This window comes from Ostrea edulis, chromosome 2, assembly GCF_947568905.1.
Source record: "Ostrea edulis chromosome 2, xbOstEdul1.1, whole genome shotgun sequence".
NCBI lineage: Eukaryota > Metazoa > Mollusca > Bivalvia > Ostreida > Ostreidae > Ostrea > Ostrea edulis.
The window spans coordinates 43619760-43691848 of record NC_079165.1 but is presented as its reverse complement, the minus strand read 5'-3'; the positions used below and the strand labels follow the sequence as shown (position 1 = coordinate 43691848).

Genomic DNA, 72089 nt, shown 5'->3' with positions numbered 1-72089 from the left:
AATGTTAGAATCAGGCCCGTGAACTGGATCATATCCTAATTAGTGTTAGAGTCAGGCCCGTGAACTCAATCACATCTTATTTAGTGTTAGAGACAGGCCCGTGAAGTGGACCATATCCTAATTAGAAGCCCATGAACTCAATCACATCCTAATTAGAACCCTGTGAACTCAATCAAATCCTTATATATTAGTGTTGATTCTGTACTTCCACTTACAAAAGATTTTTAATATGCATCTCGGGTACGAGTTAATACTAGGCCTTTAGTAAAAACGAAAGTATATTGTATGACGTATGCAATTTGTGTGTGTTTGAGTTCACGGAACTTCCGATTGTATCAGTTCACGGGCTTATAGACCCTGCCATAACATAATCACTCTAAATCAATATCTTCCCATCATTTTATTTCACAACCACGTAGGTTTAAATAAACAGAAATGCCGTGCCCTTTTCAGTTTATTTATATGTATATACATGTACTATCATAAATCATTAAAAGCTCAATTTTTAACGCAGATCTCTGGTCACCCTCGTACTGACATCTCAGTATGCCGCGCTACCTTGTGCTACAAAGATTCTTGTAGAGCATTTAGAACAATGAGATTAACTGATACACCAGAACCTGGGGAAATTCAATTGTTTGATTGTTTGTTTGATTTACGTCCCTTCGAGAATTTTTCAATGAGGAAATTCTAGCAGTTCAGCTTAATTCATCAATGTGAAAGGTAACAGAGGTGGTTAGATGTGATTTTGCTGTATGTTTTCTTAATTCATCATCAGGAAGGTTTGTAGCCCTGTCAGACTTTATTGTAGGTGTTACACAGTCAGTCAGTCACCCACCCACCCACGCTTCCGCTTTATATGTGTAGGTGGATATAATTATTTGAATAATGCATAAAATTGTAGTATAAAACGTCATCGGAGACCTTTATAATGTTACTGGTGTACATAAATCAATAGTGATTTGGCTAGATTTGCTATAATAGATCGATTTACCTCGATCCACGTTACTCACCAGATTCCGCCATGTTGAGCATTGTTGTATAGGAAGAAACCATTCATTGGTGCGTGCATGGCCTCGTTTGCGGAGCATTATGGGAAGACCAATACCACCAGGCTAATAGGGATAAGGCGCTCGCACCGGCCCTAATTTCATGGAGAATTTGCAAAATTTTAAAGCGTCCGCGAGGGTGTCGTGGCTCTCGCAGGCGCCATGGAGTTCTTTCATCGTAAGGTGTATCAGGAGGTTAAAGGAGATAAAGCCTTTCGATGTGCCTTAGAAATGCGCTGAACGTAAAACTTTAGCCGTGTCTTATGCGGTATTGAATGGATTAAATATTCTTATTTTTGGACGAAAGTCAATTGCATGGGGTCACTTAAAACGCACAGCATCCGTACTTTCTTCAGTGGTAATATAAAGTACAACTTCGGCTGTAATATCTCATTGCTCCTGTGCGACAGCGGCATCTAAAATTCTACTGCGGACCTGAAATAGTATTATGTGGTACCCTTGTGGCATATACAACGTCAATTGTTTGATACATGTATATAGATTTATCAAAATATAAATATAAAGTCACAAACTCTAAAGAGCTCATTCTAAAGCACCTTATTAGTGATGTAGTAAATCGACCAAATATTCACAAGTCGCTGAATATATACCCGGGTCATGAATACTGTTTGTAACTATCATTAAGTGGTCAGATTCCCGGATCAGGGGCGACACACTCCCAACTGTTTTGCAATGATCGTTATTTCGCAATGTTTATGTTAAACCATGATTCATCTCATCACAAATAATCAAATTAGTAAACATTACTCTACAGAAATTAGTCTCTGACAATGTACGTGAGAATCACAAAGTTTTATTAATCGTAAGGTTAGTTAATTTAAGAGTCAATAACTCTTGACAAGGTATCTGGTTCTCAAGGACGTAATTACAGAAACACACACGGACAAATATATTCTTGTATTTAATTTAGGTCAGGTTTACTTATAAGCGTTAATGAATAAAGGCTAATTGGTTGCTGCTAGAACATGGCTAATGTATTTTAGAGAGAAGGGTCTGTGGTAGGTCTGAGGGCATGTACTTATCTGGTCTACTTCTCCCTTCTGCCTTCTAAGACAGAGGCGTTGGTTATTAGAAAGGAAATTCTATTTGTGTAAGTGTTATCAAAATGGTATAGTTCTAGATTGAAGTCAAGTCCTACTATCTTGGTGCCCACTCTATACACGAAAGGAGAGGCTTAGTCATGGAGTATAGGGAATAGCACTATAAACTCTGGAAAACGGGGTAAACGGACAAACTTAAAAACTTCCAATCTCAAATAGGTGGGTATGTTCATAGTTTGGGATCTTCTGTTCAAGTGCTCAATACCGGGTCTCCAGTTTGCCCATTATACTTGCATTGTTTGGTCGGTATGCCAAATATTCCTTCGGACCCTTGGGGTTACACATTGCGGTATCTTCCATTATACCGTTGGAAATGGTTCAATATCCGAGTTCATTTGGAAAGAAAGATAAACATGTAAAATAACTTAGACGTTGTAATGGCACAAGGAAAAACCACTACATGCATGATGGTAATCAGTCAGTACATGTATATATCATTAGTCTGAAAGCTTTGGATGTGTTGAGTCTGCATGTTCAATTAATATGCTTTGCTTATTTTCTGTACCGGTAGTGCCAGACATTCGAATTGGCAAAGGGGCAAAGAAAGTCAGTCCGAAGTAATTTAAGGCAGTCCAAGGTTTAAGTCATAAAATACAAATAAAAACAATAGTACATGATGTTTTAGTAACAATGTCTAATGCAAATTGTCTCCTGCACAACGGTACCAAAGGTTGTTTGTGCTTCCATCCAATGTCATTGAAAATACTTCTTCCTTCACTGTGTCTAGAATGCTGAAAGCAGCAGCTGCTTAACAATTGTGTTACGATAAACGAATGAATTTCGTTTCATATTAGCTCATCTTAGTCCCCAAAATAGCAAGAGCTTTCTATTTTAACGTGCACGGTAGTACTACGATTGTCCTGCGTTAAACCCAAGAGAGTGTTTGTTATATAGCCGATCTCAAGGTCATAAGTACTGGACTGTCTGGCTACATTATAATCGTAAACCCATCGTACAATAAGCGCTCGATAGTCAAGTTATAGGAGTATGAAAATCAATGTATGACAGTCATACGAATGGTGTTTATTTTTGCAACAACCGTAGTGGGCTGGCGACTGTCAAACGGACATCGGACGATTTGATTTTGACAGCCTTGACCTTGGTGGGTTTATCGTGGGACAATTGCGTGTCTATCGTTGGACATTCTTACGATACCGGGAACTGCAGAATTTGAACATGGACGACTTTTACGTAATGACACAATGACGAAGAAGCAATAATGTGATGGAGATGTGACAATGGTTTGATGAGAGGATGTTTGGATGATGTCACGATGAAAAGATTACGAAAGAATATCGCGTCATCATCGCACCATCTTGTTATCATCGCATCAATGATGTACAAGTTGATAGTAGGATAGTGCGATGAAGAACGTGACCCTATTATGAATCCCACAGATACTAAAGAATTAATATTTCACATAATGGCTTGTTATTGCATAAGGATATGGCCTGAACCTAACCCAAAGTCATTGGAAGAACATGACTAATGTTTGTCTGATACGTAATCTTGTAAGAAAGAAAATCTTAGGGTGGTTTTTTTTTTCATGCATAACGCAAAAATGTTTATAGGAGTGATCGAGCTCTGTGATGAAAAATTGGAAATACTTTGATTTTATTAACGAAAGTTTGTGTTTGACACCAGGATTGTTGATCAAGAATGTCATGAATGTGACTCAAGTCATTTGGACACCTTTGGGGATCATTACTATGTAGATGAAATTTTTTGACATTTGTAATGGTGATGGATTTATATGTATCAAGCTAGCTCATGGTTCCATAATGTCAAGAGGCCAACGTATGATTTTACAATGGTCAGTGAGAAAAACACGAAGATTGTTAACGTCTAAAGACATCAGATAATGCTATACCTTGTTCGTAATCAATTGACACGACCACCAAGGATGGTATTCCAGATTTATGTTCAAATTTCACAGAGTTGATATGATACAGTAAGTGTGGAAGACCATTCTTCATAGTAAAGTTACATATTTAGCTCAAACTACAGGTTGTCAAACGAATATTCACGCGTCCTCGTTGAGTTTAGACTTCGGGTTGTTCACATTGTGTTCCCAGAAGGGGGAAGGAAGAGAAGGGGAAGAAAAATTCCTCAAACAGTCTTAAAATGTTATTGAACTAATAAATGCACCCCTAGATAATAAGCATAGATTTATATGGCAAGACCGATGTGAATTTAATAACTTTGAAAATATCAATTGTTTAGCCTTTAATATTTACATTTCTAATGTTTTGCCTTTGTTGTCGCTATAAATTGTAATGGTATTAATGATAGCCATGTCCTTATGAATGCGTCGTATTTGTATCAAATGCGCGCATGAATACAGATAACAATAGAACGTCTGTTTTAATGGCTTGGAATTCCGACAAAATTGATAGAATATAAATACATGTATAAGAAATAAACTTCATTTTAGCTCACTTGAGCCAAAGGCTCAAGTGAGCTTTTCTATTCGAAAGTCTGTTGTCTGTCGTCGGCGGCGTTGTCTTAAACTTTTCACATTTTCATCTTCTTCTCCAGAATCACTTGGTCAATTTCAACCAAACTTGGCACAAAGCATCCTTGGGTGAAGGGGATTCAAGTTGGTTCAAATTAAGGGTCATGCCTCGTTCAAAGGGGAGATAATCACAAAAATAGGATGGGGTCATTCAAAAATGTTCTTCTAATGAGCCACTGGGCCAGAAAAAAAATGAATGTTACATGAAAGATTCAAGTTTGTTAAAATGAAAGGCCATGCCCCGTTCAAAGGGGAGATAATCACAACAAGAAATGCTTGTAAAACATATATGCCTCCATAGTAAAAAGGGTTATACACATGCATCATTTAATTGATAGTGCCAAACCAATTTAAGATATTGAGCAGACAATATCTTCCTATGTCCAAAGTTGATTGACCATGTGACCTCAAAATCAATAGGGGTCATCTACTCCTCATAACGTATCAGTGTACCAAGCTTAATTAATGTCTATCAAGGAAAGGTTTCTAAAGATATTGAGTAGACAGTATCTTCCTATGTCCAAACTGGCCCTTGTCTTTTGACCTGAAAATTAAAGAGGTCCTCTTCTCATGACCAACCCACATATGAAATATCATTACGATGAAGTGAATGGTTCTCGAGATATTGAACGGACAACTTGTGGTCTATCGAACAACCGACAGGTGCAAAGATTGTGCCCCTCTTCTTTGAAGGGGGTATAAAAATAGGGAGGGGTCATTTAAAATTTTCTTAAAAACCACTGGGCCAGAAAAAATAAATGTTATATGAAAGCTTTCTGACATAGTGGAGATTCAGATTTGTTAAAATCATGATCCCCCCGGGGAGGGGGGGGGACAATAAGGTATCAAAGTTATACATAAAAAAAAATCTGTAAAAATCTTCTTAAGAACCACTGGACTTGAAGAGTGGAAATTTACATGAAAGCTTTCTGATATAGTTCAAATTCAAACTTATTCAGATCATGACCCCGGGGGTAGGATGGGGCCACAATAGAAAATCATAGTTTTACATACAGATATATAGGGAAGTCTTCTTCCCCAGAACCACTGGGCCAATTTCAACCAAACTTGATACAAATCATCCTTAGGTGAAGGGGAGTCAAGTTTGTTCAAATGAAGGGTCATGTTCAAAGGGGAGATATTCACAAAAAAAATTAAAAAGAGGGTGGGGTCATTTAAAAATCATAGGGGATCAAAGTTTTACATGAGAATGTATAGGAAACCAAACTTGGCACAAAGCATCCTTAGATGAAGTGACAGCGTTCGCTTCGTAACCGGGAGGTCGTGAGTTCGAGCCCCACTCGTGCCTAAACCTAAGACGTTAACATAGGCAGTAATTGCTCCATCGCCAAACGCTCGGCATTTAGAAGTGAGAATCACGACGGAGGTCCCGTGTCGCGGCTGGCGTTTGGACGCTAAAGAATCCTCACTGCTACGGCCCTGAGCACTGAGTATAGATCTAAATGTGTGGTACTTCACATACAGATAGTGACGTCTCAATATGAGTGAAAAATTCTCGACGAGACGCAAAACAATCAATCAGTGAGTCCTTAGATGAAATTTGTTAATATGAAAAGTCATACCCTTGTACAATGGCATATAATAATGAATTTGAAGTCAAGTTTAATAATTAAGTTTGATAATTAATGAAATTTTAGTCGTTACCTTTGAAAAGTTTATTCTGAACCAAGCTGCTTGTATAATGATAGTTTTGCTCAAGCTTGTTTATTGCTAGGAAGTGCTGCTCGGGTGAGCGATGTGGCCCATGGGCCTCTTGTTTGAAAATATATGAGGGTATGAACGACTACGCTTCACACCGGCACACTTTTCATGAAGTGCGTACGTACATTATGTACTTCATATGCCGGTGTAACATTAAATAGTGACACCGTTGAAAAACGACCCCATGGGTCTTATAGTCTCGTACCTGTCTTTTGTAAATGATATCAAAGATGCTGACTCCTACTATCTGACTGAGATATGGATTTCAAGGAAATATTGTGTATACTTGGGTCATTTTTAGCCTAGTTGCGTAGCAAATTTCAGCTTTTAAATTGGCGAAGGATGGGCGGGCGGGCGGCGTTTACGATTAGCTTGTCCGGTCCCTAACTTTCATACTTTTTGATGCATCTTTGTGAGACTTACATAACATGATCACATCCAAAAGAGGAAGGTTCCTATTTGTTTTGAGGTCCAAAGGTCAAGGTCACTTTGTCACTAAATGCCATAGATTTGAGCTTGTCCGGTCTCTAACTTTCATACTACAATGAATTTGGTGCGTCTTTGTCAGACTTGCATATTTTGATCACATCCAAAAGAGGAAGGTTCCTATTTATTTTGAGATCAAAAGGTCAAGGTCACTTTGTCAATAAATGCCATAGATTTGAGTTTGTCCGGTCTCTAACTTTCATACTACTAGGGGCATCTTTGTGAAACTTACGTAACATGATCACATCCAAAAGAGGAAGGTTCCTATTTATTTTGAGGTCAAAAGGTCAAAGGTCTTTTTTTCACTATATACTGTAGATTTGAGCTTGTCTCTAACTTTTATACATGTACTTGCTGGTGCATGTTTATCAGACTTCAAATCCTGATGACATTCAAGATTCATGTTGCTTTTGAAATCCAAAGGTCAAGTTCATTATCACACTAAATACCTATTGCAGCCATTCAAAGCTTCATACTTATAAACTATATTAAATACGTGCATGTTTTTACTTCGTGAATGCAAGCGTGCATAATTTTCCAAACTGCAACTCGGCCATACGCATCTTTGATGCGTTTTAGCGATTTTTTCAATGCTGAAATATGACCCCGCCACCTGTCCGATATATGGACTGTGCAGAAAACATTTTGTACATTTAGGGTCATTTTTCAATGTTGAAATTTGACTCCATCAGATAGGATCGTATTGTAACAAGAGTCGAAATTTCCAACATCCAAGGGGCCGTTTTTCAACAGGGTCACTATTTAATGTTACACCGGCGTGAAACGTCACGGTTCATACCCTCGTGTATTTTCAAAAGTTACTTTTTTAAATCACATACATGTATATCATTGTGATTAGTTGAAGGAATCGTATATATTCAGCCTTTTGGGGTATGAAAACCGGACCACTGTTAATGGCAGGACGAAAGTTGCTACTAACACAATGAATAGTTAGACTACTTTACCTCAACATCAATATAGACTACTTTACCTCAACATCAATATCTCTGATGAAAGGTAGACATTTGGATTAATCTTCTTTCTATGCATACAAATTGTAAGTCACTATTTATGGTCAACATTTGAATTTTTTCTTCAGCATTATGATATTTTAGCAACTTTACATCAGAATACACATGACTGACCTATTAATCAAGACATTCGGGATTATTCTCCTGTTTTCAAACCCAAAATATCGGAAGAATACATCTTACATCCCCAATAAATATATCTAACAAACAGCTGTTTAATCAAACCTCTCATTTGATAAGCCATGTGAGCGAAAAGGGATTTTCTTGGGAGTTTCTAACCGAATGATAGGGGATATTTGAAGCTTCTAATTTTACAATCTTGGCTAGTGATAGCCCCTATCTCTGGGAGCTTCTAAATTCATACTCTGTATGAGCAATAGGGGGATCCAGGGACAAAGATTTTAATTATATAGGTCTCTCGAGAGTGTCTGATTCCGTAAGATTTCCTGGTTAGGGATTGGATCCCTTGGAAGTGTCTGATTCCGTAAGATTTCCAGGTTAGGGATTGGATCCCTTGGAAGTGTCTGATTCCGTAAGATTTCCTGGTTAGGGATTGGATCCCTTGGAAGTGTCTGATTCCGTAAGATTTCCAGGTTAGGGATTGGATCCCTTGGGAATCTCTGGTTTCATGACAAGCAATGTTCGTGTTCCCGTCTCCTCATGATCCACATAATTTCTTGTTGAATTTCGATATAATTAATCTTTAAAAAATTAATTGCTATTTTTGATAAGTTTCATTTTTACTAAATACAGCTAATGAGAATGTTGTTGAATTCACGCGTCAATGGATTGAAGTGACAGTTACGTTACATTTGATTTGACGTGTCTGATGTCATTAGTTACTGTGACCAAGTGTGAACAGGTGCTTGGTATGAAATATATACCTCGTGTACAAGGAAGTGGTTTCCTAGCATACTTTACAAAGAAATTCGTGATTTTTCTTTTACACTTTGACCACTGATTCGTAAGCAGAACGCCATGAAATGGATGTCATCACGGGCCAATTGTTTAGTGTCAAATATGGTCATTGCAAAGACGACGGAAGACAGTCTAGGATTATTCATGATGCTAAACAAAAGAGAGCTAATTTAACCTTTTTGGTGGGCATTAATTTATATCTTTATTTAAAATGTTCAGTTGTTGACCTGTAATTAAATGGACAATTTTTTTTAGAGATAAACTTCTCCCCAAATAAAGATATTATATTCATATAGAATCGATTAATCTTCGTTAGTTCATATTACATTCAGTTGAATATATAAATTATTGTAACAATAATGACACATACCAGATTTTCATCATGGCCCAATGTACACCAGACTTACGATATTCTTTTCTAATTTATTCTTTTACGCACACATGGGTCACTTTTACTGCTTATATTGAGTGGGGGCCTTTTGACATCTAAAAAGTTTTAATTAAGACAATTGTAAAATCCTTGTAGCGTAGACCTTGTAAAACATAGTGAACAACGATATACATGATATCTGTAACCTTTGGCAATTAACTATACATGTCGTTTGCCATTACTCTACTTGTTAAACTGGAGTCAGGTATTTATGGATTTATATATATATATATATATATATATATATATATATATATACACACACATCTTGTCTGTGTTAATTAGGATAACTTATTAATTAAGTGCATCCACATGACAGCGCAGAATGATTGTCTGGAGCCTAAGTGAACAAGAGAAAAACATTGATACCATACACCGATATACTCTGTCCGGTGCGTTCTCTGATACATTGTACTTTATCCCCAAAAATAAAGTTTTAGTATTAGGACATAGTGCATGCTATTTATAAAAGAATTCTGGTCCGAATAATGTTAGATTAGGTACCGTTGATTAAACCGTGTTCAATATGGTTTGTTCCCTTTCATGGGGTGTATAAAATTCTGCACAATGTGCATGTAATGGTATTTCATAATATTGATACACGTAACAATTTATTTGAAACCTTTAAATGTAAATATGAATTAAAAATGTTTCTGTGATACATTTAAAGTGTCTTGTTTTAATACAGAGATACGAAAATAACCAAAGAGTTTGCACACATGCCAGGCTACACAGGCATGGACTGAAACGGTACCGTTAATCGCAGAAATGAACGACAATCGGTGAGGTTTTCAAAACCACCCACATTAAATAGCAGATGCGCAATTCTTCAAATAATTATGGTGTGTAAAATGTTACAAATTTCTTTCATGCCTCTATGTATTTGACATTAGATTAATTCAGATTTGAAAGTAGACATATTGTATTTATGTTACTGACAAAAATGTGAGATACATGTAATCAGAAAAAGAAAAAAACCCGAATGTGTAATATATATATTGGAAGGAAGAAATCGTCGATGTCTTCCATACGAATCGCATGCTAAATCATGAACCAGCTGTACACCATAATTGCAATAAAGAACAAAGGAATTCATCTGAGGGTTTATGACTGTTTTGGTGTGTTTCTTCCGACTCTTGGAATAAATAACCAAAAACTTTTGTATTTGCCGATTGTGTATTCAGTAATAAAGGGCAATCGCATAAAAATTCTGACAGCTATATTAGGCATTTATACTTATTTACTTTTATGGTGACATCTGACATGGTTTGGAGGGATCGTCATTGCCACCGCGTGCGGAGGGACGCGCAGTCGCTCTCGTCAAGAAAGGCTAACCAGCAGCGGGTGACATTAATCCGGAAATTACAAAAATACGTTTTCGAGTTTTATTTCGCATTAAAAGCCCGTTGGATCCCTTAATGAACATATATTCAGAATGAGGAATATCACCCAAGGAATTTTATTATTACTTTTTGGTGAGTTTCTTTATATAAATATTACATAAATTTAAAAGTTGCTTAATAATAATTTGCCAGGAATTTTATTAAATTCCCATGATGTGAAATGAAAAATTACAAATCATGAGTAAAGTGTTGCTTTGCTTTTTTTCTTTAAAAAAATTACAAGGCCTAATAATTATTTTGTTTCAGTAAAAACTCGTTTCATTTTCTCTATTGACTGGAAGAAAAGTACCTAAGAAATTGGTGTCTGTGTTCTTGTGTTTGATTTTTTTAATTTGCATTTCCTCTTACAGTGTCAAAACAATGTACTTCTCTGTTTCCTCTGATTTTTGGACTTTGAACAAAATCGTGTGGTATTCTTCTTACCTACATGTAGAAGGATTTTTATTGATTTTTTTTCACGATTTGATGATCAAAAGAAACTGAAATTGACCGTTTTTCAATGACTGATTAGGGACAAAATGTGAACACTTAATATACGAAGTTTATCTATTCATATTACTAAACTAGGAAGACTATTATGTTAAGAATATATCTACGATAGAAATACACATTGAAAACTGATATGAATCAGAAAACTATATGAAACTAACTTTTTTAGCTATATCACTCCCCTTATTACATCCATTTCAGTCAATACACACGTACTTGTAAGTTTCTGATTATATTTGATCAATTTTCAAAAGTGAAAATAGTATGTCACTCGAAACAATGGAAATATTCATATTAATGGTCATTATTGAAATCTGAAGAATTATATTCTTTTTTATATATAGGAACACGGTAAAACGTATCCTTAATCAAATAGTTTACTTAATGCTTATCATGAAAACTAAGAATCGTATTTAATAGTTTACTTAATGCTTATCATGAAAACTAAGAATCGTATTTAATAGTTTACTTAATGCTTATCATGAAAACTAAGAATCGTATTTTTTTTTCGTGATACATGTCTTCAGGATGATTTCGCACAGAAATAATAGCAGTTGCTTTTTTGCTAGGGGTAGAAAACAGTTACATCTGAGTTGAATGTCCAAGTAAAGACTGAATTGTTTGTGTGTCTGTTCTTAGAAAAGATATCACATATTTACACAGTCTTCCAAGCTGTATTTTCATGCTCAAACCAAAGCAAATGATAAATTTCTTGTTGACGCTTAACGAACAGCTATACCAGACCATTTATCTAACAGCACCCATTAACACTAATTAATTGTTCCCACACCATGTACGTCGCGCAATAACGACGCATGCTGGAAGCGACGGACATCTGATTTGATACGCACTGTGCAGTGGTTTAGTGTTTTGTTTATAAATGGAAAATAAAGGGTTTGGGTACACATTTTAATTGTTTCACGATCTACCTAATTGACTCAGAGTTAGGTACACTATAAATAGAAAAAATATGGAAATATGGGGGAGGGGGGGGGGACACTTGTAAAATAATAACATTCAATGAGCAAACCACGTGATTGTTATTATTTGATACAGTATGTTGAGCATACATTGGAATTCAAAGAATAGCACGAGAAAAAATAGAAATAGTTTTCCATATTGAAATATTAAAAAAAAGACTTTCACAGAGTAATGATAGTGAAAATCTTGGAGTTGGGACATTTCTATACAAAATTTGATTTTGGCCTTTTATTTGATTAGGCACTAAATAATATGATAAACTGTTTCAACTGAGGGGGAAAAGTATGTGATTGAAATTACAAAGTATGTATAAATGGCACTCTAAAGCAAACTTCGCCTCTGTCTTTATTGCTGACCAGCTGTCAGGGGAGAATCTATTTATATACTTCATGATTGATGGAGAACTTGTCCAGGTATACACAAATAATTTTCGTTTGTCCAGTAGTTATACCGAAACTTTTCAATCCCAAGCTAAGAAAAAATAATTAAAGCAGCTCCCACTATTTCTATTTCTTGACTGAGCTCCATCTACTTACAAGTAAAAATCACAAAATGTCCATACTTTCCATTCATTGGATGAGATGACGTAATTTTGCTCTCTTTTTGACAGAGTACGAAATTAACGCCACTTTCCTCCACATTTCTAATTATTTCTTCTATTCAAGGAAAGCAAGCAGTGTCATATTTTTTTTCATAATAAATGTTACCAATAGTCATCAAAATCTAAATTCTAATGGTATGCAGTAAACGGGTCTTCTCAAAAAGGGGTTATTGCATTGGAAGTGGAGTATCATTACCATCTATATATCGCCAGTTCTCTATCGAATGAGAAGCTATACGTATATCACCAGTTCTCTATCGAATGAGAAACTATACTGCTATACGTATATCACCAGTTCTCTATCAAATGATAAGTTATACTGCTACACTAATTTCGGTTGAGATTCGGCTTGGCTAAATATTTGGACTAACGCCTTCACCGAATCTCGGAGCAGTCCTTCATAATTCATGTCTGGAAATTTCAGCTTTGGCCGGTTCTAGCAATTAATGTGCACTTGGGTGTACTGTTCGCTTCAAATAAGTGATTTGACTATATTAAACTAACTTGCATTGCTTACCGTTTAGGTAAAAAAAAATCCTAAAATGAAAAGAGTCACTAAATTTTCCGTTTAAATGATGACTTCCATGGCACAATATCTTATCTCCTGAAATTGAAGAGTTCCTATAGTCTATTATCTAGTTACTGATACAGAGTATCTCCACATACCGTCTTGTAAATCGCCAATTTAAAAAAAAAAACTATTGGAACTCTTCAATTTCGGGAATTAAAATATTGCGCCATGAACTTCATCAATTGAACGGAAAATTTAGTAAGAGTATATTTTATGGAATTTACATACTTAGACGGTAAGTAATGCAGCATTAATAGTGCTACAGATTTGGTTTAATCGTCAAGTAACTTATTTGAAGCGAACAGCAGTGTCACCTAAGTGCACATTAATTGCTAGAACCGGCCGAAGCTGAAAGTAAATTTCCAGACATGAATTATGAAGGACTGCTCCGAGATTCGGTGAAGGCGTCAGTCCAAATATTCAGCCAAGCCGAATCTCAGCCGAGATTAACTGCTACACATATATGGTCAGCCATCACTTTATGTATAATCTGAGATGATGGGATCATTTTTCCATTTCCTTCGTATTATCTTTCATAATTATTACAGATCCTTTTTCATTTAATGATTTTTCTCCATTGTTTACCTCAACAATATATACAGTGGTGGATCCAGTATACATCTCAATTGTGACCCCAATGTTAAAACAAAGTAGTGATATGAATACCGTGAACTTCATGATCGGAGGATTTAGCCTTACTTTTGTCCGGAAAACAATACACATTGTTGATTACTTTTACTCCATGGTTACATGTAATTTTTCACCTCACATCTGATGAAAAACAGGCGGCTATACATCGTCAGATTTACATTCTCGTCTTTGGTGTTAAAGAATAAAAAGAATTATGTCATTTGTTAAATTACAGTTTCCAGACTTTTTTGTAAGAACAATTGTGCTTCTTGGAATTACAGACCTCACCTAACAGGGTACCTAAAGCCTGCTGATTCGAGAGACTTTTTGTCCTCTTTCTAAAAAATCTTCGATTTAGAATAGCCCACCAATAGAAAATATGAATATCAAATTCTTCTCATTGAGCGGCGCCTGACGTAATCGCAACTACATATATCTAAATTGTTCATTTGCTATACACATCCACCCCTACATTGTAATATGTGGTATAAAATTACACATACTTTAGATAATATAAGCAGTACATAAGTTGTTTTTGTAATCGTTTAGATATATAGGTTTAAGTATTTTGAGATTGTTCTTTACAATTAATGTCCCCTAGATCGAAAAATGTGTGTTTGTTTTTGTCTGTTTGGTTTCGTCTTTGCTTGTCTGCAACTTTAACAGGTCATAACTTTAAAAATTTGAATCTATACAAAGTAGATATTTCAACTGAACTGAACGGTCATGGTCATTGCTGTATCTCAAGACCAGAGTCGAATTTGCCACAATCGAACATGGCCATGCTCTGAAGCATTGTGTTTCACAAATACATCTGGTTTTCAAGTCGACAATATATTTATTGTATTTACATGTATATATTTTACAAGAGATAAGAAATATGACATAATTTTAAAAACTTTTTTCCGTTAGTTTCATAATAAAATTCCAGCAAAATTATGTCTATCGAAGTTAGGAATGACTGTAAAAGTCTTCCATATTTCACATGTATTTCTTGATACATGTTTACTGAACCTATGGACAAAAAAAAACCCACCATATACATATGTATTTTAGAATTTACAAATTACTAAGGTAGATATATTGTACATCTTGTGTGAATTCGCGTATTTCAACAAAAGGTTCCACGACGTTTTTAGAAAGCAATTTCATGGAATACACCGAAATAATAGAACATATCGATTTTACAAAGTTTCTTTAACAAATTCTAAAATTCATATAAGATAAGCTTGATAACCAATTATAATCGACATTTATTTTTATATATCTTGCACACGCTCCGAAGCTCAGTTTGTCTTTTCTATATGTATATAAGGTCATCTTTAACCCTACAATTTGATCTTTTCACTAGACCAACTTCCTGATGAATCTCCCCCCCCCCTCTCTCTCTCTCTCTCTCTCTCTCTCTCTCTCTCTCTCTGCCTTTTGGTTCTGCAACCATGTCAACGTATGACTTTATTCAACGTAGGTTAAAGCGTACCATGGCCTCTATACACGCTTCTAAAGGAAATGATTATTGCCAATGCATGTCCCTTACCGATTTCCATTCGCGGAACACATCATTTTACACTGTAAAGGGCCATAACTTATCTAAAAGTGAATCAACTGCAATGAAAGCTAGACTTGCCTTTATTTGTTGAGTGAAATCTGCTTAGTGAATTTTGTATCAATATATTAAAGAATAACCTAAAAAGTGCGGAAGTTGAATCATATGTAAAGGGACGCTACTTCTGTAAAGGGACGTGAACCAAGGCGAAAGTCGAATTTGATATGCAGTTATCCATTAGAAAGCTATAGAACACTTTTATATCAGTGCCTCAAATACAACGAAAAGTCAGTGAGACGTCACCATTGCCGGTGAAGGGCTGCAAATTTAGGCCTATGCTCGATGCTTATGGCCATTGAGCAGGGAGGGATCTTTATCGTGCCACAACTGCTTTGACACGGGACCTCGTTTTTTTGTGATCTCATCGGAAGGACCGCAATATTTAATCGCCTCTTACTGAGGATTTATTCTATCCCGGATCCCTACGGGGCAAAAGTGGAAAAAAAAGTAGGATGGACATATAGACGGACACATGGACAGCAAGATATAGACAGACTGACAGCATGGTGGACGGACAGAGACGGAAATGAAAACTGTATACCCCTGTAGTTTTATCGTTATGAGGTGAAGTTAGTATAATATACTAAATATATACCATAATTATTATTGTTATACCCTGTCATATTCGACATATTGGGGGTTGGATGGAATTATCAGATTTCTATCATACTATACATCCTCTTCTATTTTTGTTCCCTCAAAGCCATTCAGTTGTTCCATTCAGTCACAAGACAATTTGTCCCCTGTGTAACTTGCATTCGGCGAGACCTTGTATCAGCCAAACATCATGCAGTGTTATATTCCGTTTGTGGTTTCTATGACAATGTGTAACATCATAAACGCCGCATGACTTGGATGACATTAACCTTGATCTGATGAAACAATACATATACATGGCGGTGTTTATAGGTCTCTCCTTGGGGATAGCTGGTGAATTCAGATGCATTATAAGCACTTGGTGCTTTCAATTTCGTTGACTATTCATGCAAATTAAATTTTATCTCTGACAACCTGCGTTTTATCTGGAACAATATTTATTCATGAAAAATGTAATAAGGATTAGGCGGTAGTCGCAAAACCTATTTCAGCATTCTCTTTACAAGGCCAAGCAAATGGAACATTAAAAGTACATGTACCTTTACATGATGTATAACTGTACAAAAATGATTGATAAGATAGAAAACAGTAAATATTTTATGTGACGTGTACTATGGAGAACTGATGAAATACTATGGATATAGCTACGGATAGCACTAGGCGTGTGAATTCTGGCATTTACATGAAATATGGCTTTACTTTGGCAGTTGTAATACCAGTAATTTCTTTTTACTAACATTTATGAATGTGCAGTCCAACACAACTTTACAATAAGGCAAAGTGGACACATGTGCATTGTGTGGACACGGCTTTCTTTGAGTCCGCTCTCTGTAAGGTTGGGTTCGGTTGTATTGACCAGCTTGCTAAATGGTTAACGACAATGCCGGCAAAATTAAATAGACGGACATCGGGCTAGACTGGCCCCCTGTTTGATGATAGCAAACACTAACAGGTAGACTAACATCGGCTGAGATTCGGCTGGGCTGGATATCTGGATTGACGCCTTCACCGAATCTCGACGCAGTCCTTCGTAATTCATGTCAGGTAATCCATGTGTGATCAACTTCGGCCGGTTCTAGTATATCAATGTGCACTTTGGTGACACTGCCGTTTGCTGCAAATAAAACTAATTCTCTATCACTATTAATTCTACATTGCTTATCTTTGGTATTTATGCTGAATGTATATTTCCTGACATGAATTATCAAGAACTGCTCCGAGATTCGATGAAAGAGTCAGTCCAAATATTCGGCCGAGCCGAATACCAGCCGACATTAAGGTAGACAACTCAGAGGTGGTTGTTATCCTCAGCGCTTCAGAAATTGATTATGTATAACAGCAGCATTATCGAGCTATATACTCTCTTCGTGGAATTATCCCTACCCTGGAGATATTTGGAAATTCTATCGTTACTGAAAACCGATCACTCAAAACGAGCTAAAATTGAACAAAAAGTTTATTTCTCAGATTTATGCATCAGTACATCCCAGAAATAAACAAAACTTTAATCAATGCATAGTACGTGCTAGCATATTGTAGATATTAAAAGAGTAACGACAGAGATGATTAGGGCAAGAAAACCTTTCATTACACTTTCCTTGACCACTAGCCATAAAGAGGCAAACATATTATCAGCAATTAAAGAGAGAGCAAGTTTGTAGGACATGGAAGCACTCGGTACCGACATGCAGACATAAAAAAAACGGTCCTCGTCTTTTGAACGTTAAATAATGGCGGTGGTAATTGCCATACAATTATTTATCGAGGTCCAGTACTGAGACCAGTAAGGTAATGATTTCCATACACCGAGTACGAACACCGTAGTGACCGTTATAGAAATGGTAATGATTAATGGAAGATACAATGGTGCAGTGTTGATACAAACTTATTTATTTTCGTCTAGTTTTGGGTTATGAACTGAATTTATTTCTCATCACAATTACATATGTATTTTATATAAAAGTGAAGGTAATATATCATCAAATGTTTTAAGGCATGCGTGAGTATGGAGATAGGCAACATGTGCAATTTTAGATTCGAGTAGTCATTGGGTCGGGGAGCATAGTTTATTAATATTTCTTATAAAGGAACACAATTTTCTTAGAAAAGATTGCTTGTTTGTGAATTCATTATATTTTTAAAAGGGATGATATTTTTGAGACGTATTTGTTTTGGTGATAAACATTGTTTTCTTGTATCAATCAGAGATTTGCAATTAAACATGTAGTGGAATTCATCACCAATTTCTTTATTACAATGTCTTGTTTCTCGGGGCTCGAACACAGTGATTTTGTCAGCGCCGTAAATCGAAGGTTTTTATAAGGAGTGGATCTGTAACTCTCTGATCTGTCTCAGTATTTTCCCAGAGAGCTACAGCTGTAAATGTTTGATATAGCATTCGTATCCAATACATCAAATATATTAATCGTTACTTTAAATTGTAGTTAGAATATTGATCAAAATATTATTTCTGTATGATTATTCTTAAAGTTTTCTTTGTGGTTTGAAAGTTATTTTTAGAACTACACCACCTCATCCCCCCACTATAAACTATAAAATGTACAAGGATGAATTAGAATTTGAAAAATATTTAGATATCCTACCTAGAAAAGATGCTATAACCTTTTGTAAATTTCGAACCTGTAATCATCACTTACCTATTGAAAGTGGACTCTGGCTAAACGATTGCATTGCCGTCTCAAAAATTTCGTTTGTTGACGTAGCCATGTTCGGTAGTTTGTTAAATCAAACTCCGTTGATTTTTTTTTTTTGATTTTTTTGTATTAGTAATATCCGATCCGAGGTATGTATTCGGTCTTCATTTATCATAAACACGAATGATTAATATACAATAAAAATGTATATCGTCTCTGGATTTAAAAGAAGCTCTTAACCCCACCGCTAACGACGAAGCATAGTGTAAACAGGGTGGCAGGATAGGGACAAGACAAATAAAAGCCGTGAATTGAATTCAAAATTCAAACCTATTTAAATCATTATTTTTTTAAACAAACTGGGATGATTTCATCCAAATATTTAACTATTAAAACCATTTGTGGGGATATTTATTCACACAAATATTATTGTTTCAAAAATGTACCGGGGTCGATTTGACTTGCTACCCAACATGGTTACATCAACAAAATCATTTGAAGCTGTGAGTTTTCGGGTCACACGGGGCTTTAAAATGAATATTTGAAGATAATTTTAGACACAAGCATAGTGGGGAAATATGTTAGGATTTTTTTTATATTAGATTTTTGAGACGGCAATGCAAGAATACAACGATATAAGGCCTCAACCATGCGATTTTTTTTCAGCGCCGTAAAAATCGAAGGTGGTTATAAAGAATAGAATCCCGTGGGAATCCGGGTTAGAATAGGTCCTCAGTACCCCTTGCTTGTGGTAAGAGGCGACTAAATCGGACGAGACCGCAAAAACCGAGGCCCCATGTCGCAGCAGGTGTGGCACGTTAAAAATCTCTCCCTGCTCAAAGGCCGTAAGCCCCGAGCATAGGCCTAAAAAAAATTGCAGCCCTTCACCGGCAATGGTAACGTCTCCATATGAGTGAAAAATTCTCGAGAGGAACGTTAAACAATATGAAATCCATCATTATAAGGGGCAGATCTGTACATAGCTCTCTGGTCTGTCCTAATGTTTTCCCAGAGAGCTGCAGTTAAACATTTATAGTTGTTTATTGGTTGTTTGTTTGTTTGTGAAACAAATTCTCGACGGGACGTAAAACAACAATCAACAAACATTGATTACAGTAGGTTGTCGCTCCATGCTTATGATAATTAGAACATATACTTCTTAACTTGTAATGTAACTTCTTAGTTATTTTACTTTAGAACTTTTAAGATACACTAAAGATGTCGGAAGCGCAGACTGTCTCACACAGAATGAGTATATCCAGACTGTCTCACACAGAAATGTTACACAATGAGTATATCCAGACTGTCTCAAACAAAAATGTCACAGAATGAGTATATCCAGACTGTCTCACACAAAAATGTCACAGAATGAGTATATCCAGACTGTCTCACACAAAAATGTTACACAATGAGTATATCCAGACTGTCTCACACAAAAATGTCACACAATGAGTATATCCACACTGTCTCACACAGAAATGTCACAGAATTAGTACATCCAGACTGTCTCACACAAAAATGTCACACAATGAGTATATCCAGACTGTCTCACACAGAAATGTTACACAATGAGTATATCCAGACTGTCTCACACAGAAATATCACACAATGAGTATATCCAGACTGTCTCACACAGAAATGTCACAGAATGAGAATATCCAGACTGTCTCACACAAAAATGTCACAGAATGAGTATATCCAGACTGTCTCACACAAAAATGTTACACAATGAGTATATCCAGACTGTCTCACACAGAAATATCACACAATGAGTATATCCACACTGTCTCACACAGAAATGTCACAGAATGAGTATATCCAGACTGTCTCACACAGAAATGTCACACAATGAGTATATCCAGACTGTCTCACACAGAAATGTCACACAATGAGTATATCCAGACTGTCTCACACAAAAATGTTACACAATGAGTACATCCACACTGTCTCACACAGAAATATCACACAATGAGTATATCCACACTGTCTCGCACAGAAATATCACACAATGAGTATATCCAGACTGTCTCACACAGAAATATCACACAATGAGTATATCCAGACTGTCTCGCACAGAAATATCATACAATGAGTATATCCACACTGTCTCACACAAAAATGTCACACAATGAGTATATCCACACTGTCTCACACAAAAATGTTACACAATGAGTATATCCACACTGTCTCGCACAGAAATATCACACACTGAGTATATCCAGACTGTCTCACACAGAAATATCACACAATGAGTATATCCACACTGTCTCGTACAGAAATATCACACAATGAGTATATCCACACTGTCTCACACAGAATGAGTATATCCAGACTGTCTCACACAGAAATGTCACAGAATGAGTATATCCAGACTGTCTCACACAGAAATGTCACACAATGAGTATATCCAGACTGTCTCACACAAAAATGTTACACAATGAGTATATCCAGACCGTCTCACACAGAAATGTTACACAATGAGTATATCCACGCTGTCTCACACAGAAATATCACACAATGAGTATATCCAGACTGTCTCACACAGAAATGTCACACAATGAGTATATCCACACTGTCTCACACAGAAATATTATACAATGAGTATATCCAGACTGTCTCACACAGAAATGTCACAGAATGAGTATATCCAGACTGTCTCACACAGAAATATCACACAATGAGTATATCCACACTGTCTCACACAGAAATATCACAGAATGAGTATATCCAGACTGTCTCACACAGAAATATCACACAATGAGTATATCCAGACTGTCTCACACAGAAATGTCACAGAATGAGTACATCCAGACTGTCTCACACAGAAATATCACACAATGAGTATATCCAGACTGTCTCACACAGAAATATCACACAATGAGTATATCCACACTGTCTCGCACAGAAATATCACACAATGAGTATATCCAGACTGTCTCACACAGAAATGTCACACAATGAGTATATCCAGACTGTCTCACACAGAAATATCACACAATGAGTATATCCAGACTGTCTCACACAGAAATATCACACAATGAGTATATCCAGAAGACAGCTAAGTAGAGGACCTACTGCAAAGTTTAGTACACTATCTATTGTTACACAAACATCTATAGAGCACCCGATATAAATCTAAAGCGGTTGTTTTTAAAGTATGTACTTGCACTATCAAAATCATAAGATAAAACAATAACTATAATAATAATAAAAACACAGTGATATCATATTTAAAGTATGAGGGTAGATTCTTGTCTTGAAAAAATAATATGTACTTTGCAAAATTCCAGGGGGTGCATGCGTAGATAATGTTTTTAATAACATAAACCTGTAGTTCGATAAACCAATAATTATTGTTTTGTTTCTTAAAATCGCTGACCGACTCCTCTGGTGTCAAGTTGACTGTAACTATTAAAATTGGCCCCGCTGGGCACATATATGTATATTTACAGAAATTTAGCATCGGATTTGGAGTTTTCAACGTATATAATTTAACATACCTCTCTAAAAGGAGGTCCACAGGCTCAATAGTTATTTCGTTTGATATACATGTTTATTCTCATTATGGGCGTTTTGTAAATTCATGTTAATCTTCTATGTGTGTGTAGATAACCTCTTTCTGATTGTAGATATCCTTTTCGTGTTTTTGAAGGCCCAGACCGCACATGGTAAGTCAAAACTTGTCTGGGAATGGGGAACAAAGCGGGGAACCATTCACCCTCCTTTGTTCATGTTTTTGTGTATAGACATCTAAATTCCTTTGTCTTCTCTCTCACCACAAAACCACATACTTGGATCCGATCATCACATATCTCAACACTCAGCACAAATAGAGGAAACTTTCAAATTCTTTTTCAACATCATATTAACTCATTATGTGAAGCTAGTGATAAAATATTCTAATGACGTTATAGAAAAGCGCTGTGTGTTGAGCTATAAGGTTTTTTAAAAAGATTCACTAGGGTGACGGATGTAATATTTTGAATTATCGAAATTAACGTTTTTTTTAACATAATATCTTTTTATTTATTCACATATATATCGTGTATAAATAATGCTCCCGTGCTTATCTTAATAGTGTATATCTTGCTGAATACGATTGCAGTTGGGCAGAACCTGGCGTCACGTGATTTCTGGCATGAACTAACATTTTCCCAGTTATAATGTAGAACGTTAATTAACAGCATGTCTCAGTAGTGTACCCCCATCCTCTGTAAGTAATTAATGAATACGGAATTGTTTTTTTTTTATTTGGTTGAAAATTTCCAATATAACAGTAAAGTCTATAGAATTCTGATTCAGTGCAAGAACATTTTAAATTTTCAGTCGAATCTGGCATATTCAATATTAACCGAGTTAGAAATAAGAAACCGGGACATTATTTATCTAATATTTCAAACAAACGGTAGTTAATACAGCAGACTAGGGTTTGATTCCATGCATTGACTTAACTTCATAAGATCGGACCAAGTATTTCTAACCACACACAGACCAGAAAAAGCTAACCACGCACTGTTCCTATTAATCACAACTACCCAAAATAAACCAAACACATGAGCAGTCAATCACTAGACCTTTACTGGGGTCAACAATATCTGCATTGATGAAATCACGTGACGTGTGCGCATCAGACCGTTTCAACAGCCAATTTGCGTCTGCCTTTCTGCAAACGTAATCGGCGGGAATTATAAAGTTTTGCATCCCCTTCAAAGGTCCCTACATGGCGACGCAGTTCGGAGCAGGTTACAATCAGCCAGGTTATAACCAACCATACAATCAACAAGGATATAACCAGCCCTATAACCAGCCTTATAATCAACCTTATAATCAGCCATACAACCAGCAATACAACAACCCAGCACCAGGGGGATACAACCCAGCACCAGGGGGATACAACACAGCACCAGGGGGATACAACACAGCGCCAGTATATACAACTACCACTATGCCCCCAACATCAACCACACCAGGTACAACGGTAGAAACGGAATTTGAAGCAGAGGAAACCACTGTGCCAGCAACCACAACAACAGCTGTTACTACTACTACTACACGTAAACCACCACCTAAACCTAAAAAACGACCACCGATACGAAATCGTGGCCAATTTTCGCAGAAACAGGAGCATCAACCGGAACCTAGACGAAACAAATGGATGAGGCCTCCAGGGGTACAGCAGAGTATGAGACCACCAAGGGGGCAAAATCGAAACTTCCGAAATCAGAATCAACTGCCGCGAAAGTACATTCCCCCAAGTTTTCAGAGACCGGTTAATGGGCGACAGAATTCATTTAAACCCCCTAAAAATCAACCTTTTAAAGGTCAGCTTCCAAATAGACAGATAGATTATACATTAATGAATGAGAAGTAAGATTATTATGGCAAAAAACATTATCAAAGTAAACTTTTTAAATTTACTACCATTATACAGGCAAGCATCTATATAAATTGTTTTATTTTGTTCTTGCTATTAAGGGAACACACATTCATATAAAGATGTTATAAAACAAATTATTTCTAAGCCATGTGATGACTTTAAAGCATGTGCTTGTTGCGTTTTACAGGCCAACAGTTCATGAATAATGGACCACCTTTGAAAAACCAGCCTGTGACTTTTAACCAGCCTCCTTATGGTGGTCCTGCATACAATTTCCAACCGCAGACTAGAGCCAATACAAATCAATACCAACCACCGCCCCCCATGCAAGCGCCCATGCAACAACAGCAGCAGCAACCAATAAGGCCACCAGTGCTACAGCAACAACCGCCTATCCAGCAAAGAGCACCTGTTCAACAGCAACAAACAATGACAAAAATTGCAACCATGAACCAGAAACCCCCTGTATCACCAAACACTCCTCCAATAGGAGTGAAATCACCCAAAACAGTTGGAGAAAAATGCCCGACATATCGCTACACTGTAGATAATAACTTTGTAGAGTTCCACACGGTGCCTGGTAACTGCAAGATGTAAGTTATTAGAATCTGTGAAAAATAGTTCACTGTATGAAGACATAATATGTAATGTACAAGGTATAATCGAAGACTTTTGCTGGTTTTATAGGGGGTATATTCTTTTTGGCTTGTCTACAACTTCAATTTGTGTACAGATAGCTGTTGAGTAATACAAGATTGAGCTTTTGAAATTATATCTTATGACGAAGAGGAAGGAATACGACAAGGGGCTATATTAGATAAGTCATATGTCGAGGTCAAACATCTACCTGACCATAGCTTTGAACTACAATATACGATACATTGATTTTGTCAAATGAAAAGTCAAGATAAAAACTTAGTCCAAGGTCATATGTCAAATTAATTTTTACTATAATGAGACTATGTCACGTTACATAGGAAGAGGTTCGTTCATAAATACACTGATGCTCTCTCTCTCTCTCTCTCTCTCTCTCTCTCTCTCTCTCTAACATGCATTGATTTCATACATTTTTGGTTTTATGGTTTGCGATACGCAGTATGTGTATGTTAAACACATGTATTTTACATGTATCGTATGATTGTTCATGGGGAGAATTCACTAAGAAATTTCAGATGCAAAAACTGTATTTTAGATTATTTACCTTTTAATGTTTCCATTTCACAGACAAGTGATGTACCCTCCAGGCGGTAATGGGTGAGTATTACAATCTTTTGAAAAAATAAGTTCCAACTTGGATTCTAGACTAGGCATTTAGTAAAGTAGTGTTCAACTGTCTATTGGTTTTTTGTCGGCCAGCTAGATGGCTAACGGCAATGGATGCAAAACTGAATTTCTGATATTTCATCAGGAAATAGCAGACAGGTACCTCGTAGGTGGCAGATATCCAGAAACGCGAAAACGAAAGTAGAAATCTAAATAATAATTAAAAAGAGCGACAGTTGTTCTTAACGCATTAAAGACTCTGTAAGGGACCGGTCAGTATTTATTGGGGGGTTGGGACCGGTGCAAAATGCAATAGGACACACATTTATTTTGACTTCATACTGATAGGACTCCAACTTTTTTTTTTATTTTCAACACTGATAGGACAGTTATATTTTTTTGTATCAATGAACAAAGAATATTATAAAGTATTTCAAACTTTTAATTCAACTACCCTTTATACAGTAATACTGAATTGTGTGCATGCTTTATTCCACGTCCACGTTGAATATACTAGAGACAATTTGCTATAAAATACTGGACCTTTGAACTTTTGTAATATTAAAACATGTAATTAAAAATCACAAAAGAAGTATTCAGCTGTAAATAAAATTGCAAAAATTACATGTAAGTTTTGCATGGAGTATGGATTTCAATCATAGAAATAAAAATGGTATATCAGGTTGGTCATAACTTAAAAGATACAGACCAGAATTTAAAGTCTAAACACATCTTTCATAATTTGATAGTTTGCCATTACAACCTATCATTGGACCAAATGCTGTCTGAATTGTTTCATACCGAGTGTTAGGCCGTTCTTGGTACACTGATTTTGACTACAGATAACTCCGTTTACCTGATCAAGATGTAGGGCTCACGGAGGGTGTGACCGGTCGACAGGGGATTCTTACTCCTCCTAGACACCTTATCCCACCTCTGGTATATCCAGAGGTCCGTGTTTGTCCAACTTTCTATTTTGTATTGCTTTTAGGAGTTATCAGATTGATCACTGTTCGTTATCTTCGCCTTTCATAGATAATACTGAGGTGTGAAAAATACTTGTAATACATAAGACAATAATTCAGTGAAACAGCAATTAAAAAATATGCAAAATGTAGCACGTTAAACAACAATTTAACAAAAAGAAAAAAATAATATGAAAATAATGAGATTTGTAACTTCACTAGACAAATTACCGAACAAGCATGACAAAGTAAACACAATTTTCTCAGGAGGTTGAATCCCTCTGCTGATATAACTGGAGAGACAATTATGAAGAACTCCAAAGATTTTTGAAATGAAGTATAAATGGTGTTTAATCATACATATATTTATTTATTAGATAGGACACACACTTTTTAATTACACACCTGATATAGGACAGCAACTATTTTGTATTTTTAGAATATAGGACATGGGGTTTTCTAAAATTGGAAATATGGAATGCACCGGTCCCAACCCCCCAATAAATATTGACCGGTCCTTAAGCATGCATACATCAAAGCCGTACATTAGAATAGATTTCAAACATATAAAACTCAAATCTACCCGTGCTCGCCCGCGTGACCGAGCATCGTTAACTTTTGAACATTTTTGACTTCTCAAAAACGTATTGGTCAATTTTCACAAAAATTGTTAGGGAACATCTTATAGGGTAGGAAAACAAAAAATTTGATTTCGTAGTTCTTGCCTTTTGAGGACCCTAAGACTGAAACTTTTAAAAATGATTACTGTACAATGTTTAAAACCTTCTGTATCCTGGGCATATAGTATAGAAACTGTTGAGTACTCATGAAAACACCTGCAAAAATGTAAAATTCATTGCCCTTAGCTCAAGCCCAAAAGCGGAGTTTATCCATAAAAATTCATAAAATGTTTCAAAATCTTCTCTATTTCTGTACATCTAGGAAATCGTGAAATTTGATTATGATCCAAGAGTCCGGAGTTAATGCTGACGTACTAGTGATGAAAATAGTTACGTGTATCTGTATCTTTTTAAATCTGCGCACAAGAATTGGATGTGTAGCGATAGTAAGCATAGATCTCTACCAAACTTGTGAAACTCATGGTCCTTGAATCATTTGTTCGGGCCCTAGGGTTTGATTGTATATTGTTTAACGTCCCTCTCGAGAATTTTTCACTCATATGGAGACATCACCATTGACGGTGAAGGGTTGCAAAATTTAGGCCTTTGCTCGGCGCTTGTGGTCATAAGCAGGGAGGGGTCTTTATCGTGCCACACTTGCTGTGAACCTCGGTTTTTGCGGTCTCATCCGAAGGACCGCCCTATTTAGTCGCCTCTTACAAAAAGCAAGGGGTACTGAGGACCTATTCCAAACCCGATCCCCACGGGACCAGGCCCTAGGGAAGGGGATTAGGTAGTAAATCTTCTCTAACTCTGAGCTGGGTGCTTTGTTATAGTGATACATCTACCAAAATTGTTTAATTCATAACTCCTGGGAAATGGTTCCTGCCCCAAGGTAACTCTGAGGAAGGTCATGTGACTACGATCAAGGTCATTGTTTTAACATTTCTTAACACTACTTTATGATGTACTCTCTACTGATAATTACAAATGAAATAATTATGGTTGAAATCAAAAAGAGAAATGTTTGTCTGTGTTACAGCTTAGTATTTGAGAGTTGTCAATCAATCAAACAGTGTACACATGTACTTAACACAAAAGTTGAGAGATATTAGGGGATCAGAGAGTGTACAAGTACTTTACACAAAAGTTGAGATATATTAGGGGATCAGAGAGTGTACATTTACTTAATATAAGGGTTTCTTATGACCAGAATCAGAAGAATTAAACATCCTTATTTACCATAAAAACATTCATTTCGCGGAGTCTTGTACCATCTGCACACGGCACTTCTAATTCATGTTCTACTCAGGTGACCGTCTTGTCGTATGACACTACATAGCAACCATTAGGACTTGTTTTGTTTCCCGTTAAAGTCTGCTACACCAGAGAAATTTGATATGGAGGAAAAGAGGATGATATGTATAACAATATTTTGAAATTGAAAACTTTCAAATTTACTTTATTTAGTCAAAAAATGCAGTTTTAGTTGAAAGCAATATGCACAAAATTTAAAACCCCTGCTGGTTTCGAACCGCGATCAACAATTAAGCATTCGACGTGCCAACCTACTGAGCTAATCAGCTAGGCATTATTCTTGAAATGAATAGACAGATATTGCTGATATTTATATCTTCATCCATGTTCTAAAAGGAAGTCAGCCATTATGACGATGTAAAGTACCTCCTTAAAATATTTTTTGTTCGATGACAATTTATTTTTGTTATTTTGGCAAAATTAATTCAAAAAGGGACAAATGCCCTCCACTAGTAGTGCATAGAACAAATAAATTAGCCATCTTGGTTCCAAGCCAAACCACCTCTGGAGGTAGATTCGCGGATTCCGGACTCCAGTTTCAGTATCGATGTAAATATCATATATAATAGATTCATAATCCGGATTTGGTTTCCTTGTGATCAGACAAGTCTTGAGATTCAAAAACTATTGATTCATTTTTGAGTAAATTGAGAGTTTGTGGTTTTTACTGTATAGAACTTAAATGATAATTGGAAACGTGAATTTAACATTCATCACTTTGGTTTTTATTGTTTATTTGGAACTTGCATGAAAATACATTTCCAACACTGAACTTCAATATCAAATATCAATACATGTATATCTAAATCTTTTTTAAAAAATTGAAAGTTCCCTGCTACTTGTTGGAAATTAATATGGATAACATGAAAAATAAACGAAAGCATTACAAGTACTAACTGAATCATGATAAAATGTCTAGATTGCTAAACCCCTGGTGGAAATCCATCCAAATTGTGCTCATGATATTGTTAAAAAAAGCGCTCACTTCTATTATTTAAGATCATAAAAAAAAATCAAAGTACTGAGAAGATATTAACCTATCTGATTATCTTTTCATGTGAATTTAAGATCATATACTGAATGCGAAGACCTCGATACGCACTGGTTAACAGAAAGTAAAAACACTTATAATAGGAATGACTTGGGCTCACGATCTTGTGTCTACGGATTGTCTCAAATAACTGAAGCAAAATGATGAATAGCCGACATTTTTACGACAATGGCTGCTTTCTGGCGGTAAAGGAAACATACACCATCTCCATAAACAACACTGAACTATTGTTCAGGGAGAACCCTTTCAGAGATAAAAAGTGCAAATCAGATCGACTTGCTAAGTGTGATGATGGAGAACTTTTCCTTTTATCATATTCGGAACTAGATTATTTACCAAAACATGAAGAATAAGTTGTTGCGAATTGATTTCTTGAAGAGAAATTGACAAAGTAATTTTGAAATATACAGCGTTCAAAGTAGAAAAAAAAGTGAAAACACACGGTAAATTTCATATCATCTGTAATATTCTGTACTCCATTTTTCTAATCTCAAGATGCTTACAAGTTTGAAAGGTCTGGTTTACAGTCCAGCATTTCACCTTTCTTTCTATCACCATTTGATCTCCATTTTTTTCAGACCACCAAAAGTACAGTTTCTGGCGAAGGTTCCTTTGAAGTAATTATGGAGGATGAAGAAATCAGATGTTTTCGAGGGCAACTTGTGACTGGTCAATAGGTTTCACTTCGCTATATACTGGATTATATATACATATATTTCCAAGGAAACCTATCATCTGTTTCATGGTTCTGGTAGAGTCGATATCATTGACTGGCAAAAGATACGACAAAGTCGGTTTCCGAAAATGACCTTTTTCGACTTATTGTGCAAATGGTGCGAATGACATTGTGTGTCGGAATGAGTGTGGGTCCAATCATTTCTCATCCGGTTCATATTTATTTGAATTATTTCCGGTTCAGAAGAGGTATTCCATCTGTAGGCTTTCTATATACACGATAATTTACAGAACATATTGTAAGACATACATCATTATATCACATTGAATGAACATGATTTTGGCTTCAGAATGATATGAAATTTAATTTTCCGTACCCAAATATAAAACAATATTCAATTCCATCATACTGTTATATCAAATAAATTATATATGTTTTGTTTATTTGTCTTGTGTCGTCTGTTAATTGGGTATAAATTCACAACACTGAAGAATTTCCGAGTACTGTGATCGCGGTAGTGGTCGCTTACTTCCGGGAAGTCTCGGTTTCTATTCTCGATTCAGACGCCCCCTCAAACTTACAATTGTAGATGGTGACTGTCCCCTCACCAAGCGCCCGGTATTAGATGTGAGAGTCACGAGTCGTTTGGATATGGTCTTTAAATAAACCGAATAGGAGTACATGTAATTGCTCAATGAAGAGCCCTCACTGCCCTGAGCGTCATACATTGGTCTGGAGAGGCTCTTGACTTGGGGTAAATCAGAACCCTAACATCACCAGGGCCGTAAATTAACCTTCAATTTGGAGGAGGCAGGAAATTAGGCGGGGGTCTGGGGGCCGCCCAGACCCCCAGACGCTGAGCACATTTTGTGCACACTGAACACGTTTCGTGCAAAATCCTTGATTCTAGGGCCTTCTAAGATGTTATTTGACTAACTCATTCTAAAAGAAAGATTTGGAATGCTTTTTAAGGGAGGTATCATGTTCTTAGTTATTGGAAACAACATAAATTCTAATGAACTTTAAATTTTAAATTTTTTTGGCTCAAAAGTTGGAGGAGGCAGCTGCCTCCTCCGCCTCCATGTAATTTACGGCCCTGATTACAGCGCTTGCCTGCAAATACTACATTAAATCTTCTTTACACAACGTTGTGGACTACCACCACCGTCATCAAACTTTTTCTACTGTCGGAAAATGATTAATCTACATGTATTAATCACAAATCAGATTTCGGAAATCAACTTTTTTTTTGTCTCTGTTGACGTTTTTCGCATATCCACACATGGTTTTATAACCGCACGCCGCCTCATACTTTCGTAGAGACAATATGCCTAGATATACATTTAAGATACGGACCAATTTGTACGATAGGTATGAAAATTTCTGCGAAATCTTTGAGATTTGAAATATTTTTATGTATAACTTGACCGTTTGTGGTAGCAGAGGAACCGGTAATTTCGTCTGTAATAATAATAGTATACACACGTGTATAATGATACCACTCCCCTAAAAAACAACAACAAAAACAGGGGGTGGTGTGGTATATAATTCTACTATTATTATTGCAGACAAAATTACTATAGAGCGCCAAATTAATATGAACTCAAATAATTAAAGACATCGTTAATTATTTGAAGATATCATCAATTCAATCATTGCTCTCATATCATGAATTGATGTGCGCTTCAATTCAATTATTGCTCTTATCAAATACGTTATGCGCTCTGCAATACAATAATTGCTCTCATTAATTGAATTAATACCTGCTCTCTCTAAAAGAATCATTACTCTCTTCGATTGAATGAATTGATGATATCATCAATTCATTTAACGAGGGCAACAATTGAATAATAGCGCGCATCAATTCAGCAAAATAATTAATGCTATCATCGATTCAGTTAATGCGCACAATAATTCAGAATTGAAGATATCATTAATCATTTGAAGAGATCATTATTTGAATTATTTCGCACCATGAGCAGGGAGGGATCTTTATCATGCCATACCTGCTGGCGCTACATAAATTACCCGTTCTTGTGGTGGTAGTCTAGTGGAAGACACAGTTTCTAGATAATATCACAGTGGCGGATCCAGAGGAGGGTGTTCGGGGGTCGGACCCCCCCCCCCTTTCGTTAGAAAATTATGCTTAAAAAGCATAGATAACGCATTCTAAAGATAGAACCCTCGCGCTGAAAACCAAAATTAATGGCAGACCCCCCCCCCCCCTTTAAAAAAAAATCCTGGTTTTGTCCCTGTATCATGATAAATCGAAAACTCTAATATATGTAAAATTAGCAAATACATCGAATATATCAATGTCGCATGAACAGAATCCGTGTATATTTCATTTTTGAAGATAGTTCATAGATTTAATAGGTCATTGATTATTTACCAAGCTGTGATCCTTGAACTTAGAAAATTAATGCAAATACTCAGTTTTCCGCACTCCCACCCCCCCCCCCCCTCTTTTTGGGGGGGTCATGCTCGATTTATAAGCGCAACACTTTTTGTAAGCTTTCTACCGGTATCACAGGGACTTGTATTGCTTGGAGGCCTAATTACTATCTATACTCATAGATACATGTATTGTAATGTGGGCCTCCAATACGTGTCTGTGGCCGGTATAGTAAAATAAATTTATTACAAGAGAATACATATTTCATTAAATCTAAATTGTTATTTATTATATTTCTTATTAAACTACATGTTTATAGATTTGCATTCATTTTCAAAAGACTTTCTGCATTTTTAGCACATAATGTACGTGTAAATGACCAATCTAGCTCCACCCTGGTACCTGAACTCTGAGGTCATGAATTCACCCTGGTACCTGAACTCTGGGGTCATGAATTCCACAATTTTGGTAGCGAACTCAATGTCCATTACAACCATGCAAACATTTTGCCTCCTTGGTGTCCAGAAGTAAAGAAGATTTTTAAAAGATATATTTGCATTTTCACTATATGACCAGCTTAGTCCCATCCTAGGACCTGAACCCAGAGCCATTAAGGTGATGAACTTCACTGTTTGGCAAAGGGCTTATCATAATCTTGTTTGACCGCTCGATGTCCAAGAGTAAAGAACATTTTTTGAAGATTACATTAATTTTGACGTGTTTTTTTTCTTCTTTTCAAAACCCCTCAGGATCCAGAATCCATGAAATTCATATCCCCCCCCCCCCCCCCTTCACCCATAAATACTATACACCAAAAGTGGTTGAAATCGGTTGCACTGTTCCAGAGAAAAAGCTGAAAATGTTCAAAAGTTTGCGACGGACAAAAACCGAGAGTAACGGATCACCTGAGTGACTCAGGTGCCCCCAACACATAAAGTACATTTTTATTGTGTAAAGAAGAGATAACAAGACAGTCGCAAAATAATGAAATAGACAAGATAATGCCTGTTTATGACAATAGTGTCAATGCAAGGAAGGGCCCCTCTCTCTCCTACGCCAACTCACTAACACTTCATTAAAATAGTATAAAACAAGTCATTTTATCTTTGGGGTTCCTTTATAAAGTGACACATCCAGAAATCTAACTTGTCATTTGAAATAAATTTAAAAATGCAAGGACAGTTTTATATTGCTCTATCAGCATGTCTGGTCTCCTTTTTCTGATGGTCACCCAGGCCATCCAAACGAACTGATTATTTTGTCTTGTTTTCTTGGCAATCTTCTGGATTCTGTGTTTTTCAAGATTATTTAAGCTAATTGTAACAGGGACCTCAATGTGAATGTGCATGCATTGTAATTTTTTGCATCTAAAATCAAGATTGATCTAGAACATTTTTTGATTTCAATTAAATGTTTTGAAATCAATGTTGCGGATCCTCTAATCATTAGTGTCGTCAAAATCATTTACACAAGCACTTCAATTCAATATTCGTTAGCTAATATTTGAATACCTATAACTCTCAAGATTATGACCAACAAAAATGGAATAATATTGACATCATAGGTACATTGTATATATTACTAAAGAACCTAAATTGCAAGATGATTGGGTGTGCTGAAGTACGCACGCATGTGCATTCATTACTTTTGGACTTGCTCTTATTTTCTAATTTTTCATTGAAATCTTTCAAAATTTATCTTGAATTTATATCTCTCGACTTTTTTGTAGGTACTATCTAAGGTTTTTGTCTTTAAATGTATTGTTTGCTGGATTAATGATTGTTCTCCTTGTGCAGGCATGACCTGTAACATTACAAAGAAGGACGTTTACCAAACACAAAACGGAGGCTCTAACTCATCACATTGTTTTATAAGGTCTATCAAAAACACAAATATTAATGAAACATCATCATACTCAGGATTATGACATAATTAACATTTACAATAATTAAACATTACTACAACAAGATGTGTTTGTGAAACACAAATGCCCCCGATAATGGCCAATTCCGAAGATGGCCAAGGTCACAAGGACAAATATCTTGGTACCAGCAGAAAGATCTTGTCACAAGAAATGCTCACGTGCAATATGAAAGCTCTAATATTTACCATTTAGAAGTTATGACCAATGTAAAAAAAAAATTAGAAGTAGGTCAAATGTCAAGGTCAAAAGGTTTAGTACCAACGGAAAGGTCTTGTCAAAAGAAACACTCACGTGAAATATCAAAGCTCTACCACTTACAGTTCAAAAGTTATAAGCAAAGTTAAAGTTTTCAAAAAGTAGGTCAAACTCCAAGGTCAAGGTCACAGGGTCAAAAATGTTTGTACCCACGGAAAGGTCTTGTCACAAGGAATACTCATGTGAAATATCAAAGCTCTATCACTGTTCAAAAGTTATTAGCAAGGTTAAAAGTTTCAGACAGAATGATGGAATGACAGACAGGACAAAAACAATATGCCCCTCGATCTTCGATCTCAGGGGCATAAAAAGTTAATCATACAAGAGAAGATTCCACTTTTCCCCAAACATACTTTAATACAGCAACTGTGTTTTTACCAGCAACTGAAGTTGAACTTGATGGATGTAATAAAAAAATTCCCCTCTCCTATTACAGGACAAACATCTGAACACAACATTCATATTGGCACACTTTGACATACTTTACACCTTTATCTCTCGATGACAGAAAAATAAATTGGAATATACTCGAGTGCATGAAACAAATGAATACATGGGGCACAGATGAAGATGCAATATATTAATAACACTGCCTATGCCATAAAGTATAATATTTTTAAAAAAAACTTTTGACAAATACCTGAAATTCAATACATGAATTATCTATAATCTGAAGAACATAGGACATTGTTAGAACCTTATCATTTCAATATACTGTATATATACATACATGTATATTCACTTTACACATTTATGTGTATATAACTATAGATGTATACACTAACTGTATATAGTAAGTTAGAGGAGGATTTCTGATTTCAATATTTCTTTAAAGTACAAAAAAGTTAGACATTTTAATTAGGAAAAAAATGTAGTTTGTGTACAACAAGTCTGAAATACACATCGTACAAAACAGGTAATACAGACAATTACAAAAGTGAATACATTACTGAGTTATAATATGTCAATGTGCCAACATTTCACATACTAGTTCTCTCCATAGTTACCAATTCTCAAATAATTCCTCATTGCCTTGGAATGTAGCAGGTCAATTCATGTAGATGATTCTGACAAGACCCACCAAACTTTTTAAATTCTAATATGCAAAATAACTGTCCGCTTTTCTTTACTTCAACAATCTTTCAAGTGAGCATTTAAAAAATGACACACACTCCTTGCTTGTAATTCCCCATTAAGAACCTTGACGAAGACCTGACTATAATAGATATGAAAACCAGTATATCTGATCATCATGAATAAGCAAAAAGCATTTTGCTACTGCATCACAGAAGCTCAACGATGTGATCCACACACAACTAAACTCCATGGATGATGTGATCCACACACAACTAAACTCCATGGACCTGCAGTGGAGCCATAAACTGACCACATAGTGGCTGTGTTTCTTCAGAAATATCTGCCAGGGTGTTGACCACTCATGTGGTGCTGAGGTCTGGACTGTGTTGTGTAATTTGGCTACAGGAATAAAATAATAATAAATAAAACAGTATGACCCACATTTACAATAATTGTAATTATCAGATCTTTACCTTAGTATCCTCTTTTTAGAAGAAATCATTTTTTTTTTCACTTTGAATTTCTATATTGCATGTCTTTTAATAGCTATCAGTTATGTGAGTGGTTATACAGAATGTAACATTGTGGTAAGTTTGGTAATGGGCAATAATACTGATGATTTAAACATCTGGTGGATAAAAAAGGTTAGTGTGAAAAAATCACAATACAAATTGCTCGTAAGTGAGGATCCCAGGAATGATGGAGTGATAATGACACCACAGAGTTGATTATCTCCCTCGTATTAGTTTTATGCATATAAGCATCCATGAATGTACCTGCTAATCCCCTGAAATTTTGCGCACATTTCTACTGCTTGGGGATAAAACTCACCACTCAAAATATGGGTTTTTAATACAGGGTTGGTACTGATTGGGTTTTATACAGATATTTACCTGATTGCTAGAGGGCGGGTACTGACTGGTGTTTTATACAAATATTTCCCTGATTGGTAGAGGGCGGGTACTGACTGGTGTTTTATACAGATATTTCCCTGATTGCTAGAGGGCGGGTACTGACTGGTGTTTTATACAGATATTTACCTGATTGCTAGAGGGCGGGTACTGACTGGGTTTTATACAGATATTTACCTGATTGCTAGAGGGCGGGTACTGACTGGTGTTTTATACAGATATTTACCTGATTGCTAGAGGGCGGGTACTGACTGGTGTTTTATACAGATATTTATCTGATTGCTAGAGGGTGGGTACTGACTGGTGTTTTATACAGATATTTACCTGATTGCTAGAGGGTGGGTACTGACTGGTGTTTTATACAGATATTTCCCTGATTGCTAGAGGGCGGGTACTGACTGGGTTTTATACAGATATTTCCCTGATTGCTAGAGGGCGGGTACTGACTGGGTTTTATACAGATATTTACCTGATTGCTAGAGGGCGGGTACTGACTGGTGTTTTATACAGATATTTACCCAATTGCTAGAGGGCGGGTACTGACTGGTGTTTTATACAGATATTTCCCTGATTGCTAGAGGGCGGGTACTGACTGGTGTTTTATACAGATATTTACCTGATTGCTAGAGGGCGGGTACTGACTGGTGTTTTATACAGATATTTATCTGATTGCTAGAGGGTGGGTACTGACTGGTGTTTTATACAGATATTTCCCTGATTGCTAGAGGGTGGGTACTGACTGTTGCTTTATACAGATATTTACCTGATTGCTAGAGGGTGGGTACTGACTGGGCTTTATACAGATATTTCCCTGATTGCTCGAGGGCGGGTACTGACTGGTGTTTTATACAGATATTTCCCTGGTTGCTAGAGGGCGGGTACTGACTGGTGTTTTATACAGATATTTACCTGATTGCTAGAGGGTGGGTACTGACTGGTGTTTTATACAGATATTTACCTGATTGCTAGAGGGCGGGTACTGACTGGTGTTTTATACAGATATTTACCTGATTGCTAGAGGGCGGGTACTGACTGGTGTTTTATACAGATATTTACCTGATTGCTAGAGGGCGGGTACTGACTGGGTTTTATACAGATATTTACCTGATTGCTAGTGGGTGGGTACTGACTGGTGGAGTTTGGCGTCTGTCCTCGGGCAGCATATCCTGTCACAATGCTACCCTGGAAATCAACACAAATGTTAACTAAGCTGTTTATAGGTCAGTACCATGAAAAATATATCATTACAGACAGCATGAATATTTCAATTGTTAACTTATCAATAAGCATCCCATTAAATAAATGACCGAAATTACTTTCACTTCACCCTTTACCTACCTTAGACTGTTGTTGCTGTTGCTGAATTTGCAAAGGCTGATGCATCATGGATTGTTGTCCTGGTAACGGTGCAACACCTCTAATAGCTGAACTCTGCTACAATCACAACAATATCGGTCAAACAGGACCACAAAATCACAGGTCTACCAACATCCCAGCTGTAAGAGCCAGACAGGACATTAATGGCTGTGATTGTTCACGTAAATATCTGAACTGCAGATAGAATCTACTGTAACAAACGTTTAATCTGCCAACTCACTCTCATCTTAGATCGGGTACACATATAAAACACTGGAGGACATGATCATGGAGGTATTTGTTTTCCATGAGTAGCAAACATGCTGAGCAATGTCTACAAATCTTTGTGTGGCAATAACTACATATGACAGTAATTTCCATGTAATTATTATTAACATGGTTTATGTTTATGCTTTTATTTTGAGTTTTGCCTAAAGTTTGTATGTGTTCTTGCAAATTATTACTATAAATTGCTAGTGGGTAGAACACATAAGAATGAGTCACCATTTTGAATCTTCACTAGCATCAATTAGAAATATTTCAAGCAATCATACATGTACATCTTTGTTGCATTTAAAAACTTCTATGTATGCACATGAGAATACTGTGATTATCATTTATTTCTAATAATTTTATTTTATTACAACAAGAGATCGCACAAAGAATTCAAAACAAACCATATTGACACCCTGGTAGTACTAACTTACCATTCACAATCTGTTGACAAATCATTAACTAATAATTGGTGGAATTATGAATAACTGAGCAGCACTCAATATTGATGGAATTATGAATAACTAATTAAGTCAAAGTTAACAAATCCATAAATAAATCATGTGTACTTAACACATCTGATGCCTCGTTCACACGGATGCGCATTAAATTTTACTTCGCATTAAATTTTATGCTAAGTAAAATAATGCGCATTAAATTAATTCGAATTAAATAGCGTTCACACGGCCGTAATATTTAATGTGAAGTAAAATAATGCGCATTAAATTCATATGCATCTCTAAATTAAAGGATAGACTTTATTATTGAAAATTAATTTATAGATATTCTAATGAATATTGTGTAGATACAGAATTTATTGTTCAAAACACTAGGCCTATATATACATGTATTGCTGACTACTGTTGTGACGTAATTTTTAATTACTAATATGTATTATAAGTCTACTATGACGTCATATGGTATAAATTTTTTTTTTAAGAAAATCATATTAGAATCTATCACTATTTTAAAACATTTTTGTTGTATTTAAATGCAATTCCTTCCATATGTATTTCTCAACATGCCTATGCAGAGCACAGATTTACGTCTGACATTATTCAATGACATGCTGTTTGTACATGTTTTTTTTAGTGATCATTATCATTTTGATTAGTTTTTCGTACAAAACTAACACTAACATATATATAGCTATCCATGGGTATGATGCATGTGACCCATATTTGCCAATACGCATGCGTGTACATTTAATACGAATTAGCTTCGCTTTGCATTCACACGGAGCTAATGCAAAGTAAATTTAATTCGCATTAAATCACGACGTAAATTTTAATTCTAAGTAAACTAATGCGCATTAAAATCACTGTGTGAACGCGGTTCAGATTTAAATCGCATTAACTTACGTTTAATGCGAATTAAATTCTTCGTGTGAACGAGGCATTATAATGCCTTATAAGGTTGTTTGTTCCTAATAATGTCACACACTAAGGCATGCAGTTTTTTTCCCTACCTAAAACATACATGCACACATACCTGTTGTAACTTATACTTTTCTTCATTAAAGCCAGACTGCTGATTGGCATGTTCTAGTTGCTTCTGCAGGGGGATATTTGAGCCATGCTGAGTGGCTATATAGCCTAAACAAAAGGAACAGGACATGTTTAAAATGACATCGATCACAGTGTGATCTTCAATATTTGACATCCTTTCAACTGTACAAATAATCTAAAACTGTCCAAATCTACCAATTCCCAATACAAGCAATGTATAACAATTATACGTAGCAGTAAACAAGAAAAACATATTAATGCATGGTATACTTGAACAGTGAAGATGGAAACTGAAAATAAACACTGATAGAGTTTCGTACCACTTGGTTGTTGCATTCGGTAAGCAGGGTAACCTGCTTCTTGAAGCTGCTTCGTCTGTGGATGTGTGTATGGATTGGAGTAGGAGGAGAATGCAGACTGTCCCCCTGGGTTGTATTTGACTGGTGATTTACTGGGGACATACCCTGCCTGCTGATAAGTGTGCCCCGCCTGTGTGGGATAACCAGCTCCAGTCTGACTCTGTGGGAAGTTGGACTGCTGCTCTACAAATAAGAATGTAAACACAGCATAATGACTGTTAACATGAAGGCAGACATATATACAATACAGTGTCTTCTTCCTCTGTTTTGGGAGGAGGAGTTAAAGGGGCAACAAATATACGTATCTTCTGTTCCCCTTTCTTACGAGGAAAGTAGATTCTAAATAAATATTTCCATCTTCCACTAGCACTTTCGTTTGAAAAATACCACTCATCTGGCTCCAACGGTTATTACTGGACACAAAGAATTTATTCAAAAGCAATTAACCAGCATTTAAACTGGAATCCAGGTAAATCAGCACATACTTCTAATTTTCAATATCAGATGGAAAAAGATGTCAATGAATTAAATTCTCGCTAATTTAAGATACTAAATTTTCCTTTTTCTCAAGTATAGACTTACTGTAATCTGGTTGTGAGGAGTGAGTGTATGGGTGTTGTTTCTCCACAGGGATAGAGGCGGCCATCATTTTGTTGCTGTACTGATAGGACTGTGAGGGAGGGGGGGAGGGGCTCCGTCCTCTTTTCATCGCTACTTGCTGTAAACAAGGAGCAAATAGCAAGCTGAATCATTCAGTGAAAGATTTTTCAAAGTTATTTATCAGTTTATCATAAATGTGATTTGTGGTTTTAAGAACTGAAATGAAACAAAAACAAACAACTTTAAAAATCTAACTATGAAAATAAAAATTTTACAGAGGGTTAACACATTGTCATAATGGCTGACTTCCTTTCAAAAAATACAAATGCCTAAATACATATTGACAACACATTCCTTGTCCTTCCAAATATTACTGCCTAGACAGATAGCTTTGTGGGTTAACATGTGAGGCTGCAGTTCTGAAGATCCTGGATTCGAGAGTAGCAAGAGTTTTAATTGGGGTGGGGGGTACTTTTTAATAAAACTGCATTTTCACATAAATTCTTAAGTTTTCAATTTGAAAAGATAATTGTATACATTGTGCCCATGACCTTTTAAACCTAATGCCCCAAGATGTAAAAAAAAATGTGGGTCCTTTGTGAAAAATGACTTGTGTAACTCTGTGTGTGCAGCTGTAAGTGATACCTGGACCATGGTGGGCTGGGGAGGTCTGTACAGCATTGGTCGACCAGACATAGCATGAGGCAGTCCCAGAACTGTGCTGTGCTGCATAATCTGTAACTCACTGAAAATAATATCAACAATTCTAATCACACATCTGGAAAAAAGTTCTGAGCTGCAAAACTTCCTTGTGATTCAAAGCATTGGTAAAGCATTCTTATTTATCAAGAGATGAATAATAATAGTTATATAATTGCCTACTCTGAGAATCATTGTTTGGCAAAACAGTTAGAACATTACAATGGAGGCTGAAGGCCATTTCTGTTCCCTTTTCACATTGGATCTGACTCTTAATGTTGAATGCTCATTTTCATATGGATGATCTTGAAATTTTTTTTTACTGCCACTTACAAAGAGACAGATGGATCATATGTAAAAGAGAAAATAATTAAGAAAAGAACAAAAGATAGAGAAAAATTGTACCTCTGTTCTTTCAGTTGAGCTTTTTTTCGAGTCTCATCCTCTTGATGGAGAACTTTCTTCAGTTGTGAGAACAATTCATGTTTCTCTGTTTTAAGGTCCTCCATTTTCTTATCAAGCTGGGAAATCTTCAGAAAGAAGACATACATGCAATGTGTAAAGATGTTTTAACAACATGGATAAAAATCTTGCTTTTAGTGTATGTGCAATCGTATAAATCGACATCAAAACAAAATGGACCCTTTAAAAACTGAAAGCTAATGATCACCCTCTGGTTTTACCTGCTCCTTTGTTTGTTCCAGAGTGAGACTGTCCTCTTGTTCTTTTTTCTTTTTCATCTCTTCTTCCTTTTTCAATCTTTCCATCATCATAGCATCTTGCTCTTGTTCTGCATATCATAAACACAATTATCACAAGATAAAAATGATATGATTTAGAAATCAATGACATTTTGTTTTTGTTCATGTAATGTCACATACTGTGAAAATTTCAACATTCTGGGATACATGCATCATGAATTATTATCATAGTTCACAATGATTTCCATGAATTGAAATTTCATTCTCAGAATGTAATAATCACCTTGTTTTTTCCTTTCTCTCTCTTTCATTATATGTCGTTTCAAGGCCTGGTACATAGTCTTTGTCATTTTTGGTCGATCAATGAGTGCTCCTGGCATGGTTACGTATTGTTTACAAGTCCTGCAGAAGAAGTTTTCACATCCTTTCAATTTTTTAAATATTGACCAAAGTACTCAATTTTCATATAAAATTTCAAGTAAATCAATATAGACATATTCAAAAATCAGTTTTTAGAGGTTTAAATTTTCCCTTAACATTCACTGGTCCAAGGACTAATAAGCTTTTTAAATTCACTAGTCCATAACATTAAATCAATAAGTCCATTGGCAAATAAAACCAAAACTGAAACAATGTTTATAATGTTTACTCATCATCTCATGACTTCTTTTGTATCATGCTATCAAACTGATGCTTTTTTGCTTCAATTTTAGCATGTTTAGATAAAACTAAAACTTTATGGCGATTTGACTTGTACTCTGCAGTAAATTACCTCTAAAATTTCCTGGTGTACTATCATGATTCCAGGTAGATTTCTTTACATTACCCCTATGGAAAATACAGGCGTACCTGAGGCGTACTCTGGGCATATTTTAGCTTGAATTAATTATGCAAATTAGTAAGTCAAGATTAATAAATACACCTCTGAAAAGAATTAATGTCTGTAGCATCATATTGACAAGGGGTTATAAATATATGTAATGCAACACACTTTCGCTCTCTTTAAAACCTATAAATGAAAAGTTGAAAATGTCCATTTTCATTGTTCAACATCTATCAAAATATTTCAAGAAACCCAACTTCCAGCAATTTGGAAACCAGTCAGGATTTGGTCCAATAGGACTGTAATACATGTATGGGCTCCCCATATATGTAATAAAAGTATATACGCATTGAAATCTTGAAATCATCAAAGTAAACAAGTCCGAGGCTAACACTCTTCCAACAAAGAGGAAATTCGGATAGAAAATATACCCTATACATCATATCAAGCACTTAAGAGAATAAATAATCTCATCCTAGGTCTTATGTTTTAAAAAAACCTTTAATCTAACACTAATCAGCTGTCACAGGTAGCTAATTTTTCATGTCAGTGTAAATTTTCGATAAATATTACCTTTTCCCGATTTTCAAGCAATCAAATTACTGCGGAACTCTTCTATTTCGGAGATTATATTTGAAATTCAATATGGCGGATAAACAGTGAGATATTTTAAGTGCGACAAACAATTTTTCTTATTTTGTAATGTTTACCCAGTACCAATATTGTCCACTTTGCCGTTTAAATCACAAGAAGAAGAGGAAGCACATTTATTCAACAAGACACCAAAATGTAGTTGATAATATATTGGAAAAGTACTTTAAAAAGGTATAAATCACACGGTATTTGAAAATCTGTCATTAAGTTGATAAATACAGTCCCAGTGTAATATTAAAATCTCGATTTTTATCAGGTCCAGCACAGTTTCTATATTTGATTTAAAAGCTATATATAGCTTAATCTATACAGCTTTGTAACGCTATTTGAAATAGCTTGATTAAGCTAGTGTAGATGAATTATGTGCATTGAATGGCCACAGGAGTTTGAAATTTTATCAATAAAGTCAATAAAATTCACTTGAATGACCAAGCCATGAGCTATGCGTTAGCATAGCGAACAGGAATGAAACGCCGTTTTGGAGAAATCTCGTGTTTCGCTTTGAACCGTCGAGCAATGAATATAACTCAGGCCCGGAGTGAATGTGACGTATTACAATGGGTCCTCGGTAAAGTCAATGTTTACAGGGAATCGAATAAAGTGGATACTGACAGCATTAGAAAGGGGTTAGGAGGCAAATTTAAGTAGGCAAATGTTGTTAGTGATAAATACTTACGAGTTATATTCATTACGCGGCGAAAAAGCCAAAAATTCACATAACTTTTAAACTTGTAAAATACTTGGTGTACTTCATTGACAATCCCGTAATTAAAATAATTAGATTGTTTAGAAAGTACAATTATAAATGTTTTTAAATTCCAGACAAGCTTTCTCATAGCTTCAAATGTTTTGTTTTTGCTTGGTTTGAGAGAAGAAAAAACATTGCAGCTAATATGACATCACAATTTGTAACTGTTTACGTCAACCACGTTATAATTCCCGCGTTAAATGAAGAGGCGGATAAAAATCGTGTTGCAAGATGTTAATGGGCTTCGCTCGTCTCAACGGTCACACCATACAACATATTATGGAATATCAGAACCATTACTTCGTCTCCGATTCCGTCATGTGTTAATATTTAGTATGCCCAACGAGATCACGTTTTCTGCATTAACTTGGGCAACTTTCAATAGACAAGCACTTAGTTATTAATAATTATTATCAGATATAGTGAGTTCAGGCACAGTTAAGTGTCGATTTTTGAAAGTTAAGAGGTGGGGAGCAAACATAGAAAAAAGGTGCCATTATATATGTAGGAAAAATCTTAGCAAGAAAAGCAATTCTGCCCAAACCTTAAAAGGGGGAGGGTGTATTCTTCAGTACATGTACAAGTTTAATACTTGCATTTCTACTACCTCAAGGCTCTCATCGCCATTATAACAAGTGACCAGCTAATAAAACGATCTTTGCATGTACTAAATAACAAACATATGATAATAACACGATAAGTACATCACATGTCAAGAAAATGGGGGGGGGGGGGGGGGGGTTAGAAGTGAGGGGGAAGGTGGCTACATGTTGAGCACTGTATGTACATATCTGGGGATCGATGCATAAATTGTGATTATTTATATCATTTCATAGTGCTTGGTTGTTTTAATGACTCGAGAAAATAAATCTCATTAAGTAAATATCCACATACGTACATAGAGGAAATAAACTTTTTATATCTTCTCTTTTAAACGTCAGAAAATTAATCCAATAATTCATGTTTTCGGTACTAGGGCATTCACTTACAACATTCTGCAAAATAACTTACAAACCAGGTAGATATTTTTGTATCAGAAATGAGTTGTCTTTAGCCCTCACTATTTTGTATACAAGAGTTGCCCAAGTGATGCTTAATTTTTGTAACTTCTTTTTTGGAAGAGTTCCAAAATTTTCTAGTTCCGATATCCCGTATTGTCCTCTATCCTGTGTACGTTGAAGCACAGATAAGTATGATGACTTTACAATGTGGAATCTGATTGCCAATCCATCATTCTTTTGATCCTCATTGACTTCTATTCTATGCTGAAGAGTGGATAACTGTTGCTTTACAACTTAATAATCCAAAACATCCTAAACATTTGACAATTTTGAATCCATTTCTAAGTCTTCACGAAAACTATCATTGAATACATGCCTATCAGGCAGGTATTTCCATCAATTTCACCTTCCCGAACAAAAATTAACATGCCTGATAATAAATAAAATCCAGAAAAAGGTTGAAGTTTGTTTAATCATAACATATATATGTATTGTTAATTATTCTAACCTTTTGTCAGAGAAATTCCCCCTTTCAACATTTTTCATATTCTTGTGTATGTTCTGGGGTTTGTCTCTTTGTCATTGTTTTTTACCCAGCTTTGCCACAAGGCTGTATTTTAAGCCAGGTTTCATTTTGAACAAATGCGCATGTTGCATCAGTGTGAATTAATCACATTTACTTGGTACATGTACTATTTAGCACTTAGTATTCTGGTTGAATAGCATTACATTACTATTTAAATGATTGATAATTCTGTTTCCTTTTTTCAACAGATAACCGAAGCTAGGGCCTCTTTAGAATCACCTCAGATTCATAATGCACAGTTTGAAAGAGGGGCCAAGTTTTGGTGCCATTTCTGTGTAGAAGAGTATCTTAGACACATGGAGTTAGACACCTGCACTGTCAGATTTGGTGGTATTATTGAACACATCGCAGGGTATGTGTTTCTGCATCTGTAGGGAAAAGATGTTTCTTAAGTTTAGCATGTTTAGATTTAATAAAATTTACTATTGATGACTTTACATTTGCTTTACAGCACATGTAGAAGTTTGTCAAGTTATTTTAACTTTCTATTATGTCTTTAAATGTAAGTTCAAATTGTTTGTGCCCCTGTAACTGGAAATTCAAAGGCATATAGTATTAAACTTTTTGGTCTGTTTATCTGTCTGTTTGTCCACAAAATCTTTAATCTTGGTCATAACTTTTTAATGGATGGTGGTAGGGCTTTCATATTTCACATGTGCATTCCTTTTGACAAGACCTTTCTTTGTGTACCAAGGTTTTTTACCTTATGGCCTTGACCTTGGGGTCTTACCTAGGTTTGTAAAACCTTAATTTTGTTCATTATCAACTTTACTGCCATATGGGAGCATCAGTGTTTCACAAACACATCATGTTTCAACTTTCAAGTAAATTATTTGGTAATGTTGAATTGCTTAGTTCTCTGAAATACATGGATTTTTTTCTATGTCAGTTTCATTTACCTGCGACTTACTTGTAAATTTTTAAGTACATAGAATGGTACCTGTTCTAACAGGCAAAAATTTTTCATGAATATGCCAGACTTTCTGCATAGATTTATAAATGTGCAGATTTCATTACATGTGGTAGAATTATCAATTTTACAGATTTCATAACATGTGATAAAATTATAAATTTTACATGTAATATATATATGAAATTCTCTATAAACCCATTATCAAACACAGGACAAGCGCTACTGTGGAATCATTTTAATTCGTGGGGGCCAATGTCTGTGGGTAAGCAAATTTTGCTTGTTCGTGGGAACGTAATTTTGTGGGTAAGTAATACAATGTCACTAGGGAAGATAACTCTACTTGATTTAAAAAAATGTTCGAGGACATGTATATTTGTGGGTAAGAGTGACGAACATCAATCCCCTACGAACAATGATGATTTCACAGTAAATCACCATGACCCTAGATAGTGCATCAATTCTGATGGCACCAAATTTTGAATATGCAAAACTTCATCACACATTCATCATTTTGATGTTACAGATATGACATTTTGATGTTACAGATATGACCATAAGAGGAGGATGTACAGTTTCTTCTATGAAAACAGAGTGGATGAGAGCAAAAGGCACCCAAATCTATTCCACATGTCAGAGGAAGACCTGAAAAAGTAAAAAAAAAAAATTAATGATAAATAAATATTGATGATAAAACTATTTTTTAAAAAGTTTTGTTTATGATCACTATTTTCATTTACTAACTGTGGGAAATTTTTAGCATCAATAGCATGTATTAAAAGGTAAGATGTGAAGGTAATATGCTTTAGACATTTTGTCATTTGTGTACATTTAAATTTTAAAAAGAATGGAAAGTATCATTGAATTTTATGAGTGAAATTAAATGAGAGTATGAAAAATCTTGATTATAGGTTTCAAGAAAAAGTTGCCATTTCTGCCAAGAAATTTGATACTGGTAAAGGGAAAGAAATAGAAAAGGTAATATAATATGATTTTAAGACTAAACTTTTTGAGGAGATGAGAAATTGTTTTTTTAAGCACTTACCCTTCAGCCTTCAGGAAATTCACTTGTCCTACTTACAATTTCACTGGTCCAACTTTAAAAATATACCAAGTCTGGTTTATTAAATGGAAATCATTTTTTATATTGTTTGCTAAATCTAGCAACTCTCAACAGAAAGTACAGTATTACATTACAATTCTTCTGTAACACATTACAAAAACTAGCTGTAGAATTACAGTCTTAACTAGACGCAACCTAGCAGAAAGCAGACTTTGCATTTGCTAGACCCAACATCGTTAGCCACGGTTACTGAGTCCGGTAGTACCTACCCTACCTCATTTGATGTGGTGTAAACGGAGACAATAGGCGAGGCTTGCGAACAGACGCAGAGCAAACTCAAAGCACACACAGAAAGCTGATGTAGGAAATCTCTTCATTGTGTAAATGTGAAAAGTGGAATTAAAGCAGTCAATTTTGAATATGGGCGGAGTTGATCCGGATTAAAAATATACAACCCAAAAATTTTCTAAATACTATAGAATTAAAAAAAATATATACATGTATATTTCTGATGCTTTGGTATTTAAAAAACACACCTTTATAAAGATGTCATAAAATTTTGCTTATGATTGAAGTAAAAGGCAGGGACATGCATGATGTTTTAGGGAATTGGCGTAATTGGGTCTACCAGGGATGGCTATAAGAGTTATATACATGAAATTGCTCTCTTTATTTCCAGTTTAAAACAAATGCCCATTTGTGGCAATATAGAATAGAGACTTTATACTTTTATTGATAGTTGTTAAGCATTTCTTGAATGGAATTCATTTACAGAAGAACAATGTAACACAGAAGCATGTGAATTTGTATAAAGTTCTTGATTTTCAAAGGATAATGTAAGATTTTGACATATATATTACAGAAAACTTGAATTTGAACATAGCCCTTGATCTGAAAATTAAATAATGTGTATATGTAACAGTTCTACCAATGAACATTTTAGCTCACCTGAGCTGAAAGCTCCTATATTGGTGGGGACACAATAAGGGATCAAAGTTTTACATACAAATCTATAGGAACAATCTTCTTCTCAAGAACCATTAGGCCAAAGAATTTTACATTGACATGAAAGCTTCTTGACATAGTGCAGATTCAAGTTTGTAAATATCATGACCCCTGGGTGTAGTTTGGGGCCACAATAGGGATCAAAATATAAGGAAAATCTTTAGATGTGGGCCAAGGTAACTCAGGTAAGCGATGTGGCCCATGGGCCTCTTGATTATCAAATCACAGGTTCTGGTTTATACAAAATTTTGAAAAATATCTTAACAATGTCAGCCATTTTTAATAAAAATTTGATGAAAATAATGGCTATTATGATGAACAACAGTTCCAATGAGACACAGCCTAACACCTTAGCAGACACCTGTTTATGTAAACCTAAATGAGACACAACCTAACACCTTAGCAGACACCTCTTTATGTAAACCTAAAGGAGACACAGCCTAACACCTTAGCAGACACCTGTTTATGTAAACCTAAATGAGACACAACCTAACACCTTAGCAGACACCTCTTTATGTAAACCTAAAGGAGACACAGCCTAACACCTTAGCAGACACCTGTTTATGTAAACCTAAAGGAGACACAGCCTAACACCTTAGCAGACACCTGTTTATGTAAACCTAAACGAGACACAGCCTAATACCTTAGCAGACACCTGTTTATGTAAACCTAAACGAGACACAGCCTAATACCTTAGCAGACACCTGTTTATGTAAACCTAAACGAGACACAGCCTAACACCTTAGCAGACACCTGTTTATGTAAACCTAAACGAGACACAGCCTAACACCTTAGCAGACACCTGTTTATGTAAACCTTAATGAGACACAGCCTAACACCTTAGCAGACACCTGTTTATGTAAACCTAAATGAGACACAGCCTAACACCTTAGCAGACACCTGTTTATGTAAACCTAAACGAGACACAGCCTAACACCTTAGCAGACACTTGTCAACCTTGTCCTTTGATGAATGTCTTCTTTAATTTATAATTAGTCAACTTCATAAATCATAGGTATGTAGATTGCACAAAAATTGATATAGAATTTTAAATGTATGTATTGCAGTCGGCAGAGAGGATTAGAATCGCTGAGGCTGTCAGGAAACAGATGATGCAATCTCAACAATTCACCAAGGTGTGTGGGCCCTGAACTGTATCCATAAAATCAGGAATAATGATATATCTTATCATATTAAAAGAGTTTTTGAATGTCTTATAAATCTGAGACAGCAGTATCATTCCAGGCACAAATTGTCAGACATTTTACTCCAGCTAAAAGCTTTAACCTCAGTTATCAAAGAACATAAAAGTATGGGATCCAAGTATAGTAGTCAATATAATTACTTCTACAGTATTCAATATAATTACTTCTACAGTATTCAATATAATTACTTCTACAGTAGTCAATATAATTACAGTAGAGTAGTCAATATAATTACTTATACAGTAGAGCAGTCAGTATAATTACTTCTACAGTAGTCAATATAATTACTTCTACAGTAGTCAATATAATTACTTCTACAGTAGTCAATATAATTACTTCTACAGAAGAGTAGTCAGTATAATTACTTCTACAGTAGTCAATATAATTACTTCTACAGTAGAGTAGTCAATATAATTACTTCTACAGTAGAGTAGTCAATATAATTATGTCTACAGTAGTCAATATAATTACTTCTACAGTAGTCAATATAATTACTTCTACAGTAGAGTAGTCAATATAATTATGTCTACAGTAGTCAATATAATTACTTCTACAGTAGTCAATATAATTACTTCTACAGTAGAGTAGTCAATATAATTACTTCTACAGTAGTCAATATAATTACTTCTACAGTAGAGTAATCAATATAATTACTTCTACAGTAGTCAATATAATTACTTCTACAGTAGTCAGTATAATTACTTCTACAGTAGAGTAGTCAATATAATTACTTCTACAGTAGTCAATATAATTACTTCTACAGTAGAGTAGTCAATATAATTACTTCTACAGTAGAGTAGTCAATATAATTACTTCTACAGTAGTCAATATAATTACTTCTACAGTAGAGTAGTCAATATAATTACTTCTACAGTAGTCAATATAATTACTTCTACAGTAGAGTAGTCAATATAATTACTTCTACAGTAGTCAATATAATTACTTCTACAGTAGAGTAGTCAATATAATTACTTCTACAGTAGTCAATATAATTACTTCTACAGTAGTCAATATAATTACTTCTACAGTAGAGTAGTCAATATAATTACTTCTACAGTAGTCAATATAATTACTTCTACAGTAGTCAATATAATTACTTCTACAGTATAGCACGTCTATTTTAACAGCTGGGATTTTCTGACAGAAAATGAAAGTAGAATGTAAATACCTGGTATAAGAAATAAACTTCATTTTTGAAAATACATGAGAGTATGAACACTAACAAACGTGTATTTTCTAAAGTGAAATTTGTTTCTTTTAAAAATATACAAAATTATTCACGAGAACCTTATTTTCACATGAAGCCAATGTTTTATTTTGTTTACAGTATTTAAAGGTACAAAGACTGATTGATAGTATTGGTAATAGAGAAATAGAGAAACAAGCTGTTTTGCAAATACATCATACATGTAGATGTATATTTTACTTAAAAGATGTGAATGGTGTTTTAGTATTTTATTTGGTATTTCAGTATTTAGTGTTTTGTTCTGTATAATGAATGTAGGTTGTTTTAGTATTTTATTTGGTATTTCAGTATTTAGTGTTTTATTTGGTATTTCAGTATTTAGTGTTTTATTTGGTATTTCAGTATTTAGTGTTTTATTCTGTATAATGAATGTAGGTTGGACCTGGTGTCATACCATTTGATTTATCAGAAGTCATGATTACTATAATTAGAGCTATGCATCAGAAAGTGTCATAGAATGGAATTAATGAAGAACAAAGGAGACATACTGGTAGTCTACTCCAATCTGTAAGGGACACTTAATCATAATTATCTTCTCCCAGTTAGACAGCAATGTCTGGATTTTATGATATTATAAATTTGTAAAGTTTTTTTCAGTTTTTACTACATATTAGTAAATGTACACATATTTTGGTACCTAAACTTTGAATTTTTTTGTTAAGAAATATACTTTGTATTCTGGATCTTGACTAATCCAGAGTTTTTATGGTACTAAACACTGGATTAGACAAGTTTCACTGTAATAAGCTCGGACTGCATTTGATATTGTACAATTTGGAAGGTAGGATATTTATTTTGTGAATGTATTGGTGCATAGCTCTAATTATAATGAGAACTAGTAATGAAACAGTTGACAGTTTAATTGTACTTTGTTCCTAAACAAAAACACAGCCACAGATTATAGAGAGTACACACTCTGACAGAAGCACTCTGAACTATATCAATCCTGGAGCTGTTATAGAGAAAAAGGCCACCCTGCTAGCCAAAGGAGATGGGGTGACATTTATTGGTAGTCATGTGAGTTCTATTTATACCAGTGTGTATGTTTATTGGTAATCATATGAGTTCTATTTATATCAGTGTGTATGTATATTGGTAATCATATGAGTTCTATTTATTGAAGGAATGAAAGTACTTTTTATTTGTTTTATACGATATAAAGTAAGTTGGGGCAGTTAACGCATTATAAACCACGAAGTGGTTTATGTAATTGTATAAATTGTCCAAACTTACTTTATATCACATAAAACAAATAAAAATTACTTTCATTGCTTACAATTTAATTTAGTAAACCGCGTTTGATATTATTTGATGGATAATTCTAAAGAAAATATCAATTTTATAAGACACGGACCAATATCGCGGTAGCAACAAAATGGAAAGTGAACGGCCAAACGTATTATAACATCATTCCTATAACGTCATATAGTGAGACTAAAGGGCAGCTTTGATTATACGATATAAAGAATGTTGATCAAGTGAAATGAACCAATCAAATTGCGTGTAACAAGTAAACTTAAATTATGCCAGTGTGTATGTTTATTGGTAGTCATGCGAGTTCAGTTTATCATATATACTAGTGTATGTGTGCGGATAATGATAACATCTAGTTTAGAATAATTTTGAGAAATAGAATTGTACATGTACTTCATGATACTTTAAAATTATAAAGTGAGATCTAAAATGTTCAATTCTTTATGCACTATAAAAATTTTATATGTAGGAAAATCTTTGATTAATGGTTGTAATTGTTTCTGGTCCCTGGACTTTCTTTGGTATATCTGAAATCTTTGTTTTGTACAGACATACATTAGAACTGAAATCTTTGTTTTGTACAGACATACATTAGAACTGAAATCTTTGTTTTGTACAGACATACATTAGAACTGAAATCTTTGTTTTGTACAGACATACAACAGAACTGAAATCTTTGTTTTGTACAGACATTCAACAGAACTGAAATCTTTGTTTTGTACAGACATACAACAGAACTGAAATCTTTGTTTTGGACAGACATTCAATAGAACTGAAATCTTTGTTTTGTACAGACATACAACAGAAATGAGGGCAACATTCACTCTGGGGCTGCTCCTCCATGGATGTTGTCCACAGATAATGAGACAAAAAGTAGCGAGATAGGCCCAACAATGGACACCTACAAAGCCCACGGTATGTATTGCTATGTTGTAGCATTTCTCTGTGTTACGTAAGCTCACAGTATTTTTTCCATTTGAGTAGATCAAACCTTTCCTTTTTCTATGGGAAGACCTTTTGAAACATTGGTTTAGTTGAAGTTTCCACAATTTGCAACTATTACTACTAATATCCACAGAATGATACTGGATTTTGATTTCTTACAATTACTAGTTATCAGTCTTCACACAGCTTTACACTCTGCAGAAATTCTAGAGAATTTGCAACATATCTGACATTACTCTTATTGAAACTCATATTGGGTCTGATTTAGTGGAGATGTATTTAGAGCAGTGTTCCACTACTTTGTATGACCTATTTCATGTTAGTGTTCCACTACTTTGTATGACCTATTTCATGTTACAGTGTTCCACTACTTTGTATGACCTATTTCATGTTACAGTGGTCCACTACTTTGTATGACCTATTTCATGTTACAGTGGTCCACTACTTTGTATGACCTATTTCATGTTACAGTGTTCCACTACTTTGTATGACCTATTTCATGTTACAGTGTTCCACTACTTTTTATGACCTATTTCATGTTACAATGTTCCACTACTTTGTATGACCTATTTCATGTTACAGTGTTCCACTACTTTGTATGACTTATTTCATGTTACAGTGGTCCACTACTTTGTATGACCTATTTCATGTTACAGTGTTCCACTACTTTGTATGACCTATTTCATGTTACAGTGGTCCACTACTTTGTATGACCTATTTCATGTTACAGTGTTCCACTACTTTGTATGACATATTTCATGTTACAGTGGAAAGAGAGAAGAAGAAGAAACTTCCTGCTAACCGTGTGGGTGCCAAGTTTGACCACCAACAGAGCACGGATCAATCATGGCTGCCATCGTTTGGACGAGTTTGGAGTAAAGGAGGCAGACAGCAATCAAAGTAAGTCTGGTGCTAATAGACAGCCGATGGGGAGTTAAGTCTGGTGCTAATAGACAGCCGATGGGAAGTTAAGTCTGGTGCTAATAGACAGCCGATGGGGAGTTAAGTCTGGTGCTAATAGACAGCCGATGGGGAGTTAAGTCTGGTGTTAATAGACAGCTGATGTGGAGTTAAGTCTGGTGCTAATAGACAGCTGATGGGGAGTTAAGTCTGGTGTTAATAGACAACTGATGGGGTGTTAAGTCTGGTGCTAATAGACAGCTGATGGGGAGTTAAGTCTGGTGTTAATAGACAGGCGATGGGGTGTTAAGTCTATAGACAGCTAATGGGGAGTTAAGTCTATAGACAGCTGATGGAGAGTTAAGTCTGGTGTTAATAGACAGCTGATGGGGTGTTAAGTCTGGTGTTAATAGACAGCTGATGGGGTGTTAAGTCTGGTGCTAATAGACAGGTGTTGGGGTGTTTCTTTAGAATAATTTTTACACCCCCTCCCCCACCAGCTTTTGATCAATCTAGGTCTTTGTTTTAGAGCACAACTGTTTTTTTATACTTCATCTATTTTCTACATACTCTATGAATATTGTAGATAAAGTGTAGAAATCGAAAACAAGGTGTTTTATTTAGCAATTGATTTGGTTTTGGGTGTTCTAAAACTAGTGAAATTTATACATTTCTTGACAAATTACTTTAGTATTTTTCACATTCTTGAATACGAGATATTTATGAATAAAAATATGTACTTGGAAGTGAGATATTTCAGGTTCATTGTGTACAAGCTGATGACCATATTATATATTCATGTCAACAAAAAATGGCAGCTGACCTAATCAGTAAAAATTTTACATTCACAATTTCAGACAGTTGTCTGTCTATCTATGTTACTTGCGATGATGATTAAAAGCACAGTGGTGTTTTAAATTCAATGTCATGCACTGTTGTTTACTGGAATTGAAGCAAATCATGATAAAATGACCTCAAACTTTTGCAGTATCAACTTTTGTTAAAGATGACTGTATTCTTTGTTTTTGTCAAGAATCTGAATGACTGTAAATTGTACTTGTACACAGTGAGGTTGGTGTTTTGATTAACTTCTTAAGTTCAAGATTTCATCATAAACTTACGTTAAGATAAAGATTTGTTTTACCAAACTACTTTACTTAAGTTTTGTCTAAAAATCATTGTAACTTTACAACAGCCTTTGGGCTATCCTAAGTTTAAATATTTTTCTTTAGTTGTTTTCTTTCATCTAATTAAAAATTGTTGCCCTAATGCTGTTCCAGGACATTTGAGAGAAGAGGAAATCAAAATCTCCCCATCATCATTGGATTTTAACTACTGAAGAAAATATTTAATTTATTATATTAGAGCCTTATATCTTAGTTAGAACTTAGGAAATTTTTAAGTCAGAATTTTTTTCATACGATGTTTAGTGTAACAAATAACTCTTCTTTGTCGTGCATGCACACAACTATTAAAGTAAGATGATACAAAGTAATTGTATTAACCTGTTTTGTCATTAAGAATTTTTTGTTTATGGAGATACCCTCTCCATAAACAAAAAATAAGTTTTTAGAACTTGTGCCAAATCCCATTTATACCATTGATACAATAGAATATGTTCAATTCAACTTTTGCTGTTTTGTTGTATACTATCTCTTGATAAAAACATTTTAAAACTTTCAACATGACAAAACATACACATAATGAATACTGTGTAGCAGGCTTTTTCTTTGGTGTTTGTTTTGCGAATTTAAAACATAAAGGTATGTAAATAATTTTGATGATTGTAGAGGAATATCTATATGTTAAAGGGTTTATTTGCCAACCAAATTTGACTTTCATACTTTTGTTTCAAAATTAAATGCATTTCAGACAAAAGCCCCAATACAACTCAGTTGTTGTTCTCACTTTGACCAAAAGGGTGTTGATTTGGAATGATGACATCACAGAGATGATGTGTTTCAGCTATTTTTGATACTAGCATTTTGACATAAAAAGGCTATTTTTTGTCACTTTTTTTCTTGAAAACATCAAGTGCAAGCTTGGACAAACTTTGTATTCATACCATAGATAAATCTTTCCAGTACACTTATGTGATAGAACCAGGAGGCCTAGGTTTGAATCTAGATCTCGGAACTTTGTCCAACCTAATACACTTATTGATAACATAGCTAGTGGCTATTCTATCGCCAAGTGTTCAACATTAAAAGTGAAAGTCACAAGTATTTTGGATATAGCCTTAAAAATGGAGTTCCCTTGTCATGGTAAGGGATTGCATGATAAAGAACCCTCACCACTACAGCCATAAGTGCCATTTAAAGTTCAAAATTTGTGTTACTTTACTGAAAGCTGGTGGTGTTTGTACATGAGGGGAAAATTCTCAAATACATGTAGGATGTAAAACAACATACACAGAAACAAATGTGATAAAAAAAAATTGTTTGTCCAAAACTGTGTTGTATGTTTTGTGAAAGAAAAATGTTCACAAAATCCACATTTTTACTAAATTTGATGAAAACTGAGAAACTGCATCACTTTAGATGCTATGTACTCCAAATAACAATAAACATCAGGAACAAAATATTTGAAACTGAAGAACTACACATGCTAACTCTGGATTCCCGTCTACATTTTCAACTGTATATTAAAAAGCATAGCAATTTTAAATGCTAATGATAGTTTTTAAAATGGAAATTAGGATCCATTAGTAATTGATTATCAACTTTAACACGTTAACCTCATTTGCAATTGATCAATTTCGCTGTATTTTGGTCTGTAAACATACCCCCCCCCCCCGGTGAAACATCAAAAGTTTTGGTATAAATTTGCTGAATGACAATTTATAATACCTGCAAAAATGAATTTGCGTTTCATTGGGGGGAGGGGGGGTTGGGGGTTATGAAAATATATCCGTTTTCCATTGATTCCTATAGTGAAATACGCGATTTTAACCCAAATCATAGAGTTATCTTTCTTTGTTTTGCCAATTATATCGAAAATTCATATAAATATCTATGTTGACATAAAAATCATTTTAAAATGATAAAACTTTTAGAATTGACCAGAAGGTAGGCGGCGACACAATACTATCGTTCGCAGTTCTTTGGCATGATCTCTTTATGAAACAAAAGATTTAGTTTTCCTTCAATGCTTTGAAATTTATAGTTTTATGGGGGAGCAGAAAGACTGTTATCATACATAGTCCTTTAATGATTTAATTTAGATCTGTATATATTAAAATAAAAATGGGGCTTAAAGAGGGTGTTGCACCAAGCAAGAATTTTCCCTAAGCGGAGCTCCGTGCCAGCACTCGTGACGTAAAACTGAGCTTCATCCATATTTATACTCTTATTGCGTATTTGCCATTGAAATACCTGTAGGATTCCCCAGTACTAAAGACGAGCCTAATACATTTCATGTGTCAATACATTATACATGTAGTCTAAAGATAATTTTTGAAATCGTGAAAATTAAATTGTCTTTTTTTTTCCTTCTGAGTATCAGATACAATGTATACGTTACATGTTACGAGTGTATCGGTTATTTAATATTCTATACTACTACAGTCTAAAAGCTTTTATGTATTATTTTCTACAACCAGAAGTTAGCAACTGTACATAACTCTGACCACAAAACAAAATATGAAAAGTTTAATACCATTAAAACAAAAATCAACATAATTCAAACTACATGCATCTGAAAACATTGATTCACCATTACAGCAATTTGCTACTGCAATACATATCATCTTATCCACTTAAACTGTTTAACGGTTATTTACCTTGTTTGGTCTTAAAGTTTCTCTTTCAAAGCTTTGCAAAGTTCACAACGTTTTTCATAAAAGGCACCATGCTTTTGTCAACGCTTTCACTCTGAAAAACATACAACCTTGACTATAAATCCTATTCACAAAATAAAAAGTGTCCAGTTTGGAAGCTTATTTCCAACTCGGTACATTGTAATAAAGAGAGATTTGACAAGAAACGTTTATAAAAACTAGAAGTTTGTTTCAATTAAGAAAAAAGATCTAAATGGAAAACGTAATATGAAAAAAAAGTGTTCGTGAGGGATTCGAACCCGGTCGTTTTAAAAAAGAAATCATCGTTACCTATAAAAGTCGAAGACCTTACCCACTGAACCACGCAGTAGAACATAAATTATTAAGGAACATTAACGTACATGTGAAGTTGAAAATATTATCGGTGAAGTCATTTCGATTTTTTGAAATATACAACAACAAAAAATGCGCTTGTGAAACAAAATTTCAAAGCGACAGTCTTTTAGTGAAAGACTTGAAGAACATGTTTATGCTGATTTTATTTTGTTTCACGGAGGCAGTTTTTCTGAAATTCGGGGATACCCCTCCATTTTATTGCTAAAAATCATATAAATCGCTTATTGATTGATTTAAACTCTAATTATTTTGGCTAATTTTTGTCAATACACGTCTTTTAAACTTATTTTCACAAATATTTGAAGCAAGACAAAAGTTCCAATTGGTTTTATCATAAATTTGAAGAACTTGATTTTATCGATCTTTTATGCAACACCTTTAGGGAAATAAACATGAGACTGCAACACTTTCTTTGGTTAAGCTTAATACTGTATTTGGTGGCTATTGCAAAAATAGTACAAAATAAGCACATCATTTAGTATTATGAGGATTCAAAAACAATGGAAGCATGGTTATAAGTTTCTAGATAATCAACTGCAATTTACACTGTGCTGTCATCGTTCTTATATCTCCATGCTACAAACAACTTTGACATCATTGCTCAAGAGCTTGTAGCGAACACACCCCAAGAGAGCAATGTGTATTCAAATTGCACACTTCTAGCATTAGAAATGAATTGAAAGTAGGTGTACATTTTAGAACAGAAATGTTTGTTTTACAGAAAGTATTTCCAGAGACTGCACTCCACAAAGAAGGTGTCAGCCATTTCCACCCATTCAGCAACCAAGACGTTTACGACCACTGGAACTGTTTTATCCACTATAACTCACGATGTTGCAGATGACAAAAGTACAGTGAACAATCGGGGTAATCATTTCAATGGTGGGTGTTCATTTCTTTCCGATCAAGACCCAAATTCCACACAATTTTTGCAAGTTGCCATGAACATGGAAAATCAGAGTGACTCATCTACATTTCCAAGTTATAATGGACGTGGAATCAATGGAACCGTGGAAAATTCTGCATTCATCGCAAGAAATGTCAAACCTTACGTGAAAAAACATCGGACTGAAAATTCAACATCAGTCAGTTCAGTAAATGTTGATTCATATGCCCTACATAATGACTTCTATGCATTTCAACTTAAGAGTCAAAGTGGTGAGGATTTTTCCGTTATGAATCATTCATCCGTGTCTAGAAATGCGAAACCATACATTAGAAAACGACATGCAGAAGAGACAGGGTCATTGGGTTCAAAACCCGTAGATTTTATCCCTGTAATACCAACACCGATTTTGAACATTGAAACACATTCCTCAGCTTCAAAACTGAAGAAGTTTTTCTGATTATATTTCGTTTGTTTTGTTTGTGAATTTATTGTCTGATTTTTAAAGAAAAGAAAGCTTCTGAATATGTTGGTTTTTTATTCAAATTACGAACACATAGAAAAAATTGCTTAAAGAATATATATGATTATGTATATAAAATAAAATTTCAACAAAAAACAAATACTGAATCACAAAATTGATTTCACAGCACTCAAGATAATAAGGACCATTTAGCAAATCTCGGCGCATTACAAACTTTATTACACCAAAGAAAAGTCTCGATGACCCCCAGAAAGATTTCATATGGAGGTAGTATGTACAGTTAGAATTGGCTGATAAAATGTGTAAATCGAAGACAATTTTAACTTTCTGACCTGCGTTATAAGGACATAAGTGCATTATGAGGACAAAAATTCTGTTTTTACAGTTCTCATAACCGTGACCCACAAACGGTATTAGATTAGAGGGGGCGTGATGTGGGGAATGTCCCGACTGATAATCTCTCTCTAAAACATTCCTCACAATTCAAAAGACAGTATTGGATTTATAACTACCTAAAATAGTACATATTTTAGCCTTTACAATAACATTATGGTGTATTTTCTCAAAAACATTGTGAGGACGTCCTCGCTGAACAGGTTTCGCTGACTTGTGAGAGAGAGGGGGGGACTCAGTGTGACACTCTGTATGACTTGGACTGCAGGAGAATTTCTATACAACAGCAAATTTAAGGATGAATTACTTTAATCTAAGTCCAGCTGGATATCCATATGAAATTCTCTCACTAGTTCCGTATCCATACAGAATTAGACCAAATGTCATATCTGAGTCTGTGTGATAGATATGGTGAAATCCTGTGGAAACTTCAATAGTTATTGTAATGTATTCTTCCTTTGAGTCGGAGTCCGTCACAGATTTCATAGTATTTTTATATTTTTGTATAGGTTCCCTATCTATGAGTATTCCACTGATCTGAGTGGCTTGTATCGTTATAACAATGTAATGGCTAAATTGTGATGTAGATGGTGTTAAAATTCTATAGTCATTTGAGTATTGTTCCTTTGAGGGTATTAAAGTCATAAAAGTTGATTCGTACGATGAAAAAACAACAGGCATCATGATTTCGTTTGCCTTAGCAATACAAGGGAGTCCATTCCCAAAGGCATAATAGAATAGATCCGTTCCGCCACCTCTCGTCACATCTATTCCCGGGATAGTCACGCTGTTTTCATTATGGTCCTGAAATTGAAATTGGTACGTATCTTGTTGTGATTTTGCAAAGTTTGGTATTATGTATTTGAAGTCGAAATTCTTCGCCGGTATCATATATTCCATGACGCTGTTGGGTTCAAACATCGACGCATCACTAGAGCTTCCGGAAATGACAGCAATTGGATTGTTGCTTTCTATTAACCCAAAGAGGTAACCGTTTGCACTAAACTGAAGTGTTTTTAAGTCGGCTAAATGTTCAATTTTAATAACCTCATTTTCAGTATAATTAATTCCTCTCCAGGTAATGTAGCTTGGTGATGAAAGTATAGTTAATTTTATTGTGGTGTTTTTGTGTTGGGAAGCGATAGCAATGTTCGCAAAATCGCTGTTGGACAGGAGATACGTTGTCCCTAAGTACCGACTTGGAAACACAAGAAATCCTTCTGCTGCAGAACAACTGCACTGTATTACACAGTAAACACTAATGGCATGTGATGCACGAATTGTCACAGCTTTCCTGAAGATCCCATCCATGTCCATGACAACGGAGACCGGAAGTGAAACTTCTTTTCCCGCGTTGGCTGCGACCTCAAACGTGTTGTTGACTCCAGGATGTGCTGACTCAAAGACCACAAAGGCGTCTTCTTTTGCAGTGATCAATACTTGCACTTTTGAAACAGACCCCTGGCTTTTTGGAAAGGCGATAAGGAATTCTTTACCGTAATGACCTGTCAAAAATAATCGTGTTGAGAAGAAGCGTGCGAGATAAGTCGTTGCATAGGTTTAATTTTTATCTCTTAGTTTGCATGTTAAGAATATGTGCTTGACTTTCCTTGTTTGTGGGATTTGTGAGATTTTTTTTCTTCAAAGTATTCCCTTATATTATCACAATATAGAAATCCATTATTTAAAAGATAACAACCCCCTTACCATCACTATCAGAAGGTGAGGGTCCTGTAGAAGAGCAACCTGGAAAAATAATTAAGTTTAGATTAAACGCCATTTCAAAACATCTTCCTCCCAACTACCATCATTTAATACTTATACATTATATATATGTTGGAGGAAGAAACCTTACTGATATAAGTAATTTTTCTTGATATGTGTGTAAGCAGAGACGTTTACATGTATGTAATATATGTCTCTGGCGTAAGTAAAGAGAAAAAGAAAAGAATAGGCACTTGCAAATATCTCTATTCCTTTAAATTTAAAAAAAAAATGCCCAATAACCATGTAAAAACGTAGAGATTCAACTTTTATGCTCGTGAAGTGAAATGTGCATTAGCATAATTTAACAATTAGAGTGCAATTGTTTTTAAAAACAATTACAGGTATACAACTCTATTTCGTTATATGTTGTCAATGTCATCGCGTTTCCCTAAGTGAACCCGATATAGCCGCAGGCTGCAATCATGTATTTTCACACATACATCCTAATTGTCCAGGTAAAACAAATATTGACAAAGTAAAAGTACTACCATCAATAAAAAGTGTTACTTACATTTGGAAAGCTTTTGGTTGACGGAATTCAGTTCTCCTTTGAGAATTTCCATTTTAATGGCTTGGTCTTTAACAATTTGATGTAAAACATTAAGTTCTTTTCTGAGAATATCCGTTTCATCTGGTCCTGAACAGGTGTCTGTGATCGAATTTAATCTTTGACCGCTGTAAGATTCTGTCCAACACATTATCAGAAGAGCAGTCCAAAAAGCAAACTTACCGCTTGTCGCCATTACGCTAATTTATCAACTAACACAGGTGCAGCGAAAATGATTGAGAACTTTGTTACTGAGTCATTTCAACAAACCTGAATGAAATGTATGAATATTAGGTCTATGCAAAGTATACGCTTGTCATTCTGTGTACGTATTGTTTGACCTCTCGCGGATTTTGTTTATCTAAAGGATATTGGTGTGTTCATTTAGAGGGCTTGTTTTCTTAAGGTATAACATCATGGTTGAGTGGTGGGCCACTGGATGTCGGAGTACACCTTAATGTCCGATTTATCGCAAAAATTATCAAGTCGTATGATTTCACAAGAATGGCATCCGATCAGATAAGCTGGTGACAGTATCTTGTCCGTCAACTCGCTTTTAGAGCAGAATGAAGGTGTTATCGTAAAAACAATCTTATGCCTCTCAGATGGACCCCAAAAATGGACGGTCGTTTTGAGGAGCTAGTTTCTCAAGATTGCATTTTTAATGAATGTCTGATGTTTCATCGTACACAATTGATTATACTTGACGGGAATCGAGGGACGTTTAAGGATGCCAAAATAAAATGAACTGAAACCATACTTGTCATAAAGTACAGGCAAATACATAACCATGACTCACCCCAAAACATAATTATATATTTGCTGCAATGACTAATTATTAGTCCAGATTGCAAGCATAAAATTAATCAGCAGAGTATATTCCATATATAGATCTGTATGTTAAATTGGGCTTTGAGCATGTGTAATGTTTTCAAATTCAATTACGTAATGGCGTAGGTTCACAAAATGCAGACAACGCAAAAGAGGTCAAAAATAGCAGCTTTGCTGCAAGTGGTCTCTTGTTATATATGACAGCTGGAGATCAAAGTATACGCGAGTGTTGTAATATCCATAATGTAAGTCGTAATACGCATAAATGTAAGTCGTAATACGCATAATGTAAGTCGCATCTTTTAACTATGACATTTACTACTAGAGGGCGCTGCATTAACTCCACTCTCATGACTTTCAGGTATAACTTAGCGCTATCTATGACTTTCAGGTATAACTTAGCGCTATCTATAGGTATAACTTAGCGCTATCTATGACTTTCAGGTATAACTTAGCGCTATCTATGACTTTCAGGTATTACTTAAAGATTTAATATACACTTGCATATCGACAGACACTTGAAAGAAGGTTTGAGTCGAGTCTGAGGAACTCTGGAGTTGTAGTAGAACTTCTATGTGTCAACTGTAAGCTAGATGGACTTTGTGGACGTGAATATCATTGCAATTTTGGTCGATTTTGATTTTTGGCAGGAGAGCTACAATGTATAGTATACGGTTAGCGCCTTGGTTAAAAATTTACACTCGGTGTTATAAGCTAAATTTGTATGGAAGTTTCACTTAGGCATGTACTCGACTTTTCTACTTGGTAGTTTCATATCTTGATTTTGGTCCATAGTATCTACCTGTTAACCATAGGGGACCCCCAAGTTATGTTCTATATAATCCCGACCTACCCAAACCTACAACCTTAGCACCAAGTCACGACCAAGGTGACATGCATCCTGGGTTGTCAACATGGTTAGGTTAGGATTGATACAATGAATTATATAGAACATGACTTGGGGGAGGGGGGGGGGGGGGGGGGGGCTGTGGCTTTCCATATAATAGAGCACGTTTAAGTTCTCACACTTTGTCACATTCCTGTATGCCCTGCTTGAACCAAACTTAACTTGGAAATTAATTCATGGGATGTGAACTTGCTTTGAGTGCTGAATGTAACTTGATTGCCCAAGTTAATGAACTAGGCTCTACCTGAACCAAATTGCAAGGAAGTAACACAATGTAAAGTACAGTGTCATTTTCATGTCTGATGTTGCGCATCGCCCTAATTGTTATTCATAGTCTTTTATTTTCAGGTAATTGACCATGTTATTGGGTTTTTTTTTTTTTCACTTGGTTATTATCAAATCATAAACCCAACTTGTATATCACATCTAGTGATGTAATTTACCATACTTGCTTCGGGTGTAGTGTTCCAAATGAAAGTATTTGGATTTGGTCGCAGTCTCGAGTCTAGGGATGTGATCTACCATGCTTGCTTCGGATTCTGAATGGGACCTATATTTTACAGACGATTGGTGACCAGTTCAAAGTTTGGAACTTAATCGCATTCATTGGTTAATGCAAGACCTCAGTTGCTCTAATACATGCAATAAGAATACTGGGACACAGATTTCAAATAAATAATGGTGGTAACCAACTTTCTGTAAACACTACAATTCCCCGGAACACTCCATCTTGTCCATGAAGGTCAGGATTTTAGACTTCTACTATTCCATCCAGGGGCCTCCATGGCCGAGTAGTTAGAGCATCGCGCTCAAAATCAGATGACCTCTCACCTCTGTCGGCGCGGGTTCGAATCCCGCTCGCGCTGGTAAGTGAGAAAGTTTCCCAGTTTACTTTCGGAAGGTCGGTGGTGTCTTCCCAGGTACATTGTATCTAAGTTCTCTCTTCCACCAAAAAACTGGGTGCTACCATATAACTGTAAAATTGTTGAGTGTGGCGGAAAACATCAATCAATCAATCAATCTACTATTCCATCCAAACTTTACAATTATAAACAAACTTTGCTGTGCCACCTACGTGTTCTTGTTCTTCGTTGTCTTTCAACCGTAATCCAGCTGTACATGTCATTACTGGTGATGTTGATATAGTTGCAAATAAAGACCTCAAATCACTTATTACAAAAGGTCCTAAATACAGAGAATTGGTGACAGAACTTCATCTCTATTATGAATTCTGTCGAAGACTATGCCAGACGATGGGCGAAATATGAAAAAGAAGAAACTTGATACATTGTCAGAATGGATTAAAAGTATAAGAGGAATATTAAAATCCCGCATTAGACATATGAAATCAGAAGTACGTACCATCTATCCTTCTGTGTTTAGTAAACCAGAAGTGATAAAGAATTAGATAGGTTACATGAGGAATATGTTTTAGTTCCAGCTGACTAAACTTGTAATAACATTGTCTTTGTTTGTAAGGCTCATTATTACAACCGTATTTTAAACGAACTTGGCATTAATTCCACTTTTGGTAATCGTACTTATACTCCAACTGCCCTTTCAGAAGATGAAATTCTTCAAAACTAAGCTTCAGTTTTAGACACATTTAAAATCCCAGTCAATGGGTCGGGTGAATATATGGTTACTGTACCTATACTGGATTCCTAAACTTCTTAAAAACCCTTACAAACAAAGATACATTGCTGGATCCAGTAAATGTTCTACCAAGCCCCTATCTTTGCTCCTCACGAAAATATTAACAGCTGTGAAGGAGAGAAATTTCAAACTTACCGTGCGACTACATATACCAGAGGTGGTGTAAATCAAATGTTGATTCTAAAAATTCAAAAGAACTTTTAGTAAACTTGAAATTGCAAAACCTTTCTCAAATCAAGAGCATCAAAACGTATGACTTCAACACTTTACACGACCATTCCTCACGATAAATTAAAGACTAAACTTTTCGACATCATAGACAATTGCTTCTACAAAAATGGAAAACGGAAATATTCATATCTAGTGATCAGTCATCCAAAAATTACTTTGTTAAACACCACTCTGATTCCACGCACAGGTACTCTGAAGTTGAAATAAAAAACAGATGCTAGAGTTCCTCATTGACAATATCATCGTGGTCTTTTTAGTGATCAGTTCTTCCAACGGTCTGTTGGAATTCTCATGGGCTCCTTTGTTAGCTGACCTGTTTGTATATTCTTATGAAGCAGAATTTATTTAAAAACTTCTACGTACCGGTAGGAAGAAATTTTTTTTTGCTGTGGCCTTCAATTCTACATTAGATATATTGACGACGTATTATCTATTAACAATAATAATCGATTCGATATATCCCTGTGAACTCAAAATAAAGGACACCATAGAGTCGTCAACTTCTGCTTCGTACGAGTACTTTGATATTTTATTGCAAATAGATATTAATGTCAAACTAACAACTCAACGATTTCAGCTTCTCCGTCGTCAACTTTCCGTATTTATGTAGCAATATTCCATTATCACCTGCATATGGTGTTTACATCTCTCAACTGATTCGATACGCAAGTGCTTGTTCGAAACAGGCTACTGACAAACAAGTTGATGGTGCAGGGGTTTCAACGTTTCTCGTTTAAAGTCAGCATTTCGCGAATTCTATGGTCGTTATAACGATCTAGTTTGCCAATACAACCTATCATTGAGTCAAATGCTGTCTGACTTGTTTCATACCGATTGTCAGGCCGTTCTTGGCACACTGATTTTGACTACGGATAACTCCGTTTACCTGATCAAGATATAAGGCTCACGGCGGGTGTGACCAGTCGACAGAGAATGCTTACTCCTCATAGGCACCTGCTCCCATCTCTGGTATATCCAGGGGCCCGTGTTTGCCCAACTCTCTATTTTGCATTGTTCATAGGAGTTATGAGATTGAATATGATCTTTGAAATAGGACTTGCAGTGTCAATTTGGCATGATAAGATTTTCAATGTTGGTGAACAGACATACATGAATGACTAAGCCTCACTGAAGTATTTACTAATTTCAATTCAACTGAAGGCACTATTGGCTCAAAACATGTAAATACACATGATAAAATTTAGAATTACATGTTGGTGTTTCACATAATAGAAAGGGAATTGTTAAACTGTTTTTGCTTTGCCGAATTGGCCAAATCGTGTTTAGGTGGAAGTTTAGACTGTATGTCCATATGTGCAGGTACATAGACCGTTCATAATTCACTAAAGTGCGTTTTATATCTGGAAAAGATAACAAATTTTATGCCGTTCTTGGCACACTGATTTTGACTACGAATAAGTCCACTTGCCTGATCAAGGTATAGGGCTTACTGCGGGTTTGACCGGTTGACAGGCGATGCTTACTCCTCTTAGGCACTTGATCCCACTTCTGGTATGTTTGCCCAACTCTCTATCTTGTATTGCTTATAGGAGTTATGAGATTGATCACTGTTCGTTATATTCGCCTATCATGTGTTTGCAAATACAACTTGCCATTAAGTCGAATGCTGTCCGACATGTTTTATACCAATTGTTATGTCGTTCTTTACATACTGATATGGACTACGGATTTCTCCGTTTACCTGATCAAAATAAGAGGGCTCACGGCATTTGTGGCCGGTCAACAGGGGATGCTTACTCCTCCTAGGCATCTGATCCCACCACTTGTGTGTCCAGAGGTCCATGTTTACCCCACTCCTTATTTTGTGTTCTTTATGGGATTGATCACTGTTCGTTATCTTCATTTTTCATCTAACATCGAGCACGTATCTCTACTAGTGGATGCTCTGTCCCTCGATATATGTTCTTCCATGAATTTAAGCACTAACGATTTAACGTCACTGTAGAGTCTAAACAGGCACAGACTATAACAGCACGGTTGGTGCCCCTCGAATTATCCTTTCAATATGAAAATTACGTATTCTGGCCAATAATTCAAACATTTTATCAATAACACCCACTTTTTAAAGTTCCATGTTAAATTCTGAGGCCATTTTTATGCAATTTGAAAAAGTTACAATACTTCTAGGATGTTCTTTTGAATTCCCAAATTCTATCAATCTAAAATTAGCTGTTTTTAATCGGATTAAAGACAGCTACATCTGATGATAAACGGCTAATTTTAATTAGAATGAGATTCTATACGATATGCTTTGTTGATTTATTATTTATTTATTTTTTTGTATATTAGGTACGAAAAGGTTAATGTTTATTTTCAATCTACTAGCACTAACCGTTTTTATATCTGTATTGCAAAAAGACGTGAATATGCATTAATTTGATGTAATGATTGATTTTTATTGCTCGTGTCGTGTTGACACCAACAGACAAATGTAGTTCGTAAGTGACTTTTAAGTGTAAGAATGTGAAGTTTAAAAAACTATGACACCAGTTTTCAGTGCTTTTTCATCTCCTTCCTTATACAAATCAAAAATATACCTTTTACAAAAAAAATTGACATCACTGCAAAACTCGGGTGACACTTCCAATATGTCATCCGTGACTCTTAAATGTTTGTTTTTTCCCAAACTGAAGAAACTTAGATGATGAAAACGTGCTAATTCCGCAGTGACGGTGACATTTTTCCAGAACACTTTGGGTAATCATCATCATTTTTCAACTGATGAAGAACAAATCACGCGACTAGCATGTGTAATCTTTGGACGCGAGCTATTATATAATTTTACACTGGTTGTGTCCTTCCCCTACTTTTCAAGGTGTACCTACTTTGTTGTGACGTCACAGCTTAGTGTATTCTACTAAAAGGTTAGAAAATACGGGCTGATCGTAGAGGACGCAGACAATATCCGAGAGGCAGGGGATCTTGGTGTTGTCTTATAACCCCCAGTGGGTCCAAGGCGAAATCCTGGTGGGGCCCATTGGGACAAAGCCCCCGGAAGCTCTCGTGTTAAACGAAATCTGGCGCAAAACTAAGAAAATTTTTAGTTCAGCTATCACTCATCGTCGGATACCCACGGGTGATCGTGATGAGTAAAAATCGAGATCACCCGTGGGTATCCGGCGATGGCCATCACTGAGTTGGAATACAATGTAGTCAGTCACTTCTAATGATATATTATAAACAAAAACCTTTATTGAATAATTACTTTCAGTCACTCGCGGACTATTGTCCTGAAAAGTAGTTAGGTGTTATCCAAGAAATGCACTGTACATTGTATATCCCTGTTCAAAATATACTACATGTAGTAATTGGCTACTCAAGGTAAAAAAAAAATAATACTAATTTCATTAGGGTTTGTAGACGTTTGGTACTGTCAAAATAATACAAATAAATAGTTTTTAAACATTTTTAAACAAATCTTAACCGGTTGTATTCAACAAGAGAGTGATACCTTTTTCATGAGAGTTTTTTAAATAGATATTTAACAGATAAACTGTGTTTGTAATCGTACTTTACTTAATACCAATACCAGCCAAGTATTTTCAAGTGATTGCAAAATGTAGAGTAAGTGAGAGGGGAGATTTACTAATACTCTTAAAGAACAGAGATTATGTCATTTTTGTCATTTGGATGTTGAAGACGAGTGCCAGCTTATTTTGAAATGTTCGCTTTGCACTCAAAGGGATAAAGAGTTTAGTAATTTGGGCAAAGTCTATTATGCATTCTCACAGTTTTACAACAACAACAAAAAACAACAATATGTATTTTTTCAGCGCACACGTCTATTTGAGCATTATTATGTGCATTACTTTTGTATCTTGTATCCTGTCTACATTATACTTCTATATTATATATTCTTTATCATATGCATATGTCCTTGTATTATGTGGATGTAATCTGATTAGCTACATGTATTTGGCTTATAGAATAAATAAACATCAAATAAAAACAAGGTGTAACTGGGAACTGACGGGGATAAGAACCATATTTAAATTCATGACGGAAGTTCAACACTGAACGACTCAAGTTTAATAGGTGCAAGACGATTGGACAGTATTACAACTTTTGCTGCGGAATTTCACTGGAAATTGAGATTAAATATGGTTGACCTGTTTGAATTCGGAGGCTAGTAGCTGATGAATATGATCTCCCGAAACGGACGATCAGCATTCATTCAAATATCGTAAGAGTGACCACAAGTAGCCATATCTGAAAAGCTAACCCTAAGATGGACTGCAACGGATGACAGATGTGTAAAATCCAATGTAATGAAGGAAAATTGCATGGGGAAAATGGTTTAGTGTTAACGACGGTGACCATGGACTTATTTCTTTAAAGTTTCTGTGAAGTCGAGCTAACGATTTATATATTACAAAACAGAACAATATTCTGGCTTTCGACTGAGAAGACTTTTAATGCGTTTTCACGATTAATATCGAAAATTTGACGGTTTGAAGCGAGCAACCGAGAATTTAATGACGGCTTGTTAGGTCCCCTTTCTCCTAATAATTTATACTATATACACAAGTTTGCTCAGATTGTGTCGAAAGCCTGTACGCAAACTGTCTAAGATACGATAATCTCGTTCGCGAGAATTGGTGACCTCGAAATAAAGTAGCAAAATCAATAGGGGTAATCTACTTAAGATGTACAAGTGTACTGAGTTTGATATCTGTCAAACAAATGGTTCTTAATATTGAGCGGGCAAGACTTGATCTACAGACTGACTGACCGACCGACAGACAGACCAACCGACTGACTAGTGCAAAACAATATGTCCCCTCTTTATCAGGGAGAGAGAGAGAGGGGGGGGGGGCAATAAAAATATCTATGAATATTATAACGGTTTTTGTGAATATATTTATTCAAATCTACGACTAAGATCTTCAAGAAACATATCATTGGGATAAAAGATATATTAGACAAATGTGTTTTTAAAAAGAAATTGAAATGAAGTGACCAATTTCAGAAATATCGCTATTTTCTATATATTTGAACCAAACCAGAGGGGAAAAAAACGATCCCGATAGAAATTACTTAAATAATCCTATTGTTCCTTATTTTGAGCACTTTTCATCACGAAATAAGTTTCCTTTATACGTTCATCTAATTTGTAAACCATTTTACATCAAGGGAATGTAGTTTTCTGATTACAATGTTAGATTTATGACTTTTTAAAAATTCCGATCGGTCTTGGTTCAAATTTGAAAAATCGCAATAATTTTTTTTTTGGACATTTCATTTCATTTTCCAAAAGATTTAGCCGTATATTGAAAAAATATATTATCAAATAATGTTTTCAAGTTTCATAAATATTTCTATTTAAATAAATAGACCGTCTATATAAATTCGAGTCTTTTAGGCATATTTTATTAGATAATTATATCTTGCATCAAGTCACAGCAAAATTTGGACTCCTAAAATTTCATATTTACAAACATTTTAATCATTCCGGAAAAAAAAATCAAAATTCCTAGAATAAAAAAATAATAATGATAATAATAATCGACAAGCTTGTATCGCTCTTTCGGTGGCGAAATCATACTTCATATTACTCCAACATATTAGAGGTCATCTTCACAAGTCAAGGGTTATTGATTCGTTACCTCAATCTGATTAAAATCTGATCCTCGATCCGCTCCTTTTTCTTCATCTTTTTTTTTTAGTCGCTACACGCGACAAGATGAAAAAAGAGAAGCGGATCAAGGATCAGATTGTTCG

The 72089-nt window shown here is 35.3% G+C and overlaps 4 protein-coding genes across 6 annotated transcripts; 2 read left to right on the top strand and 2 right to left on the bottom strand.

The window, feature by feature from the left end:
* Positions 1-9437: 9437 nt before the first annotated feature.
* On the top strand, positions 9438-30476 carry LOC125667023 (uncharacterized). Its single transcript, XM_056153379.1, has 6 exons — positions 9438-9477; positions 22434-22472; positions 23517-24125; positions 24369-24774; positions 25406-25435; positions 29976-30476. The coding sequence occupies exons 1-6, from the start codon at positions 9438-9440 to the stop codon at positions 30016-30018; spliced, it is 1167 nt and encodes a 388-aa protein (XP_056009354.1). The 3' UTR covers positions 30019-30476.
* A 3846-nt stretch (positions 30477-34322) lies between these two features.
* Positions 34323-43660, bottom strand: LOC125667051 (G protein pathway suppressor 2-like). Of its 3 annotated transcripts, none has more exons than XM_048900360.2 (11): positions 43528-43660; positions 42415-42533; positions 42114-42220; positions 41836-41960; positions 41377-41476; positions 40714-40849; positions 40093-40314; positions 39756-39859; positions 37974-38069; positions 37740-37817; positions 34323-36123 (listed from the first exon to the last, which is right to left on the bottom strand). In XM_048900360.2, exons 2-11 carry the CDS (start codon positions 42509-42511, stop codon positions 36055-36057), a joined length of 1134 nt encoding a protein of 377 aa, XP_048756317.1. In that variant the 5' UTR covers positions 42512-42533; positions 43528-43660; the 3' UTR covers positions 34323-36054. The 3 variants fall into 3 exon arrangements, with proteins under 3 accessions (XP_048756317.1, XP_048756320.1, XP_048756406.1); XM_048900363.2 differs by having other exon boundaries at positions 37974-38066; XM_048900449.2 differs by having other exon boundaries at positions 42904-43530.
* On the top strand, positions 43645-60052 carry LOC125667049 (centrosomal AT-AC splicing factor-like). The gene is made up of 9 exons (XM_056154125.1): positions 43645-43779; positions 46132-46295; positions 47402-47506; positions 47765-47831; positions 49989-50057; positions 52264-52389; positions 53421-53541; positions 54339-54471; positions 59367-60052. The coding sequence occupies exons 1-9, from the start codon at positions 43657-43659 to the stop codon at positions 59989-59991; spliced, it is 1533 nt and encodes a 510-aa protein (XP_056010100.1). The 5' UTR covers positions 43645-43656; the 3' UTR covers positions 59992-60052.
* LOC125667095 (IgGFc-binding protein-like) lies at positions 60053-63213 on the bottom strand. The gene is made up of 3 exons (XM_048900447.2): positions 62687-63213; positions 62116-62154; positions 60053-61913 (listed from the first exon to the last, which is right to left on the bottom strand). The coding sequence occupies exons 1-3, from the start codon at positions 62916-62918 to the stop codon at positions 60712-60714; spliced, it is 1473 nt and encodes a 490-aa protein (XP_048756404.2). The 5' UTR covers positions 62919-63213; the 3' UTR covers positions 60053-60711.
* Positions 63214-72089: the final 8876 nt, after the last annotated feature.

Coding starts and splice junctions, on each gene's coding strand:
- LOC125667023 (XM_056153379.1), top strand. CDS start 9,438: ATGTCGTTTGCCATTACTCTACTTGTTAAACTGGAGTCAG. Junction 9,478..22,433: donor ACTTGTTAAACTGGAGTCAG/GTATTTATGGAT, acceptor TTCTGATTGTAG/ATATCCTTTTCGTGTTTTTG. Junction 25,436..29,975: donor TACCCTCCAGGCGGTAATGG/GTGAGTATTACA, acceptor CATTTTTTTCAG/ACCACCAAAAGTACAGTTTC.
- LOC125667051 (XM_048900360.2), bottom strand. CDS start 42,511: ATGCCAGGAGCACTCATTGATCGACCAAAAATGACAAAGACTATGTAC. Junction 42,221..42,414: donor GAGAGAAAGGAAAAAACAAG/GTGATTATTACA, acceptor TATGATATGCAG/AACAAGAGCAAGATGCTATG. Junction 41,961..42,113: donor TGGAACAAACAAAGGAGCAG/GTAAAACCAGAG, acceptor TTCTTTCTGAAG/ATTTCCCAGCTTGATAAGAA.
- LOC125667049 (XM_056154125.1), top strand. CDS start 43,657: ATGTTTACCCAGTACCAATATTGTCCACTTTGCCGTTTAAATCACAAG. Junction 47,832..49,988: donor AAGGGAAAGAAATAGAAAAG/GTAATATAATAT, acceptor TATGTATTGCAG/TCGGCAGAGAGGATTAGAAT. Junction 52,390..53,420: donor TGACATTTATTGGTAGTCAT/GTGAGTTCTATT, acceptor TGTTTTGTACAG/ACATACAACAGAAATGAGGG.
- LOC125667095 (XM_048900447.2), bottom strand. CDS start 62,918: ATGGCGACAAGCGGTAAGTTTGCTTTTTGGACTGCTCTTCTGATAATG. Junction 62,155..62,686: donor CAACCAAAAGCTTTCCAAAT/GTAAGTAACACT, acceptor TTATTTTTCCAG/GTTGCTCTTCTACAGGACCC. Junction 61,914..62,115: donor CTCACCTTCTGATAGTGATG/GTAAGGGGGTTG, acceptor TATTTTTGACAG/GTCATTACGGTAAAGAATTC.